At 33.9% G+C, this 69,555-nt stretch overlaps 2 protein-coding genes and 1 long non-coding RNA gene across 4 annotated transcripts; 1 reads left to right on the top strand and 2 right to left on the bottom strand.

Moving 5' to 3' along the window:
- Positions 1 to 20,807: 20,807 nt before the first annotated feature.
- LOC147381637 (protein INVOLVED IN DE NOVO 2-like) lies at positions 20,808 to 25,555 on the bottom strand. The gene is made up of 7 exons (XM_086430136.1): positions 24,656 to 25,555; positions 24,162 to 24,347; positions 23,214 to 23,303; positions 22,396 to 22,683; positions 21,697 to 21,912; positions 21,200 to 21,236; positions 20,808 to 21,001 (listed from the first exon to the last, which is right to left on the bottom strand). The coding sequence occupies exons 1-7, from the start codon at positions 25,553 to 25,555 to the stop codon at positions 20,808 to 20,810; spliced, it is 1,911 nt and encodes a 636-aa protein (XP_086286262.1).
- Positions 25,556 to 33,940: 8,385 nt separating this feature from the next.
- Positions 33,941 to 39,190, top strand: LOC147381638 (uncharacterized). 2 transcript variants are annotated; one of them, XR_015174450.1, is made up of 5 exons: positions 33,941 to 34,174; positions 35,557 to 35,647; positions 38,370 to 38,514; positions 38,769 to 38,989; positions 39,078 to 39,174. It is a non-coding gene; the product is annotated as an uncharacterized LOC147381638 (long non-coding RNA). The 2 variants fall into 2 exon arrangements; XR_015174449.1 differs by having other exon boundaries at positions 38,769 to 39,190.
- A 20,564-nt stretch (positions 39,191 to 59,754) lies between these two features.
- On the bottom strand, positions 59,755 to 64,523 carry LOC147381639 (protein INVOLVED IN DE NOVO 2-like). Its single transcript, XM_086430137.1, has 7 exons — positions 63,608 to 64,523; positions 63,118 to 63,299; positions 62,159 to 62,248; positions 61,341 to 61,628; positions 60,644 to 60,859; positions 60,147 to 60,183; positions 59,755 to 59,948 (listed from the first exon to the last, which is right to left on the bottom strand). Exons 1-7 carry the CDS (start codon positions 64,509 to 64,511, stop codon positions 59,755 to 59,757), a joined length of 1,911 nt encoding a protein of 636 aa, XP_086286263.1. The 5' UTR covers positions 64,512 to 64,523.
- Positions 64,524 to 69,555: the final 5,032 nt, after the last annotated feature.

A 69,555-nucleotide genomic window follows, 5' to 3' on the forward strand; every position in this document is an offset into this window, starting at 1 on the left:
CCTAATAGAGCATAAGTATTTATTAACCATCGAACACCAGTTGGTAAGTTTGCATTCACATGTGGAACTGCAACAACTGATCTAGTCCATTTACTTGGTGGAGTTGGTAATGCAAAGGTAGTTGATGGCAGTTGTGGCGGTAAGAAACGGGTAGGACGAATTGGTTGTCTTCTTGACATAGTAAGGACAATTGCATTGATGGAATCTTCATGTTGTTTGGCTATTGAATATGCTTGGATTAAAGTCAATGGATTCAATAGCTTAGCTTGACTCGAGTTCATTGAGAGAGTAAATGCTTCTTTACCTTATATCTCCTTGGTATTATCGAAGTTGATACCCTTTTTATTGATCCAATTATTTTTGTCTCCACCTCGATTTTTGAAACCAGGGGTTGTTCCCCCAACCTTGAGAATTATCACCTTCTCTACTTGTATGATGAATGTTGGAACATAACAGGGGTTTGAGTTCACTAATCAATGAGACTTAACTAAGTGATCACTTTGATTGAATACTAATAGTAAATTTTATAGTTCTCTTTGTTTTCATAATTGTTTGAATAAACCCATTGTGTTCATGAACTAATTCTTGTTGGGATCGCTGCAGGGTTTCCTACAACCAAGTGAATTTCACATTTTTGGTTATGCAAGAACCAAGATTTCAGATGATGAGTTAAGGGATCGTATACGTGGGTGAGATATCTTACTCAAGGTTTTATCTTCATGTGGTTCACCTAAAGTTATTTTCTTATATCATAATTTAGGAATAAAAAAATGTGTATACCATGACTCATCTTATTCTAGTTTATGATATATTAGTTATCCTTACAGTTTTCGTGCTTGTTCATTTGCTAGGTAGAAACTTGATTCATGGTATTAATAATTCCTTTTAATGGACTATATATTTTGTTTCTTACTATATATTTTGTTTCAGTGCATGAAATATCTAAAAATAGTAAAGAAGGATCATCTCAGAGGCTTTTTTGTCTTGCGCTTCCTCCATCAGTATATCCATCTGTATGCAAAATGATCAGGAGTTTTTGCATGAATAAATGTAAGTTTCCTTTGTGAACTTGATCATCCAGACTCAAATCTTCTATGCTATTTAGAGTGGTATTATAGAACCGTTAACCTGGCAAAGATTGGAATGAAAGAACAAGATTTGTTTATCTGACCCCAAATCTTTAGGTTGGCTTTGTTGTAAGACCAGAAAATCTTGAACACACATGAGAAAATATGAACCTTGCTTTTCTAGCTTCTAAAATTTACTTAGAAATGCTGTTGAAGTGGTAATTTTAGATAAAAGATCTTTAAGTGCAACTCTGTGCTGCAGGAGGAAATTGGCTTATATATTCACATCTACCTTTTTAATGTAAAATGCCATTGGTTTTTATAATTTTATACCACTCCTGTGTTCAGAGAATCTGAGGACATTAAAGTGAAATTCAATTTTCACTTCTCAAGGGCAGACTGGATTAAGTCATTATGTGTTGGAAAAGTATTTGTCTTTATATTCATGCTCCAATTTAAGGAGGTATAGTTAGAGAGCTATATAATGTTCTGTACATACATAATATTGGAACGCAACATTGCATATTGTATGTATTTGAAATTGGGTTTAATACTAGTGAAACATCAGCACTTCAAAATATCAAATTTCATAAGTTGCTTACATGCATAGTTTATTCCGAAGGTGCCAACTTGGTTAACGTCTGTTGATTCCACGATCTGGGCTTTTAAAAAAATATTATAGTTTATCCTCTTATTTTCTTCCTTTTGTGATTTATTTATGGCTTTTTTTTCTAACTTAATCATTTGCATTTTTTTTTTTTTTGCGGACAAATCAAAGATCCTGTTGAATTTAGGTATTTTTGGTCAGTCCAGATCATTTCATGGTAGAAACCATGATTGTCCGGTATACAATACAGACTGGATCTTTCCTTTCTGAGTTTCCCTATATCTGATCTCAATGAAGATCCTTATGAATATGTATATGTTTCCCTTTACAGCTGATCTTGGTGGATGGACTCGGATTGTTGTTGAGAAGCCAAGGATTTGGATTCTGCGGAGGAACTCAGTACCCAGCTTGGGAGTTATTTGATGAAAAACAGCTTTATCGTATTGATCACTATCTTGGAAAGGAATTGGTACAAAACCTGGTAAGGTGGTTTCAAGGCTTCAATTTTGTTTATCACACGTATTCCTACTTCATACTTATCTTCATCTCCTACATCCACTTGAATTGGCAGTTGGTTGTCTCCACTCAACGTAATCTAGATCGGTGGAAGTAAGTTATCATTAATAAAGGGTATTTTGATTTTTCTATTCCTCCCAAGATCACCTAAGAAATTCTTTGCCCCTTTTCTAATATATAGGTTGTTATCTTAGTTGTCATAATCCATAGTGTTGTAACATTGCGCTCTTGGGCCAACTCCAGCTCACACAATTGAAAAGAAAATCTGTGACGTTTCTCTTCAAATTTGACACAGTATTACGAGAGTATTCTTGTTTTGCTTGAATACTACTAATCACTTCAAAACAGCTCGCTTTAACAATTATTGTGTTTCTTGTAGATTGTGTTCAGGGAGGATTTCAGAACTGAAGGCCGGGGTGGATATTTTGATGAATATGGGTATAAACTCTGACTTCTAACACTTTGTATGTAACAGTTTCAGATATCTTAGTTTGTCTTCTAGAATCAAATCATCATGCCTCGCCTCATTATTAAGATTGCAAAGTTTATCCTTTACAATACTATCTTATGTCCCACTAACTTGGTAGATTCATGATTTTTCTTTCTTGGATTCCCAGAGACTTTGATCCTTTCTTCCAATGGATCATGGAGGTTTTCTAAATTGTGGAGTATATATGCTTATCTGCCTAAATTATTTGTTTTTTGTCCATTAGATGACAGGTATGCTTTGATCATTTTGCATAATCATTCGTGATATCATTCAGAACCATCTGTTACAGGCAACACTTGGTGTTGCGACCTGGTGGTCACTTTGTGTGGTCAGCTACTCTAGTTTACAGGAAAGGCGAAGAGGATTCTATGATCTGGAAAGGTATATACCTCCTTACCTAGTCACTTTGTGTTTAAGAGAGGGATTTCTTTGGGTAAATATCTAACAATGTTTCTTCTCATGAAATGTATTGCAGAAATGGCTGAACTAACAAACAAGTTGTGCTGGGAGCTGGTAGAGATTAAAAATGATACAGTGAACGAAGTTGGTGCAGCAATATTCTCCTCTGGTTCCGTAAAGGAACAAACCCGAAGGGAAGGTATGCAAGTTGGCTATTAAAATAGTACAAAATCTATATTTATCCTTTACTTCCTTCTGATAGAGATTTCTTAATAACTGATTCTCAACTAATCCTGTTCTTGTTGTATGAGAAACTTGAGTATATTGTTACATAATTTGATAAGAGTAGGACTAACTTGATTAACATAGTAAGGAAAAAAGGCAAACAAAACATTGAGATTCGTAAATCCTGACGAATAAATCTGTGTTTATCCTTTAATGCTAAGTGTTTTGTGTGATTGAATAATGGTCACAATGTACTCTTAAAGTTGCCTATGAACCAATGACACTGCGTTACATAGTGTAGTGTTCGTGTTTCACGTCAAATTTGTGCTAAATATTCCTATAAAGTAAATTTCATTGTAGATACAAGACTTTCATATTGTGGAAAGGGAAGAAGATATTGGATCTATGCTCGTTTTGTGGGTGAGCACATGTTAACATTGATATCTCATTTGAGTACTTCATAATACAAAGCTTATAATGCGTTTAATGAGTTGTAGGAGCTTCATATATGTTTGGAAGAGCTTTAACTTCTGTTCTTTGGGGAGTTATAGCTAATCGATATGGTCGAAACTTGTTATAGTGTTGGGCACAATTTCAGTGTTAGTATTGCTTGACATTATTCCCTATATAAGGACCAAAGAAAACACTCAAAATAGTTGCAGAAGGCAAAAATAGGGACACTCCTATTTAAGGCATATTTTTGAATGTTAGTCTACTAATTTGGCATTGAAGGTTTTGTTCTTAAACAGTCTAGTCTTCAGATTCCCCTTTGAATGGTTTTTACTTATTGATGGATGTAATATAGGGAAAATGATTAATGAAATGCTGCATGCAAGAGGATATGCTGGAAAGGGCGAAAAAGGCTAAGGAAAAAGCGGCACGTGAAGCACAAGGGTTCATTCCGCAATCTACAACGATAACAACACCGACTTCCACCAAAGATGTTGCCAATCCAGTAATTTCAATATCATTTGGTCTTATTTAGTTTAATTATTGTCAGTTATTTGTAGCTTCGACAGAATTTTCGATCTTAACAAAGAGGTTTACATGTATATTAATTTTGGGTTATTTAATTTAATTTGGAGCTTGTTTTATGATTTTTCTTTTGTTTTTTCTTTTTCTGATTTTTTTTTTTTTTTATTTCGTTCATTGTGATTGGTGAATTAGAGGACCGTGCTATTGTTTGTTAAACCTCCAAATTTGACGGTCATACTCTATGAATTTTTTTTTGTTTTTTTTGAATTCCATTCTCCAATAATTTGATAGTCCAGGGCTGTGAAAAAAAATATTCTACAAGAGAATATTTGACAGGAGGGTCCGTCAAATATGGGCCTTTTTCACATAGTGCTAGTTCAAACAGAAAACAAACCAAACCAATTGCTTTGGGGTGGTTTAGTTTGGTTTGGAACAAGTTGCGGTTCGGTTCCAAATTATGAAAATGGATAATCGATTAATTTGATTCGATTCTCGTATCAAGCTTGTATAGAACCGAACCCATATGCAATGCTTAAATATATATATAATAATTATTATGAATAATTTTAGGAGTTAGGACATTGATTAGTGATCGTTTACGAGTAAAGTAATGATTTTTTATCGATAGATTAGTGATTTATTTTATGAAATTTTACGTTTCTTAACTGATTTTAGTTCAATCTGGTTTGGTTCGGTTCTAATTCTTATTTAGTGGAACCGACCTATGTCGATTCCAATTTGACCTCAAACCGAATGAAGTTGTACCCATAGTGAATAGTGTTTGAGAGTAGGCAAATCTTATAAGCATCCCAATTACTATTAAGGGCACCCCACACCATGGCGCACTTTTTTTGTCTTTATGAGCCAAAAGTTTCAGAATGGGCTGATTTTTTGTGAAGAACCGTAAATCATTAATTTTTTTTGTAAATCACTTTTGATGGGGTTAGAAGTTTTGGTATGAGTTGATTTTTGGTGAGGAGATCGTCCTCACCAAAATTCATCTTATTCCGAAAATTTTAAGGCATATAAAACAAAACATTTGGCTATGGTGTTGGGGTGCCCTTAACCTACCCTTTAGAGTAATGAATAGTGATTTGACAAATCCAAATAAACAAAATTATATATCCTTGGGTAAATTACCATTTGGTGAACTGAAAATGAGTTATTTACTATTCATTTTAACTACCAAAATGTGACTGGTCACATTTTTGTTAAAAAAATAAAATTCAGAAAGGTTCGGTGATTTTAAAGTGACTATTTCCTGCCAAATAGTCACTTTAGAAACTTTCAAATTTGATATCGATCACGTTTTTTGGTAATTAAAATGAACAGTGAACCAGAATCCTAAATTCCTCAAAAGTTGATTGCTTCTTCGTAAATATCACTACATCGTTTCATTCAAAAAAGGAAGAAAAAAAACTTTAAAGACAGAGAAGTCAACCTTCTACTATTGTAGATTGTAATCTAAAGAGAACTCACCTCTACTCTTCTCGTTCCGCAGGAATTGAACATTCTTTCTCTTTGTAGCGCTCTAAAATAGTATGATGAGATCAGATATATATTTATAAACGAGAGAAAGAGAGATGCTTATCTGTCTCCTCGTCTCACCTACCCCGCGCGGCCAGATTCGCTAAGGGGTTTTTCCAGACTCAGGCTAGTCTTACTAACTTAGTAATATTTCAATTCTTACTAAGGGTTGTAAGTACACATTGTGACGTCAAAAAAATATTATCAAATATTACAGAGATGCAGGGGCGGATCCAAGAAGAGCCAGGCTGTTCAATTTCCCCCTTCAATTTTTTTGTAATTTAAATACCCTTTATATTTTGGTGATTATTTAATTTAGCCCAATGTTTTCAAGTTCACAATTCACCCGTGACCGTGTTGCCCTTTCCCCTTAAAAGTTTTTTTGCCCCCTATCCTTGCGATGAATATTTGCAATTAATCCACTTTCTTTTTTACTAAAATAAAGGTAAAATGAACTAAATACCCTCATTTTCAATTTGTAATAAAAAAATATTCTTGATGGTTAATTAAAAGCCCAAAAGATAGTCAAACATTTTTTTCATTGTATGGGCTAGAAGTTTTGGAATGGGCTTATTTTCGGTGAGGATGACCTCCAGGATGAAGAGATCATCCTCACCAAAAATCAGCTCATTCCAAAACTTTGTACCCCATCAAAAGTTATTTACAAGAATCGGACTGTCTACAATTCTTCAACTTGTAAATTAGGATTAGAAGTTTTGGAATGAGCAGATGTTTGGTGAGGATGATCTCTTCACCATAGAGATCATTTTCACAAAAAATCAGCCCATTCCAAAACTTCCAACCCTTATTTTGTAACTTATAGGGTTAACATTTTTTGGTTTTTGTACTATAGGTCTAAATACACAATGTTTTTCAAGAGAATCTAGTTATGCTTTGTAAATTTTTTTTCATTTTAGCCAATCATCTCTTTATTGACGTTCATTGATGCTATGTGGTTCAATATCATCATTGCCTTTAGAGATTTCAATAGTTATAGTAAATGAGAAAATATCATCGATGATCATCTATTTGCGATCCCCATTTCTCCTCATTATGTATAAAACATAAAGATATCCCTATTATTAGGAACTTTTGCCTCTTCTGGGGTTTCCATAGTCCTTTTAGAAACTTATATCATTTTTAAGATAGTAATCTCTTCTAGGGTTTCAGAAGAAGTGAATCTTTTGTTTATAACCTCTTTTGGAGTGTTATGTATAACCTCTTATGGAGTGTTACTAGGGTATGAGTTGTCATTTCACCTCCGCTTCCAGGGGGATTGAGTTTTTAGAACCTATAGGTGATCAATGTCGAAACATTGATTTATTCGCACTTTTCCTTAGCATTTATCTCGATTTCCATCCCTATTTCATTAGATTAGGTAAATAATTATGTTAAGCCTTAATTTATCACATTACATGTTCTACCATACTAATTAGGCTTAATTGCACAAAATTAATGCATTTATTGGAAGACTAATTACGTGTGTTCATCGTACTGGTCAAATATCAAATCATTAAGATGGATCACCAAATCAATCAATTAAGTGTGCATTATAATCTAGAGAACCAATCAAGCAACCATGCAAAACTGGAGATCCAGATGTTTCCAGATCAATGTGGTGCAGTAAACATCCAATGTGTCACAGTGAATTTCAAATAAAGCGTCCTAAAATTTCTCCAGTGTGCCCTACACGTGAAAGTATACACAAGAGTGATGGCGGCTTTTTTGGGGGCTTTTTTGATCACTTAATGTCTATAAATATATCACTTTCCCAATTAGGAAGGGTCCTTGGCCCTTGGTCCATTTTCTCTTCTCCCCCTAATGCCCTTGGCATTTTCTCATGCTTTTGTCTGGGCAACTCTAGATAGCAGAGTTTCTCCCGATAGTATTGCTGGTATCCTAATAACAGGTAGATCTACTGTAGACACCCCATTTTTGCATCTGCCTAATTCGACAATTCGTTACCCGGTTACTGTGAATTCCTAATGATGATTGCAAAGAACTCGAAGGCTTGTGAGTATTGTCCCTGAGTCCTTCTGTTTCCAATCCTTTCATCTCCCCTACTCGTTACGACTCGACATAGAATTTTACGCACGCATAGGATCGCTACACCTTACATTCGATTTAGCAAGCACGTACGCTTAGGTTCGCTATACAGTTCGATAACCTAGAGACCTCGCTACGCTAGGAAACACGACTTTGAAACTTAGAAATAATCACGTCGGAATTGAAAGAAACCTCACGCTAAAATTTGTAAAAATTGGCAAAAATCCATAAAATGACGAAAATACCCCTCATAAATTTCGGACCTCCGAAAGACTTCGAAAAATACCTCCATTGCACTCAGAACATGATTTCCAATCTAACGGGACCCAAATCGACGAAAACAGAGAAATTTAAGAAAAATCATAAAAATGACCGAAATGCCCTCCAAACTCAACTTAGAGATCTCGATCCTTAGGAAATATAATAAAAACTTAAAATTTAATCCAAAATTAAACAATTAAAATCAAATTCAAAATCAAAAAATAAAATAAAATAAAACTTGAAATTAAACAATTAAAATCCGATTCGAAATTAAACAACTAATATTTAACTCAAAATTAAACAATCAAAATCTAATTCAAAATAAATTTTTTTTAAATCAAATCTAAAATTAAACAATTAAAATTCAATTCAAAGTTAAACAATTCAAAATTAACAATTAAAATCTAATCTAATTAAAAACCAAACGATTAAAATTAGAAATTAAATCCAAATCGAAATCAAAATAAAATCGACGAACAAATTAAAATCGAAATCAAATTCAAATCAATCGACAAAAAATATATCAAATGGGCGATTAAAACTCAAATTAAGATTCGAAATCAAATTTAAAACCAACAAAAATTGAAATCAAAATTAAACCAATAAAATTTAAAACAAATTTTTTAAACAACCAAAATCAACCACTCAAGACGTAAGCATCAAAGAATTAACAAAAGAACGAGTAGCGTGGGATCGTCCCACCATCATTCTCCTAAAAGGAAAAACGTGTAAAAAATAAGAAGAAAAGAGAAAGAAAATAAAAAGAATTAGAAAGAGAAAAAATAAAAAATAGAAAATTCGTTTTCTATTAAAGAGGAGAGATCCTCTTCTCTTCTTTCTCTCGAAGAGGACTGCTCAAAAGAGGGATTTCTCTTTCTCCCTAAGGTCCTGGGCTCTCTCTCTCTGCACTTCGGATCCTCGGCTTCTTCTTCCTTCACGTTTTCCTCTCCAAAGGGGGCTGTTTCTTCTTCTTCTTTTCGGTTTTTGGCTGAGGACTTTCGTTTCTCTATCGGTGTAACACAGCGTTGCTGCTGCAATAAGGACCTGCAACTCCCTTCCTACTCAATCTCTCTTCATGTCTTCCTCTCTGCAGCACCCCCAGCCAACGCCCTAACCTCCATTACAGCCCTTATGACGCCCCTATTACTCTCCATTGCAGCCATCTCTACAGCACCCCCAGCCAACGCCCCAACCTCCCTTTCTCTCTGTTGGTTGCTGTACCAACGTTCCAATCTACCTCTCTCCACATCTTAAACACCCTCTTAACCTCTAAACGTTTTTCCAACCCCTCTCCTCTTGTATTCACCTTGCTATAATAGCCAACTCCCCAACACAACGTCCCTCTCTTCATACCCTGCAACGCCCAGACCTTGCTGCCCAACCAGTTACTCAACAACCTTCCCAACAGCAAGATCACAGCCAACCTTCCTATCCTCTCTCTTTCTCTCCTGGACGTTTCACCTTTTCACAACAGCAATACTCCCATCATTCTCCACTCTTCTTGGCCATTACAACAGCCACCATCATCAGCATCAACACTCCATTGCAGTACCTTCACTGCAAGGCGCACTTCCACAGCCATCACGTCCACTATTGCTGCAGCCTCGTTACATCGTATATCAGAACATCCATCTCTCTATCCTCGTCTCTTGGCAGCGGATACTCACGAGCTTTGGAGATCGTATCTGAAGGAATCGGATCCTATCATCTCTCTATAGGTAAGTATTATTTTTTTATTTATTTATTTTTTAATTTGTACTTTTATTTTTATATCGATAGGATTAGTAGTTTTTTTATGCATTTTGCTATTTTCTTCTTTTTTTTCCGTGTGCCGATAGGGTTAGGAGAATATTTAGTTTACGTTTTTATTCATTATTTTTGCATATTGGTAAGATTAGAAGAGTTTTCTTTTTCTTTTTATATTTCTCTATGTTTCTATTTGTTTTGTGTCTCAATAGGGTTAGGAAAATATTTTTTTATATACTTGTCTACGATTTTTTATTCGTCTTAGCATATTGATGAGGACAATACATATATATATATATATATTTTTTTAGGTTTTTAGGCTTTATTCAATTTTGTATGTTAATAGGGTTAGGGTTTCTTTATATTTATTTATTTAGGTTTTATGCTTCTTTTTTGTTCATTTTTATTTGTATTCTTTGCATGTTAGTAGGATTAGGATGATATTTTGTTTATATATATTTTTTACGTTTTTTTTGCATATTGATAGGATTAGGAAAATGTTGCTTTGCTTTTGTCTCTATTTTATTTTTATTTTTTTTATGCATTTTTATGAACTTGTGATGACATGATCCTTGTATTTAAGCATGATGGTCCTATACTTTCACAATGAGTTTGTGATGATATTTTTTTAGCATGACGAGCGTGTATGTCATTGAATGATAAATGTTGCTGAAAAATTGAGATATGTCATTGCATGATGGTTGCTTTGAAAATATTGATGGTCCTAGATGCTTGCCCGTTTGAGTCGATTCGAGAATAATTTGAGTTCCAATATTTTGTATGCATTGGTGTTTGTTGATCTACAATTTGGTGAGCATGGTATTAGGAACACTTTTCTTGTTATTTTATAAATCTCCGAATTGGTGATCCTTGGTAAATCCACATTTTTTAATTCGGAAAATTCCCATTCATAATTTCGCTTTGAAAATTGGTATTCGAAATTTTTCGATATGAAAATTGCATAATTTTCTATTTAAGGAAGGAATGTATTTACAAATTTCTATTTTAGGAATTTCACATTTTATCAATTTCTAATTTAGATGATTTTGCAATTTCATATTTAGAAAGTTCAAGGATTTAGAAGTTTCTAATTCAAAACTGTGATATCTTTGGAAAGCTTCTATTTTGGGAAAATTCCACTTTTAAAAATTATAATTTGGGAATTCAGCATATATCTTTTGAATTCTAATTTAGGAATTTTCACATTCCTAATTTGGAAATATAATAAATCCCAACGTGGCATGTTTTTATTTGTAATCTTCCCATTCAGAATGTTCTCATGAATTTCTATTGTGGACAGCTCAGAAAATGCTTGCAGGTGGAATTTCTTAATTGATTTCAGGTCATGGAGCTACTTATGGCTTTTTCAAACCCTTCCCTATTTTGTGGAATTCAAAGAAGAATCATGTGATAATTGGGATAAATTTTAGCCATGGGATTTGGTTGGCAAACCCAACGTAAGTTGGTGATGATGATTGGATTGTGACCTTGACTGTAGTCTTTGTATGTCGACCATATGATGATTTTGGATCGTAGTAGAGACCGATCGTCTTGATCGGGCGGGTTCGGTGCGTAACACCTTCCGAAACCCGTAATCTGACCCCTTACCCATTTCTTTGATCCGCGGATCGACCCATATCCATTTGGAGTTATTTATGGTTCCTAGACCTAAACTAGGTGGCGACTCCCATTTCTCAAAAGTCCCCCATTAATAAATCGGACCCCTATCCACTATTTAGTGAAGACGGGTCGAGGTGATTTCATCTACACGCATAAAATTCTCTTCATTGATACTAGCTACCTAGATTAAAACCTGATATTTCCATTCCTCTTTTATTCTTCATTTCTTTTTTGATCTGAGCATTTAATAAGTTTGAATTTGACGATGTTCGAAAACTTGCAGCTGAGATATGTGGGAGTATTCAACCTGAGTATGTTCCCATCTAAAAGCACCAATTTTTTGGACATATCCTCTCTTAAGAAATCATTGAAATTAACTTGCATGCTCATTTGTTAAACAGCCGACAGCATGTATGGCTGCTTCTATATAAAAGACTGACTACTCTTTGCTTTGTAAGATGGTAGGTGCTCTTTTCAATTATCTGATCTCAGTTTGAGGATGCCACACATTCTTGGGATACACTGAAATGAAAACTTGCTTGTTTGCAGTTTGCACTTCGCTTGTGGTAAAGATCTTATCTGCTATTATATTCCTATCACATGTACTTGAACTTTTTGGTTTCTTCTCCATTTGTCCTAATCCTTGACAATATCTCACCTTCCTTCCGTGTAATGCAGTTTATTTAATGCTTCCCCTGATTTGTAGTTAAGGGGCAGTGATTCAGCAATGCACCCTACGATGCTTGAAATAAGGAAAATACTGGAGAGTGTCCTGTTGTGGCCTTCTCTTGATGGTGATGAAGGTAAGTAACTAATTTCTCTTCCCCAAAGTTTATATCAGACCTTTACTACTATTGGTATATAATGGCTGCGAGATTCTTTCTACATTATCTCAGTTTCCAAAGCACAACATAGGTGCATTGATTGTCTAGCACTGATGATATGTGCAGAACTACAAGATCCAAAATCATCTTCGCATGTTGGTTTGAGTTTTCTAAAACGTCAGCGGTGATGATCTTTAATACAGATAGATGTATTTCATTTATTCATCTCTTTCACACTCACGTTGTAAAATGTAGGGAATGTCGCTGTGCGGAATTCAGTCCTCACTTATGTGTTACATAAATTAATGCAAGATGGGAGAGAGTTCGTTCACCTTACCGATTTGGATAGTCAGAGTCATTTAGATGACAAGTTTTCAGATGTTATCACTCTCTTGTTCCATCTGTGCATGGCTAATGTCCTCATTAGTGCTTGCCAAAAGAAATCTTCCAGTTCTCATTCATTCTATTGAGGTTTGTTGGTTATTAGGGGTCTTCAACATCACTCAAAAATCTTTCTAAATGTTAAAACCCATAGTTTCCTATTGCTCATTTTATTATCACATTTTGTGTTTGTATTAAATGATGCCAGATGATGACCAACTTAGAGGTAAGGGCTGCATTCATACAAGTTTTATTCTCAGCAGTGTACCATCTCAAATCCGTAATTCTTCCTTACTCACTCGATCTAATCAAACTTTCCGTAAAAGTTCTTCAAAAAGGAGCAGAAAAGGTATTGAAACATGATTTATGTATTAGTCATTGGAATCCATTTCCTTTTAGGTTTTCTTTGACTTACAATCTACAACAGAACTTAAGTTTCTTTGTTATTTATATATTGGACCTACCTTGGATATGTGAATGGCAACACACATACTCACAATTCAAAAAATCTTGCCTACCCAAAATGAGTCATACTCATAACAACATCAAGATCTCCAGGTGTTTTACCATCCGTAAACTATTTTTTCATGCAGGAAAAGATGGTAGCTATGAAACTATTGGCATCCCTCATGGCAAGTGAAGATGTGGTCGTCGAGAGTATATCGGCTGAGCTGTTGGAAGCAAGATCAGTACTGTCGAGTATTTCCTCGATGAGTCATTCATCGGAATTACGACAAGTATGTGAGAAGTTGTTGATGTGTATAACATCCCCTTTAGATGGTATCGTTCCTAACTTTCCCTAATGACATAAGAGTTGTAAACCTAGTGTACAGTCAAATTTTGCCTTATCAACTATATAATCTATATATCTTTGTATGCTTTGTATAGATATATTTTTCAATTTATTTAGGTTATTTGTTTAGTGAACAAAACACAACATAATTGGATTATAAGTTATTAAACCAAACAGATTATAGATTATCCATAAAAAGTCAATTTGTGATTTATAATTATTTGTGTTGTTGATTCTCTTCATAGACTACTGATCGTTCACATTTTAATGATAATTTTATAACAAAAGTGATAAGATCCCAAAAGTGATTTGGTGACTCACCAAATCAGATCTCTAGTTTCTTTCCGATCTTAGCTTGTTAAAAGAACTGAACATGGCATTAGGAAGTTCTATATGGATTTTTGTGTAAAATCTTATATCTTAAGAAATCCTTGAAACATTTGAGAAAATCGAGGGTCCACTTGATGTTGTATCTTGTATCTTACATTTGATTTTAAGGAACACTCTATGAACAGTTTCATATGCTTCAGTTCATTTATTTTCTTCTTTGGAGGTTCAATGTTATTATTCATGATGATGGGATGCTTATGGTTTCAGTAGGACTTTTGGTGGGTGATCTTCTCGATTAATTTTTCTGAATAGGATGTTGTGTCTGGAACACGTTTTGGTTAAACCCAGAACACCACATGGATCTAGGATCCTTTCTCAAATGCAATCTCATATTTTGTGGATAGAGAAAAGGGTAAGCCTATTATTTCCAACTGTAGACACCCCATTTTTGCATTTGCCAAATTCGACAATTCGTCATTTGGTTACCATGAATTCCTAATGATGATCACAAAGAATTCGAAGGTTTGTGAGTATTATTCCTGATTCCCTCCGTTTCTACTCTTTCCATCTCCCCTACTCGTTACGACTTGACATAGAAATTTACGCACGCTTAGGATCACCACACGTCACACCCGATTTTGCAAGCACGTACGCTTAGACACAGTTCGATAACCTAGAGACCTCGCCACGCTAGGAAAATACGACTTTGAAACATAGAAATAATCACGTAGGGACTAAAAGAAACCTCACGCCAGAATTCGTAAAAATCCACAAAAATCGATAAAATGACGAAAATACCCCTCATAAATTTTGGACCTCCGAAAGACCTCGAAAGTACCTTCATTGCACTCATAACATGATTTCGAGTCTAACGGGACCCAAACCGACGAAAACAGAAATATTTAGGAAAAAATAAAAAAATGACCGAAATGCCCCTCAACTTCCAAATTCAACTTAGAGATCCCGATCCTTAGGAAAATGTAATAAAAATCGAAATTCAGTTAAAAACCCAATCTAACTAAAAATAAAATTCAAATTAAAAATTAAACAATTCAAACAATTAAAACTAAAAATAAAATTCAAATTAAAAATTAAACAATTCAAACAATTAAAACTAAAAATAAAACTCAAATTAAAAATTAAACAATTAAAAAATTAAAGTTAAAATCAAACAGTAATTAAGCAACAATTAAACTTAAGTAATTAAACAGTTAAAACTAAAATCAAGCAATAATTAAACATTTAAAAATTAAAATCAAACAACCGATAAGATTAAAATCAAAAAGCAATCAAGAAATTGAAACCAATAAAAAATTTCTAAAATCAATCGACCAAAATTCCAATTAACCAACCATTAAAATTAAATTCAAAAGCTAATCAACAAATTCAAAATCCAATTAACCCAATCCAAAATCGAATTAATACTCAATCAATGGAAGCAAAATTAAATCAACCAAAATAAAAATCCCATCGACAAAATCAAAGTGAACCAATCAAATAAAAAATAATAACAAAAAATTTTCCAACCAAACATTAAAAAAATCTAATTAATTATAGGAGAACCACCGTACTACGAGTAGCGTGGAATCCCCACCTACATTCTCCTAAAAAGAAATGAGCCAAAGAAGAGAAAAAACGTGTGAAAATAAAAAAAAAGAACAAAATTTTTAGGAAGTTGTCTTCCATAAATAGAGACAGACGTTTCTCTGTAGAAAAAAAGGAAAGAGGGAAAAACGTGTGGAAAGAAAAAAAAAAAAAAAAAAAAGAAATTAGAAAGGTTTTTTTGGTATAAAAAATAGAGAAGAACGTCTCCTTCTGGTGGCTGGAAAAAAGTCTTCCTTTGGTCTTCTTCTCCAACGTCAAAGGAACTGAATCATCTTCCTCTTTTTTGTTTTTGAACGGACTCTCCAGAACGCGCAGCACGCTCTTCGCCCTCTTCTAGTTTTCTTCTTCTCTTCTTCTTCTTCTTCGTCTTCTTTGTGGGAGAACCATCTGTTTCCTATCCATTGCAGCACCTTCAGCTGCAATACACCCATTGCCATAATCCCATTGATGTCTTCTCATCCCTTACAGTCCATTGCAACAGCCCCCATTCCCCTCATCTCTCTCACGTCCCTCTCACCTCTCTCTCCCATCCCTGCAATATAGACCATTGCAGCAATTGCTGCAGCTACGTTCCTTGCTGTCCAACGCCCAGCCACCTCTCTCTCCTTGTAAAAACCTCTTCTCCACAGTACACACAACACCCAGCAATCCCCTTCCTCTCCACGTTTTTCAACCATTAAACCACCAAGCTTCTACAACAGGCAGCTGCAATCACGTTTTTGGTGCCTAGCTGAGTTTCTCCACCATTACAGCACATAGCACAATAACTTCTCTCCGCCTTCATCTATCTGTACTCTCGTCTCTCTCGTCTCCACAACAGCGAATACTCGCGAGCCTTTGGATCTTACTTGAAGGAATAAACTCATCATTATCGATTCGATAGGTAATTTTATGTTCAGTTTAGTCCTTTATTTTATTTTTCCCTTTTCTCTCCTTATCTTTGCGTTACATTTTTCCTTTTTTTTTTTTCTCTACTATGTTCATATGTTTTTCAATTAGATTTTTCCCGTGTATTGCTGTCCACCATTGATTTTTTTAGTATCGTAACCATTATAGAGTTTATCATAAAAGGGATTTTTATACTTGCAATACTATATGATGTCGTGTCTTGTTTTGAAGGATTTACCATATTCCTATACATCATTCTTTTTTTTTAATTATTTTACTTTTGCATAACAATAGGGTAGGAAAATATTTGTTTTTATGTTTTTTTTTTTTTTGTTTTCTTTTTTGCATGTTGTTAGGGTTAAGAAAATATTTTATTTTTTTAGTTTTGTGTGACATAGGTTTTTAGGTTTATTTATTTATTTTTTATGTCTCATTTTGTCTTTGCGCATTGATAGGGTTAGGAGAGTATTTATTCTTATCTTTGTGTTTTCTATTCTTTATTTATTTTTTTATTTTTATTTTATGCATCTTTTTTCATGAGTTTGTGATGATACGATCTTTGCGTTTAAGTATGATGGTTCCATATGATTTTTGCAATGGATTTGGGATGGATTGGTGATGAGTTTAGACTTTTTCCACGTGATTAATGCATCATTTAACTTGATGAACATGCATGATGTTGAATGATAATTGTCTTAAAAATATAGAATCATGTATGCATGCTCTTTGATTAGTTTAAAGATCCAATGAGCATGGGAATTTTCTTGTGGATTTTTCTTTCAAATTTGAAAATTTCATGCAATGATATTTGGCAATCTCCACTTTAGTTAGTATGATATCCTGGATTCTTTGTTGTTTGATGAATTTCTAATTTGGTGATTTTTGGCAAATTGCTAATCTTCATTATTTATATGATTTTTCTTTTTGGAGATTATTTGTGGATCATTAGAACATTCATATTTGAAAACTTTCTAATATGGGATTGCGTAGTTTCCTATTTTGGGAGAATATATTCATAGATTTATAATTCAGAAATTTTATATTTTAACATTTTTTCAATTTAGAAGATTCCGCATTTTTATATTTAGGAGGTTCGTGTTCTTGGAAGTTTGGGAGTTTCGAATTTAGAAACTTACATTTTTTGGAATGTTCTATTTTAGAAAATGTATCTTTCTAAAATTTTAGTTTGGGAATTCAGCATATATCTCTTGAATTCTAATTTAGGAAATTTTACATTCCTAATTTGAAAATATAAGTCCCAATTTGACAGGTTTCTATTTGTAATCTTTCTATTTAGGATATTCTCATGATTTTCTATTTTGGATAGTTTGAGGAATACTTGCAAGTGGAGTTTCTTAATTGATTTCAGGTCATGGAGCTGATTAGGGCTTTTTCAAACCCTTTCATATTTTGTGGAATTCAAAGAAGGATCATGTGATAATTGGGACAATTTTTAGCCATAAGATTTGGTTGAAAAACCCAACATAAATTGATGATGATGATTGGATTGTGACCTTGACTATAATTTTTGTATGTTGACCATAGGATATTTTGGATCGTAGTAGAGACCGATCATCTTGATCGGGCGGGTTCGGTGTCTAACACCTTCCGAAACCCGTAATCTGACCCTTTACCCATATATTTGATCTGTGGACTGATTCATATCCGTTTGGAGTTATTTATGGTTCCTAGACCTAAACTAGGTGGCGACTCCTATTTATCAAAAGTCCCCATTTATAAATTGGACCCCTATCCACTATTTAGTGAAAATGGGTTGAGGCGATTTCACCAACCATAACTCTGATTTATGTTATGATCTCTTCCACTAAGGATGCTTAATTGATACTTTTATATGAAGCCAGTATGCTTTTATCTATACTTGTGGATTTAGTATATTGTGTAGTTCTACAGAGTTCTTTTAGTGCCCTATCTATGTGTATACTAATTGAATGTTCATTGCTTTCAAGAAATGCCGTAAATTTGATAATTCAGCTAATGAGGCTTAGAAGGACTTAGTGGCCGTAAAACATGGTGCATTTGTGGTTGCTTACGTGAGTTTCATAGGTTTCAACTTTTTCCACCCTTCTTTTCATTAATTTTCTTGAAGCTGCATTGTTTTTCAGAGACTTCAACATAGCATATATTCTAAATCTCCTTTTTCAGGTTAGACTTCTTTGTTGTTTTATATATCACCTGAAACTTCAACAAATGCTCTTTAAAATCTCATTCAGTAATTACGTTCTTAAATGGATTTGAAAGTGATATTTTTTCATTGATGTTCTTGACAAGAGAATACACACTCATGCAGTTTTCAAAGAAGGGGTCTTTCAGTAACTCATTTGCAGCGGGTCTCTTTTCTGGATCTTTAGCCACGCAAGGACCATTTCTTTGAGTACTTGTGTAATCAAAGATGAGTAATGGGCTTCCCATCCTTGTAAAATCAGACACGATAAAAGGTTGGTCATTTTCAAAGAAGAGAGGAGGTTTACCAAAAATGAATTCTAAAGCGGTTATCCCAAAACCATATGTCTGACATTGCAACGAAGCCTTCAACCATCTCAAAATCGAATCAATAAGGAGTATCTGATCTAGGAACCAGTGGTAATGTAGGGGAAATCCAAACATTGAGGAAAATAAGAGGACATGATAGAGCGGGGAGAGCCAGAAGAGATGAAAGGCATTACGACCATTTGCTTCTGATTTTGTTTTATTTCTAAGAAATTATGTGACTCAATTTCATTTGTTAGTGCCCAATTGCTTCTATTAGAGCTTGTTTAATAAAAAAATTTCAATATATAATATGAATTTTGAGTTGTTTAGTTTAATTTGGAACTTGTTTTATGATTATTCTTTTATTTTTTTATTTTTGTGCTTTTTTTATTATTATTTCGTTTATTGTGATTGATGAATTAGAGGACCGTGCTTTTTTTTATTTTTTCTGAAGCTCATTCTTCAATAATTTGATAATCCAGGGCCGTCAAAAAAAAAATTCTACAAGAAAATATTTGACGGACAAATTTGACGGGATGGTCCATCAAATTTCTCAAAATTTGACGAGCTAAGACCGTCAAATATGGGTTTTTTTCACATAGTGCATAGGCTACACTTCCTTTATTAGTGAAAGGAGGATGCCGATGAACAAACTTTTAATTCTGTGTTTATGTTTTTTATGATTAGTGAGTTCTCTTCAAGGTTTTATCCAACTCTAATAGATCAAAGCTTTAGATGAATCTCTATACCTCTTATGCTTAACTTAGATGTTTTATACTTAGATAAAATCAAGATAAAAAATACTTAATCTAGATAATTGGTTGTAGTTACTTCACACATTAGTAAGTGAAGGATTCCTAACTATTGTCTTATTCAAGCTTCATGATATATCTTCTAACACCAAGCCCTTAGAGTTGAGTGTAAAGAATGAGATACTTATATGTGGTTTTATTTATTAATCCTAGGTTACTCTAATCACTAATGACTTTCTTCTCTTATGTTCTTAGTATAATCTCCATCTCTATTGTTTTATTTTACAACAATAATTACTTTCCCTTTTGTTTCACAAAATATAAAAATAGATTTTAAAATTGCAAGTTAGATTAACTTCATTTTGCTTAGCTCTATAACAACCCCCTTTTCCCTTGGGTTTGAACCCTTACTTGATTGAATACTATCTCTTTGATGATTTTGTCAAAGTATTAAATTTTAGCAAATGATTTTTATTTTGTTATTTATTTTTATACTATAAACGATCGAAAGGTTTTCTTTCATTTTAAATTTAATATATATTACATAAAGTTCTTCAATTTTTCATATAAACTATGCATAAGAGTTTAACATTGATCACCCCTTCTAAAATTTTATTATTTATGAAGAAGATGAATCTTTTAACAGCTGTCACGTGCAGGGTGGTTCGTTTGTGCGGCCACCAAAGCAAAAAAAACTAGAAGAAAATGAATTTTTATTTTTTAAGAAAACCAATAACTCAGCTGCAAATACCAACCACTTGCGATTAAATTTACCCGAATTCTTAATTGGATAAGGAATTTTGCACCCATAGCCGAATAACTCGAGTAGAATGAGTCAGGTAAGCGGATATTATCCAAACCATTGCCAGCCCTAACCCTCACACCATATACAAAGGGAGGTTAATTGCGTAGAATTTCAATCAAACTTACGCTTTTGCACAGGAATATATGAAATGTTCATTTCCCCTACCCTCAAAGTAGTAGAAGAATGCAAATAGTAATACTAATAATAACAACCTGATATCCATAGTTCTGCTGCCACCTTCATTATTTGTATTTCCAAATCAGTCCCCATGAATGAGGTACAAGCCTCCAGTTGACTGACTAAATTTTATTGATCAGAAAACTATATTAAATAAACTATATATGTAAGTATTGCGTTGAGTATTATTCACTATAAACCTTGTGATACAAGCTATTTAGGAGATCATCTTCTTCAAAAATCAACCTTGCGAAAGTTTTTATACAAACTTCCCTCCATTTTGTTACTTATTGCGCTTATGTGTCCATTGCCTCAGTATAAAAGTGACACCCTCCTTCAAGGTAGCTTTCCTATCTTCCTTGAAATTCCAAAGTTCTGGTATTACTTTCCTGCCGCTTGCATTGTATTCATTCATCTCAAGCAAGGCAATTGAGGGTGTCACTTTTAATAGGAAAGCTACCTTGAAGGAGGGTGTCACTTTTATACTGAGGCAATGGACACATAAGCGCAATAGTGTATAAACCAGGTAGCTTTCCGAAAAACAAATTGAGTTTTTCCATGAAATCTAGAGGGCTGTGTAGTTGGATTGTGAATTTGGGAATCCATTTGAGCATGATGACCCTTAGTAAGGAAATTCAATGTTTACTGGTTTATACACTATTTAAACCTTGACACCCTCTTTCAATTTTTCATCCTCTTCATTAATTATTGTCTGCATTAGCAATGGACATGGTGAATGGAAAAACAATTTGAAAAACTATTCTATAGGTAAACATAGAAGTCCCGAGGAAGACAAAAGGTCGAAGTATTGGAATAGAAGATGTAAAAAAAAAAAACAAAAAAGAATTTAGATGAGAAAATAAGAGCAAATTTGGTACACAATAAGAATTTGTAGGGGAAAAGTATTATAAAGGAAATGTTTATACATTGTCATTGTCACATGCTTATGTGGTGAATCTTTTGTTTTGTATAATCTTAGATGGGACAAGCTGGACAGCTGGTCCACCGAGTTTGTACATTTTGTGTGGTTTTCTTTCCCTTAATATATATAAGAATGATTGCATACATGGGCACAGGTATGTTTATACATATTCTTAGGCATATGAGTGATAAAGAAAATGTGGAGGAAAACATTTAAGATCAACAGTGGAAGAAGAGTAAGAAGAGAATACCTGATGATTATCCCCAACTGCAATGATTTTAAAAGGGTACCACTCAGGGTCTCCAAGGTATTCCTCCCATAATGAGCACAGCTCTAAGGACTTCTGCTGTGCTTCTTTAGCAGAATATTTCTGCTTGTTTGCATTGAGGAAAGGTTTAGGGTCAAGTTCACCCATTCTCTTGATTCCAATAATAGCACGAGCAGATGTTTCCGTTTCTAGCAGAGCCTACAAACCGAAGTGAAATAGTGTATAAACCAGTAAACATTGAATTTCCTTACTAAGGGTCATCATGCTCAAATGGATTCCCAAATTCACAATCCAACTACACAGCCCTCTAGATTTCATGGAAAAACTCAATTTGTTTTTCGGGCTTCATTGAAAATTTTGTAAATGGAAGACTGCCAAACTCCTACCGAACTCCCAAATTTAAAATTAAAATTCAATGGGGAAAAATAACTTTTGTTTTGAATATTTTTTTTTCCAAAGTTCTTAAAATTTTTCACTCTACATCCCTGCGGCATCGGATCATGTTTTTGAATGCCACAAGGTGTGCTCAATAACCCTTACTATGATTTGAAATCGTATTAACTTAGTAAAACTAGACTTACTCTAAAATTACAATTAATATTCAAGTAGAATTTTTTTTTTCTCCAAACACTACAAAATGTTATAAAGTGGGTGCAGTCCCAAAGAAATAGAAAAACTTACATTAATCAATTCTTTCCGAGCTTCTTGCAGCTCATTGTTGCTTTTACAATCCTTGACAAGATGAGCTTGGTTTGTTTCTTCCATGTATTCAAGTTCACTTTCCTTCTCTTTAAGGTTTGTTAACATCTCCTCCACCTTGTTCTTGATTTTTTCATCCTCGTCACCTGCCATATGTTTCATAACAATCAAATTTCCTTTGAGCCGTTCAATTTCCAACTCCAATGCTTGTTTTGCATCCAGTTGCTTCTCTAACTGAATGATTCTTCTCTGAAGATCCTCTTTTTCTATCTGAAATCAATAATCACAACTAAATGATAAATTGCGTGAATTCTGTAATCAATATGATATACAATAATATTAATTTATTGGGAGCGGTTTGGCAGCCCTAAAGTTTGCCAAGTTTTGTGCCAAACATTTTTTGTAAATCACTTTTGATGGGGTTAGAAGTTTTGGAATAGGCTGATTTTTTGTGAGGATGATCTCTACGGTGAAGAGATCATCCTCACACAAAATCAGCTCATTTTGAAACTTCTAACCCTAGTTTACAAGTTGAAGAATCGTGGACCGTCTAACTTTTGTAAATCACTTTTGATGGGGTTAGAAGTTTTGGAATAGGCTGATTTTTGGTGAGGATGATATCCTCATCATAGAGATCATCCTCACAAAACATCAGCTCATTTCAAAGCTTCTAACCCTTATTTTGAAAAATGTTTGGCACCAAACTTGGCAAACTTTAGGGCTGCTAAACCGTCCCCTAATTTATTTATAACTTTTCATACATTATAAACTTTTTCAATTCCTAACCATAGAAAGCACACCTTTTGATCTTCAGCCAGCCTCAATACATTTTCATTAGCTTTCCTTTGCTCCAAAGTTGCCATTTGAAGTGAATTATTTTTCTTGGAATTCTAAAAGGAAAACAAAAAAGAAATAAAACAAACAAAAAACAAGAAGAACAATGTTGTCAAGCATCTTTTATGATTAATTTTGAATCTACATAAAGTGGCCATCATAAACTACTACATCTACTGCTTAGTCCACATTAATTATCCCTTTTCATGCAACAATTAGAGTCCGTTTTGATACACATAAAATGTAATTTTTTAACTTTTGAAAGTTCAAAAGTTTTACAGATTCTTTTTATAAAATTACTTTTAAATAGTAAAAAATTCATAATTTTTTTAAAAAACAAAAGGAAATTACTTTTTACTTTCCAAAAATTACTTTTTCCGAAAGTTATTTTTTTTCTAGCTACTTTATACTTTGTTTTCTATCCAAACGGGTTCTTACAGAAAAAAGATATATACACCAACTTAATAAGTTGGTTAATAAATTGGGTTCACGCTGCCGGCTACAAATAATTGGGATGGTAGTTAGTCAATATAATAGTATCATACAATTTAAATAAAAATAAAAACAAAAACAAAAACAAAAAGACAGAAAAAGGAAAAGGAAAAGATAGCAAACATCTTACTGAAAATGTAATAATAGTTGATTTGATGCATAGCATAAACAATTCACTCAAATACATACATGAGAAATACATGTGTGCTAGTTAGAGAATGGAAATAATTCAGTCTCCCCAAGTGTGGCACAAAGGGAGGAGAGCACCATCTCATGGTACCTACCAATATGTTTAAGGCAAAAAGTTGATCCCAACGAGTTTACAATCCTAACTTTCCGTTCAATAGCTTGAAAAAACATGGCAACTGGTCCAAAGAATCAAACTGGTGTTCCTTGAACAGGGAAAAATGGGAAATGAGTACCTTTTCTTTCTCATCAATGAGTTTCCTTCTCTCACTTTCGTTTTGAGCATCACGTTCCTCCAATTCTTTGCTCCACGTTTCAAGCTCTTTCCTCTGAGATTCCAACTCTGATTTAAGCTTCTCATGGTCATGAAAAATCCTTTTAAAATGATCTCTTGCACTCAGTTGCATCTTTCTTATCTCTGATGAAAGCAAAACAAGCACAAGATAAATATGTAGCCATGAATACATTGTACCAAAAAGAAAAATAATCTTACACGTACGATTTGTTCATGGCTATCCATGTGAGGGCATTTTGATATTTTTCACAGGGAATGTGATCTTTAATATAACCAAAATGCCCTAACATGTTCATGTATGAAAAAGAGTGTGAGTAGGATGTTTTTTTCCTAGATGCACAAGTAGGAAGAAATCCTCAAACGTACAAATTCAAATTTGGGAAATTTAAGTATCTTAGATTTCCTCAATTTGGTCCAATAAAAGTAGATCCCTTCATTATAAGATTGATATAGCTTATCATTCTGATCCATCATGTTTTTTAGAGATAAGTTGCTCTTATTAACTTTGCACTCCATTTCTTTCAAGTGCTTATTCTTCACCTCAATCATATTCTCCAGATTTGTCACGAGTTTGCTTGTTTTCCGTTCTTCATCAGCTACAATATCAGCAATTGTTTTCAAATCTCCCATTTTTCTGAGATGTTCCCCTATAATTGATAAAGAATTATAGTCATCATCACGTGCGACCCATCCGTAAATATTGGATCCAAGGTGTTTCTTCGAATGCCAATCTCTTTTACCATGATGATCCGCTTCAAAAGCTTTCTCAAATGACATTGCATTATTGAATCCAGGCCAGTTTTTATTAAACTCCACTATTGCATTTCCAGAGTGACCCTTGTAATTCCATAAAGGATGGACCCTTACAGGATTAAATCCTTTCTTTGCCAACTGGTCTTTTAGCCTAGAACCACTTTCCCCCACAAATTTTCCACCTTTCCATTCAATCGGAAGGTTAACAACAATACCAGTCCAAGGAAAAACAAATAGCTCATCATGGTCACACTCAGTGGGAGGTTGACTCTCAACCTTAGGTGGTGATGAAACCCCAATAGGACTTAGGTCTTTTTCCAAATACTTGGCCAATGCAAAGTGGTTCGCGTTGTGTTTCATGCCTCTAGTCTGCGAGCCTTTAGCCACTCCAGAAGCATGTTGGAGAAGATCCTTGTAGATGTAATCTCGTTTCTTCTTCCCTTGGCAGAATGGGCATCTAAAAATCTCATCTGAGATTTTCACTTTGTATTTTCCATTCTTCATTTCTTCATAAGATTTAACACGATAGTCTTCTATCTCAGACTCACTTATATCTGAATCCTCTTCTGAACTGTGATCCATTACAATCTTAAACACACCTACAAAATGAAAATAAGTAGATTGGATATCACAAGCAAGTTGTTAGATAAAGAAAACAACAAATGTTAGGAGAGGAATATGAGAAGAAGTAATAGCTCCAGAAGCAAAAGTATTACGGGGATCCCAAGAAAAATCTTCTACATCAAAAGTTGCTCAATAGGATGATTGTAAAGATCCAATTTAAAGAACTTATAGTTAAGATGGGTATGATTATTTGATTGGTATGATTAATTGATGTAGCGGAAGCATGTGAATCAATAGATTCGATAAGTTCTGTTCAATGGAACACTCTAAATCAATTTGAATCAATAGATTCAATTGATAAACAAGCAATAATTTGAAAGAAAATAAAGCATAAAACTAAAAAGTAATTAAAAGAGAAAAGATAATTGAATTGATTATTGATTTTCAGATTTGGAGCTACTTATATAGATAACTCCATTATAACAACTTAAAATCCTACTAAAATACCAAAAATTAATATTCCTAACCTATTTATAACATAATATTAACTTTCTAATCCTATTAGAACTCAAATTGAACACTTCTAAGCACTTCTAACTATAGCCTAAATAATAAAAACAAATTTAAAACAAATTAGAAACTAATAAGGAATCGTACTTCTAACATAACTATAAAATAGAAATCCTACTAGAACTAGAAATAGAAATCCTATGAAAAATCTAATCAAGATTGTAGATGTCCTACATCGTTATTGACTCAAATGATCTCCAAAACGTGAAATAGTCCATAATGCTTTTTCTTTTCTTTTAATCGAAGCAGCCTACAATGCTTCAAAATGGTAAAATTGACAACTAAGATAATTATTTACCGTGGTTAATCTATAACACGATAAGAATCAAAATTTTCAACTTGAGAAGCTAGTAAAAGAATATAATAGAATGATGCCATGGTACCAACTGTACCATGGACCATGATTTTTCCCACAAATATATAAATCAAAGTTGTTGGAACCTTCCACACCTGCCCTTGCATTGTACAACTAAGACATAAACAAATCATAATATACTAGAATTGTAGAGGGTAAAATCGATTCTTCATCAGGACACAACACATGTCATGATAAAGACATGGATTACAGAGCAGAGAAGCAATTGTTGGAGGCATGTGGTGGTACTCAGATCAGGTCGATAGTCCAGGTCTGCCTAGTAGGAGGGTAGGACAAAGATGAACGTCTACCTTGGTGGTAGGGTAGAGTAAATCAGTATATGCGAACGGATTTCATTCCGTGCAGATTAGGCTCTGAGATTCTAGGAGAATCTCAAGAATCTAGGGATACGATAAGGATAGTACTAATTTGGTTAGGATCCCTATGATCAAGGGATCTTCCTTGATCAAATCCCTGATTCGGAGGAACCAAAAAGAAATCCTATTCACTAGGGAATCCTATAAATTGGAGGAAGGATCCTTTAGATTCCCTTTGATTCAAGTTTAAGTAATCTCTTCTTCTTCTTCTATAATTCTAACTTGGTCGTTGGAGGCTTATTGGCAGGTACCACATCGGTGCCACCACGGAGGAGCAATGAGCATCCTGGTGTAGCAGTAGAGTTGAGTAACTTGAGGAAAACCCAGATCTTCCTCTACAAATCATAATATACTAGTATTGATTAGGACATAAAAAACATAAGCCGGTATTTATTAGGTTTTGTAGCTCATTAATGGGTTGGACGAATTTTAGGAATATAAGAGTATTTTATGTTTCTTTATTTTAGGTTGTTTTGAATCCTACTTGTTTTAGAAGTTTATTATTAGGTATTTTAAGTTTTGTAGAAAAGTATTTGTCGAATTATAAAATTTAATATCTTGGGAAATTTCTATTTCAGGAATGATAGGAGAAATTACCTTGGGGTACAAGGTAGAGTCAAATTAGAAGTCCTTTAGGTTTTAACAACTACTCTCTTCTATTTAAACAATGTAATAGACTATTTTAAAGAGAGCAAATAAAAAAGAGTACACAAGTTTCTATATGTGCTAACTTTCATGCAAAATTGCAAAACCATGTGGGGACCCTAAAAAATAGGATCAAAAAATCTCGAACCATATAACACTTTCTATCTTCTTCTTGGGGTAGGTTGAATTGGGGTAGGCGAAAGATTTATAATAGTCAAAAATTGATTACAACCTCAGTATTTCACAATTTCTAGAATCCTCATCATTTATTTAGATGAGCTTTCAAGAAAAAATAAGGATAATAGACCATTGAGACATATTAATCCAAGAGGACCCATTAGATCATAAAACCCTAGGTTTCTACCGAAGAATACAATCCAATGATTACGTTCTAAAGAACAAAATTGGTTCTTCATCTATAATGAACGTGTTGCCTCAAGGTGTGCATCACACAAGCCACTTAACTTGAGAGGCCGTGATAAGTCAATCACGAACTAAAATCTAGGGAATCCAAGAAATACCGAGTCCAAGGAAGTTTTGCACGATTACTAACTAGAGAATGAATTCCCTCCCAATCTAAGACTTAGAGAGTTGATAAACATATGGCAATAAAAATAAACTCCAACCCCGTGATACTCCAATACTTTCTATAAAGATTAACACAGTGAAGTTCACGAATGAAAATTGTCCATACATTAAGGAGAAATTAATGGAAACATGCCATGTAGGTTTCCACCATGTAGTCATTTGATAATATGCAATAACCAAAGATGGAGAATGGACAAACACCATGTGAAAACTGAAAATTTTGACAAGAAAATTCGACAGGCCAAAACCCACAAGTTTTAGCAAGCAAATTTTGACAGCCTATGGCTGTTGAAAATTTTGATGATCCTCAATTCAATGGCTTAGAGCCATCAAATTTCTCCCACACTCCACTAATTTAACGGTTTGAGTTTGTCAAAAATGAAAATTTTGACAATGAAAATTTTGAAGCCTTGGTCCGTCAAATTTTATGAAATTCGACAGCCTTGGGCCGTCAAATATAGGTTCTTTTTCACATTGTAAAAGAAAGCTAGGAAGACTCATACTTTGTTTTCTTTTTTACGATTTCTATAGCTTGTACTAACTTGAGAGTGGAGTGTGATTGACAGGTACCTTCCCAAGCTAAGAAGAAATACTAGAGATTTCGAGTTATGAGGAAAGTAACAACGTCCCCCCAATAATAATAACAAGGGCCATTTATACACCTTCAAGAATTCCTCTTATGTAGTGTCCCCTTTGCACTACATTACTGGTCCCAAGCCCAGGTAAAGGAGGACATAGCATCAGGTTGGAAACCGGTGTAAAAATCCATTACCCTTATCATGAATCTTATCAGACACTTCATTACATTCATGCTAGGGTGTTCCCCTAGAAACGGGACACTTTAGCGAATCTTAGTGGCAGTGGGAACTAGGCAAAGGTTAGATAGGGGGTCTTATTTGAAAACAACTTGCCATATCAGTGCCCAATTGGGTGAGAAGTAGGTAGTGGTTCTCACATAAAACTGAAAGAATGGAGTATAAAAGTTAGTTCGTTAGTGTAAAATTCGTCTTGATCTTGGAACTTGAAAAATTTTAAGGGGGAAAAAGGAAAATGAATGCAGCTTGTTTCTAAGAGAAAAAATAAAGCCAAAGCTAAGAAAATTGATGGATACACATTGGTGCATAAGGAAAGGTTAGAAATAGTAATGGTGTAGCTATATCTTAGATAGAGATCTAAAATGATAAGTTGTAGGTATTAGGATAATAATTAATATTGATCTACTATTTACTATAAAATTAATAATTGAGAAAAAGATGAGTAATATAATTAGTGCGTATGCACCCCAAGTTGGATTACGAGAACGTCAAGAGACAATTCTGGGGAGGCATTGATAAACTCATTCAGATAAAAATCAACTATGAAGTGATATTTATAGCCAGGAGACTTAGATTGCCATAGAAGGAAAGTAAGTGAAGATTATGGGAGAGTTCATGGAGGACTTGATTTTGGATAAAGAAATGAGATGAGAGCTGCAATACTTGCATTCTCTATAGCATATCTACAGCTTTAGATAATTTTAATTGCATTAAATCAGGTTTGCTTCAGTCACATCCCCACTCCTACACCAATCAATTTCCACAAACACCCCCACCTTGTGCAATTAAGACATAAACAAATCATAACATCCTAGAATATGTATAAAATGAAATCTATAGTCAGCGATTTCAACAGAATAGATCACTTTGTGCAACTAAGACATAAACAAAACATAACATCATAGAATGTGTAAAAATGAACTCTAGAATCAATGATTTCACAAGAATATATTCATAACCTTTCAGTACGAATAGGTGCACATTGAAGGAAATAAGAATGTGATGAAGATCCCTACAAATTAATGTGAAATAGAGAAAGAAAAACTGGATATTTAGATACTATGACTACGTGAAAACTGAAATTCAACATCAAAATTTGATGGGCCAAGGCCCACGAATATTAAAAAACAGTCTAGGACCATTGAAATTCTTCTTGTTCCTAGATTTGACAGCTTAGAGCAGTCAAAATTCTCTCATCCTTCATTAATTTGACAATTTCAACCCGTCGAAGAAAAAAATTTGACAATGAAAAATTCAACTCCAATTCGACCTCTTGGTCCGTCGAATTTCATGAAATTTCATGGCCCAAGGCCGTCAAATTTGGGTTTTTTTCACATTATGTATTAGGTGCATTGAAGGAAATATAAGAGAAAACGGAGATGAAAAGAGAAAAGTGGGGGGCTTGTTTTCAGAAATTATTAAATAAGGACTACCAAAGAGACTTGGACTAGCAATATATATATAAGGTCCAGTTTGGTAGCCAACATTAAGGAGCCAATGCCTTTGTCCTATATGGGTTGTAAGTTTCAAAATGGGTTGATTTTTGTGAGGATGATCTCTATGGTGAGGAGATCATCCTCACCAAAAGTAACCCCAATCTTAAACTTCTAACTCCATCCAAAGTGATTTATAATTGTGGACCGTTGATTTGTTACCGTTAATTTGTAAATCACTTTTGATGAGTTAGAAGTTTCATATTGGGCTGATTTTTCGTGAGGATGATCTCCTCACCATAGAGATCATCCTTACAAAACAAGCAGCTCAATCCAAAACTATTAAGCCATATAGGACAAATTTTGGCTCCCAATATTTCATAAAGATCATCCTTACAAAACTAATAAAACTTTTAAGTCATATAAGACAAATTTTGACTCTCAACATTAGCTCTCTCATGTTGGTTGCTGAACACTACCCATTAGGGGTGCACATTGGATTGGGTAAATTTGATAACCGAACCAATCCGAGCCTTTTGGATTGGATTGGTTCGGATTAAGCATTGTTCGGCTCGGGTGTGGATATTAAAAAAATAAAAATCTGATTGATTTGGTTCTATTCTGGATTAGGGGTATACAAGAACTGAACCAATTTATATATATAAATGAAACCTTTTCTTAATTTCGTTCTTCTATTCTCTCTCTCTCTTTATCTCTCAACTATGTTAGTGTGTTAGAGGTAACTCATCAAAGTCTTCAACTTCATCTCCTCAGTTTTTTTCTAACAAAAACTCATAAAAAATGTGCCCACATACTTTTAATCACAAATCAACAAGCAATGTTTGATTTCAACTTTGAACAAGTAACAAACAAGATTTGATTTTAAGAATGACTTTGATTTTCAATCATCCCTTATAAGGTAAGTGTTAAATGATTTTTATTTTTAATGTGTTATGTGTGATGCTTTGTTTATGTTAATATAATAAGTATGTTGATGCGTGTTATGTATTATACGTGATGCTTTGTTTAATATTTTTGTTGCTTAGTTTTAAGTTTTAACTATTTTAATTTTACTATTGAAAATAATAGTATGAGAACTGAGAATCGAATCGAACCAAGGTTGGTTTGGATTGGTTTGGTTCTATAGGTAATTAGATTAGTTCGGTTCCAAATTTATAGAACCGATCATGTTTGGTTCGGTTGTAATTTTGCCAAAATCCGAACCATATGCACCCCTACTACCCATATATATATATGGTCGGTCTCCAGTGACTAATGAGAAAACACATGATCTCAACCATGTAAACATGAAATCCAAGGGTCGTGATTCATATGTATCCAAAGAACACAAATCTCAAACACATTTATTTTGAGGAGAAATCTCAACCATTGGATTTTATGTCTAAAAGGTTGGGATCAAGTGTTTGTCCATTAACCATTCTTCAAAAGTCAACAGATCGCAACCCATATACGTATACGGGAATGCTAACGTCCAATACCTCATGGGGACGTTAGCATTGTCGACCACCTTTTTTTCAATAATACCCATCCCAATTTTGCCTTTTAGTGAAAATGACAAGGGTTTATTAGTCTTTTACATAATAAATATGAACGGATTTTAAGTATTTTGATTTAAGTATTTTTTTTTGTAGCAAATGCTTTGGCAATCAATGTCAATGCAATAAATACAATTTTCAATGGCATAATTATTGTATTTATTATGTAAAAAACTAATATACTCTTGTTTTTTCACTAAAAGACAAAACGGGGAAGAGTATTATTGGAAAAACGTGGTGGACAATGCTAACATCTCGATGAGGTCTTGGACGTTAGCATTCCCTATATATATAATGAGAATCAAGATCACACATATGTTCACAGAATTAGGGATTCAAAAGTATCAAAAAACAAAAATTCTTTAGCAAACATGATAACAAGTAGGCTTTAGGACCAAATAGTACGCCAATAGAATTGTGAATACATGGGAAGTTTTGGATTGTCCTGGTTAACTAAGTTATTTAATAATATTTGAAAGATAAAGTACCTATAATGAAGAATGAGAGAATTATTAGATTAAAACAAATATATTAGAGAGCTAAATTGATTTTATGTTGAGAAGATCAATCATTGAGGCACCTTTATGCTCAAACAAAGAATGGATAAATATAGAGAAAAGATGAAGAACCTTTGTATAGTTTTTACTGCCTTGGAGAATGCATCAACAAAGTAACTACAAAGCCAAATTCATGAGCATTGGAAAAGATATGGGGACCGTGACTAGCATGAAGACAAATGAAGTGGAGATTACTGAGTTATCAGAACCACGGTTATATTTGTTTTACACTAGCCAACGGTTTTCAGTTCGTATTTGTTTGTTTTAGTTATAGATGAAGTAACTGCTCATATTCAAGAGCATATACTTTGGTGTATGTTTTGTGACAGTAAACCAATGAGACTTGAAAAAGAAAGTCAACTTAAAATTAGAATTATGGAGAGAGATCTTGGAGTCCAAGAACTTTAAAACAAGTAGAATCAATTCCGAGTACATAAATTTAGTACTAACACCCTGGAAAAATGTCCAGTACATACCCAAGTGACCGCTTCCATTGTCTTAAATTTAAAGAAGATGTTGCCAACACAATCAAAGTTGGATGGTCAATGTGGAGATGCACTTCTCGGGTGGTGTGGCAAATGCATTCAATCAAATTAAAAAGAAAATTTTGTAAGACAGCATAATACCATCATGTTCATAAATAAAAAAATAGCAGACAAGAGGATGTGGTGGTACATTAAGGGAAATACTAAGAAAGTTAAAATTAAAAATATACACATTAAAATGTAAGCATAACTCCAATAAATGATAAACTAAGTGCAACTCCAACCGTCCTTCAAAATTATAAATATAGAGGTGATGGCATCCAACCAAGCTCCAACCATCCTTCAAAATGAAGGAAACCCCTCAAAAACACTAATCTTTCCTTCAAATATAGAGGAAAGAGAAAATTTGAAGGTCCGCCTCTATCACTGTTCACCTTTTACAACACACTCTATTTTTCCCTTTTTTTTGTATAAATATCAATTTTAGCCTCCTATTTTCATGTAACATGATTTAAATACCAATTTTTTCCCATACTAACTTTAAATTCTTTCACTTTAATATTTTAAAATTCAAATCAAATCGATTAGCCTCAATGGAAATTTGTTACAAATTATGTTTGGTTGTGAACCACAAATTTTGTAAAGTTTTCTTACTTATGAAAATAAATTAAGGTAGTTAATCTTTAATTGGGGTGTGATAAAACAATTTAAGAAATTGGGGTGCAATAAGTAAAAGTGGGGTGCCAATAGCAACTCTCTTACTTTTTTATTTTAATGGGAGTGCAATAAGTAAAAGTTTGAGTGGCAATAGTAGCACTCTTTTTTATATAGGGGTGCAGCTTGGTCTACACTACGTGAATATCTCAAATTTGTATTAAAAAAATTTGTTGGGCCTGGCCCGTAGAATTTTAAAACCCAAAATCCGCGGCCTGCGAACAACGTTTCCAATCTCACTCACTCTTACTCCCACTCCCACTCCCACTCCCACTCCCACTCCCACTCGCACTGTCTCTCGATCTCTAATTCTCTCTTTCTCTATCTCTCTCTAATTCTCCCTTTCTCTGTCTCTTTCTCTCTCAGTCATCATCGATCGACCTCTCCATCTCTTTCTCTCTCACAGTATCTCTCTCGAACGATCAACCTCTCCATCTCTTTCTCACAGTCGTTCTCTCGATCGATCGACCTGTCCATCATCTCCTTTAATCTCAGTTTTTTACGGAATCAAAACTCGTTCTGCTTCTCCATTTTTTACGCAAGTTTCGGAATCAAAACTTGGTCTCATGGTTGCATATTTTTTACTTTTTCTTCGAAATGGAAACTGATCGGTTGTCAATCTTACTAAATAAATGCAGAGATAAAGATGTGAACTAAGACTTTAGGCAAATCGAATTCGTTCCACAGGGACAGTTTGGATTCAAAATCTCATTCGGATAAAAAGGCCAAAAACAGAATTAGAAACAGATTGATTTTAAAAACAAAACAGATTTGTTACAAATTAGAAAATGAAAATTAACAATAGAAAAGAGAAATTGAAACTAGTGAGAAAGGGCTTAGAGAGCTCAAGTCTACCATTGCAAGTTATCCAAAATGCTAATTAATTCTAAATATGACTCAATCCACGTAGCAAGTCATTGCTCGTGGATCGGAAGATGATTCGATGTATCCATTGATTGGAACCTAAAAGTATCCATGAAGATCTCTGATTTAGGCAAGATTATCCGACTTATGCTTCCATTCATCACAGAGCATGAGTGTTCTTGAACTTATCTAAGTAATACTCATTAAAGCTTGAATTAGAAGCATGAGTTAGATGATCTTATCATGAAGAGATTCATAGATTTAACATTAAACACAGAAATATAGAATTAAAATAACATGAGTAGAATGAACTTGCTCCGGCATCCTTGATCTCTCTAAAGAGGATCTAGCCGATCATCGCAAGGATAATATTGCAACAATAATAAAAGCAAGAAGATGATAGATGGAGAAGAGAAGGTAGAATAGTGTTTCAACTTGATTCCTTCCTTGATGATCTCTCAAAAGAGTTACAATAAAGCTAATGGATTACTCTTGATGTTCTCACTCCTCTCAAAAGCTCACCCAAAGGAAAAAATTACAGAGAATTAAAAGAAGAAACTAAAGAAAATTATAGAAGAGAAGAGCCTAAGAGGGACCCAAGAGGGGACCCCTTTTTTGAAATCAACTCTCAAATTTATAATGTTCGTATTCGGGTAATCGGGGTGATTTGGCGGATAATTCGATTCGAATGGCCCAATCAATTACAACCACCGAAGCTTCTAGAAGCTTCTGTAAAAATCTCAAGGATAAATTCCTCGAAATGACCGCGGCGCTGTGACGTGGCGCCCAAAATCCTCGAGATTTTGTCAGATGCTTTCTTTTTGATCGCATATTGTAACAGTAATTGTTATTTCTTTTGTTGGTTTCCGAATGTGCCCTTTTCACCTGAAATTAGTAACAAACTATTGTTAGCCACATTAATTTGGGATTTAATAAAATTTATTATTATTTTAAGGGAACTAGTATTTATACGATGGTAATCTCGGTGAAATTACGATCCCAAAATGATATTATTGGGACCTTATCAGAAACCCTAACGCAATGATCGCGACTTTCGCAGAAGGAATCCTAGAGTAGACGTGATGATTTGTTGCTGGAGCAACAAGATAAGATTCAGAGTGCGATTCCTCATTGTAAGAGATCGTTTGGAGGTATAGATCTGTTCATAATTGATTTAAATTTGTTTGAATTTGAAGAATTTTATCTTAACTTTATAAAATAGTGTTCAAATCTGTTCATTTTATTTTAATTTTCATTTTTTTTTCGAGATTAAGATTTGTCTCTGCTCACACAGTCTATGAGCGATCTGTCTCATGAGAAGTCATTTCATTAAGCAAGAATTTTGTCTAGAGAAAGCTAATGTCGCTCGAAATTGAAGCCATGTTCTTCGAATTCAGATTGGAAAAAATAGGGAAAATGCTTTATTGAATCTTTATGCTCTATTTTTCTTCAATTGTGTTTTGCTAGGACGATTTGTAGAGAAATTGCTGAGTCTCTGATTTCTATGTTCTATTATTTCTATATTCGTCTAATCTAGGGCACAAGCATACTTTATGGTTTAAATGCATTTCGATCTGCTTCTTTCAAAGGAAAAAAAAAAACATTTTGATCTGCTATACCTTCCCGTGCTTCGTTTAGATCTACAACAATACCAATATTTTTTTACTCAATTTCATGTAGAAGTGACCTCAATTGAATACATTTTAATGATTCAAACACCTTTGACTTATAATTGAAAAAAAATTACTCGATTCTGTGCCTCAATCCCTCACGTTGTTGTTCTCCAGGTTTCAATCTCACCTTATAAAATATTGGTAACCAATTTCAATAATTTGTACTCTTTGTTTTTGATTTTTTATATTATTTTTAGGCAGTTTAGGGTTATAAGTAGTACAAAAACCTTAGTTCAGGCTCATTTTTAGGTGTTGGATTCTTGCTTGTAATTGAATGGTTTCCTCAAAATCTCATCGTTTCAAATTTCATTTTTGATCATATATTCTTTTGATTACAAGAAGATCATGTGTGCAAAGCTTCATTAATTGTTAAGAATTTTTGTATAGTCTAATGGGCATAACATTCCTCACTTAGAAATTGTTATATTGCAGGCTTTTGAATGCAATCTTTAAGCTCTATTAGGTCGTTAACCTTGTCATTTTCTTTATTTCCTAATATCTTAATAAATACTGTTTGATAAAATTCCTCACTTAGAAATTGTTATATTGCAGGCTTTTGAATGCAAGTTTGATGAAATCTCAGAAGTTTCTGAAGTAAGTCTACATAGTGTAATTCAGATTCAAAAATTTAATCTAGTTATCTTCACATATGTTATCTTTGTTTAGTTGCTGATGGATAAATGGAAGCACAGACATAAATATTGCAGTTTATGAGGTAGAATAAGTTTTAGGGTAAATGTCTTGCAAGACCCATATCCAATCAAAACTTGATTTATAGAAGCAGCCATATTCTTTAAAAGAGGATATAACATTTAGAAAGAACAAAATAACAAAGGAAAGATTCAGTTAGGTTATGGTGATGATGGCATTGACAATGATGACGATGGTAATGGAAATTTTACATCCTAGAAAGGGTAAAAGACGAAAATTTGGACCTTCCCCTGTACTTGTAGTGTGAAATATGAACAAAAATTACCCACCCCTTATCCTCAAAACCTTTAAATGCTAAGCAATTTCTAGCCCAGTTGGCTACTTCATGAGCGTTTTTGGCTACTCCATGGCAATTTTTCTTTTCCTTTTCATATTTTTTGTTATATTTTTCTTCATCATCATTATACCAAAACGATTAGATAGTCATGACAAGATGACAGCGACTGTCTATGCTTCATTGAGTTGAATGTTGGGTAGTCGAGAAACATTACCATAGATTGAATGTAGGCATGTATTGGAGTTGGGGATGCTGAGATGGATGATTTAAAAGCTAAGAAAGATGATATAATAAATAAATGCGTTTTAATGTAGTAGCCCCAATAGGAGGTGAACTAAAGGAAAATTCATTGGGGTGGTTTGGTATGTCCCACAAAGACAAATGACTGCTAAAATTAAAAGGATCATGCAAGTTGAAGGTTTTGGACGAGCAAGAGGAAGACAAAAAGGGACATTGATTGAGGTAGTGAGTGCAGATACCAACACACTTGAATTAATATATGTCAAGACTTAGACATAATTTGATGGGGGAGCATGATGTTTTAGCCGACCTTAATTTTTTTGGGATGAGTTTTTGGATGATGTTGAAGATATAAGTATCTCCTGTCCTAGTTGTTGTTGTTGGTTGGGTTGGTACATGAATCATGCTCCTTCATTCAATTCTAGCTAACATTTTATGTTGTAGTATTTTTCTTCCTGTTTGATTCGTAGATTTCTTTATTTAACAATATTATTGATAACAATGTTTTTTTTTCTTCCCTTATTCACTTGCAAGTGCTTGTATTTTTCTCTTCCTTCTAAAAAATTATGAAAAATCCACATTTAAAAAGTGCTTACATAATTCATAAAGAAAAAGAAATGTACAATTTTAGTCTCTTTCTTGAAATCTGGTGATGTATTGAAGATGTGTTGGATTATATGTGAAAAAATCCTAGTTAGAAAGGGTTCATGTACCTTGTTACAAGGGGAGTGCTTCCTGATTTGAATTTGAAAAATCTCCATATGGAACAAAAAAGAAAAGCTATCTTCACCCACTAACGCCACCTACCTCCCCCATGTCTGCACAGACTCACATTATATTTATAATTAAAGGATAGTTAAGTGACATCTTCAAATATTTTCTCTAATCCCTATTCCAATCTTAGTTTGAAACTACATGTGTTTTATTTATCTTGAAAATATAGATAAATTCTAATTTATGATCTGTAATCAGAAAAATTGGGCTGGGAAAAGAGGATTACTACTTCTGGAAGCAAATAGGAAAGGCTCTACTCTGCACATATACTCTCTTTGGTGTGGCTTGGTTGTGGAATGAAACATCACCGCTTGGTTGGTGGACGCTTAAACCCAGACCCAAGGTGAATCTTCCTCTTAGAATGAATCATTACCTCCTTGCACGATTTATGTGCTACAAATACAATACACAAATGACATAGATGTTACAATCCCCTATGAAAAATTCTACCAGAGCAATCGATGGTATCTATCATAAAGTCATGAAGTTAGGTTCATTCCTGCATGGGGACCCATCCTCGCCAACGGTGGTCATTATAGACCATTTGTGTTAGTTTGTCCTAAAGGACTGAAAATATGCTTCTCTTCACATTTTCAGGAAGAAAAAGAGATGGCCCACTTGTATGAGCGTCGAAAATTTCCATACCCTGGTGACACAGAGGCAGTTGAAGAGTTCATTGCGAGTGGGGGCATGCATGGTACCACAATTGGTCCGAAAGGAATAATTGAAACTGGGAAGGATTCTGATAATTTCCAAAACAATTGAAAATTGTTTTCCTAATAGAGCATAAGTATTTATTAACCATCGAACACCAGTTGGTAAGTTTGCATTCACATGTGGAACTGCAACAACTGATCTAGTCCATTTACTTGGTGGAGTTGGTAATGCAAAGGTAGTTGATGGCAGTTGTGGCGGTAAGAAACGGGTAGGACGAATTGGTTGTCTTCTTGACATAGTAAGGACAATTGCATTGATGGAATCTTCATGTTGTTTGGCTATTGAATATGCTTGGATTAAAGTCAATGGATTCAATAGCTTAGCTTGACTCGAGTTCATTGAGAGAGTAAATGCTTCTTTACCTTATATCTCCTTGGTATTATCGAAGTTGATACCCTTTTTATTGATCCAATTATTTTTGTCTCCACCTCGATTTTTGAAACCAGGGGTTGTTCCCCCAACCTTGAGAATTATCACCTTCTCTACTTGTATGATGAATGTTGGAACATAACAGGGGTTTGAGTTCACTAATCAATGAGACTTAACTAAGTGATCACTTTGATTGAATACTAATAGTAAATTTTATAGTTCTCTTTGTTTTCATAATTGTTTGAATAAACCCATTGTGTTCATGAACTAATTCTTGTTGGGATCGCTGCAGGGTTTCCTACAACCAAGTGAATTTCACATTTTTGGTTATGCAAGAACCAAGATTTCAGATGATGAGTTAAGGGATCGTATACGTGGGTGAGATATCTTACTCAAGGTTTTATCTTCATGTGGTTCACCTAAAGTTATTTTCTTATATCATAATTTAGGAATAAAAAAATGTGTATACCATGACTCATCTTATTCTAGTTTATGATATATTAGTTATCCTTACAGTTTTCGTGCTTGTTCATTTGCTAGGTAGAAACTTGATTCATGGTATTAATAATTCCTTTTAATGGACTATATATTTTGTTTCTTACTATATATTTTGTTTCAGTGCATGAAATATCTAAAAATAGTAAAGAAGGATCATCTCAGAGGCTTTTTTGTCTTGCGCTTCCTCCATCAGTATATCCATCTGTATGCAAAATGATCAGGAGTTTTTGCATGAATAAATGTAAGTTTCCTTTGTGAACTTGATCATCCAGACTCAAATCTTCTATGCTATTTAGAGTGGTATTATAGAACCGTTAACCTGGCAAAGATTGGAATGAAAGAACAAGATTTGTTTATCTGACCCCAAATCTTTAGGTTGGCTTTGTTGTAAGACCAGAAAATCTTGAACACACATGAGAAAATATGAACCTTGCTTTTCTAGCTTCTAAAATTTACTTAGAAATGCTGTTGAAGTGGTAATTTTAGATAAAAGATCTTTAAGTGCAACTCTGTGCTGCAGGAGGAAATTGGCTTATATATTCACATCTACCTTTTTAATGTAAAATGCCATTGGTTTTTATAATTTTATACCACTCCTGTGTTCAGAGAATCTGAGGACATTAAAGTGAAATTCAATTTTCACTTCTCAAGGGCAGACTGGATTAAGTCATTATGTGTTGGAAAAGTATTTGTCTTTATATTCATGCTCCAATTTAAGGAGGTATAGTTAGAGAGCTATATAATGTTCTGTACATACATAATATTGGAACGCAACATTGCATATTGTATGTATTTGAAATTGGGTTTAATACTAGTGAAACATCAGCACTTCAAAATATCAAATTTCATAAGTTGCTTACATGCATAGTTTATTCCGAAGGTGCCAACTTGGTTAACGTCTGTTGATTCCACGATCTGGGCTTTTAAAAAAATATTATAGTTTATCCTCTTATTTTCTTCCTTTTGTGATTTATTTATGGCTTTTTTTTCTAACTTAATCATTTGCATTTTTTTTTTTTTTGCGGACAAATCAAAGATCCTGTTGAATTTAGGTATTTTTGGTCAGTCCAGATCATTTCATGGTAGAAACCATGATTGTCCGGTATACAATACAGACTGGATCTTTCCTTTCTGAGTTTCCCTATATCTGATCTCAATGAAGATCCTTATGAATATGTATATGTTTCCCTTTACAGCTGATCTTGGTGGATGGACTCGGATTGTTGTTGAGAAGCCAAGGATTTGGATTCTGCGGAGGAACTCAGTACCCAGCTTGGGAGTTATTTGATGAAAAACAGCTTTATCGTATTGATCACTATCTTGGAAAGGAATTGGTACAAAACCTGGTAAGGTGGTTTCAAGGCTTCAATTTTGTTTATCACACGTATTCCTACTTCATACTTATCTTCATCTCCTACATCCACTTGAATTGGCAGTTGGTTGTCTCCACTCAACGTAATCTAGATCGGTGGAAGTAAGTTATCATTAATAAAGGGTATTTTGATTTTTCTATTCCTCCCAAGATCACCTAAGAAATTCTTTGCCCCTTTTCTAATATATAGGTTGTTATCTTAGTTGTCATAATCCATAGTGTTGTAACATTGCGCTCTTGGGCCAACTCCAGCTCACACAATTGAAAAGAAAATCTGTGACGTTTCTCTTCAAATTTGACACAGTATTACGAGAGTATTCTTGTTTTGCTTGAATACTACTAATCACTTCAAAACAGCTCGCTTTAACAATTATTGTGTTTCTTGTAGATTGTGTTCAGGGAGGATTTCAGAACTGAAGGCCGGGGTGGATATTTTGATGAATATGGGTATAAACTCTGACTTCTAACACTTTGTATGTAACAGTTTCAGATATCTTAGTTTGTCTTCTAGAATCAAATCATCATGCCTCGCCTCATTATTAAGATTGCAAAGTTTATCCTTTACAATACTATCTTATGTCCCACTAACTTGGTAGATTCATGATTTTTCTTTCTTGGATTCCCAGAGACTTTGATCCTTTCTTCCAATGGATCATGGAGGTTTTCTAAATTGTGGAGTATATATGCTTATCTGCCTAAATTATTTGTTTTTTGTCCATTAGATGACAGGTATGCTTTGATCATTTTGCATAATCATTCGTGATATCATTCAGAACCATCTGTTACAGGCAACACTTGGTGTTGCGACCTGGTGGTCACTTTGTGTGGTCAGCTACTCTAGTTTACAGGAAAGGCGAAGAGGATTCTATGATCTGGAAAGGTATATACCTCCTTACCTAGTCACTTTGTGTTTAAGAGAGGGATTTCTTTGGGTAAATATCTAACAATGTTTCTTCTCATGAAATGTATTGCAGAAATGGCTGAACTAACAAACAAGTTGTGCTGGGAGCTGGTAGAGATTAAAAATGATACAGTGAACGAAGTTGGTGCAGCAATATTCTCCTCTGGTTCCGTAAAGGAACAAACCCGAAGGGAAGGTATGCAAGTTGGCTATTAAAATAGTACAAAATCTATATTTATCCTTTACTTCCTTCTGATAGAGATTTCTTAATAACTGATTCTCAACTAATCCTGTTCTTGTTGTATGAGAAACTTGAGTATATTGTTACATAATTTGATAAGAGTAGGACTAACTTGATTAACATAGTAAGGAAAAAAGGCAAACAAAACATTGAGATTCGTAAATCCTGACGAATAAATCTGTGTTTATCCTTTAATGCTAAGTGTTTTGTGTGATTGAATAATGGTCACAATGTACTCTTAAAGTTGCCTATGAACCAATGACACTGCGTTACATAGTGTAGTGTTCGTGTTTCACGTCAAATTTGTGCTAAATATTCCTATAAAGTAAATTTCATTGTAGATACAAGACTTTCATATTGTGGAAAGGGAAGAAGATATTGGATCTATGCTCGTTTTGTGGGTGAGCACATGTTAACATTGATATCTCATTTGAGTACTTCATAATACAAAGCTTATAATGCGTTTAATGAGTTGTAGGAGCTTCATATATGTTTGGAAGAGCTTTAACTTCTGTTCTTTGGGGAGTTATAGCTAATCGATATGGTCGAAACTTGTTATAGTGTTGGGCACAATTTCAGTGTTAGTATTGCTTGACATTATTCCCTATATAAGGACCAAAGAAAACACTCAAAATAGTTGCAGAAGGCAAAAATAGGGACACTCCTATTTAAGGCATATTTTTGAATGTTAGTCTACTAATTTGGCATTGAAGGTTTTGTTCTTAAACAGTCTAGTCTTCAGATTCCCCTTTGAATGGTTTTTACTTATTGATGGATGTAATATAGGGAAAATGATTAATGAAATGCTGCATGCAAGAGGATATGCTGGAAAGGGCGAAAAAGGCTAAGGAAAAAGCGGCACGTGAAGCACAAGGGTTCATTCCGCAATCTACAACGATAACAACACCGACTTCCACCAAAGATGTTGCCAATCCAGTAATTTCAATATCATTTGGTCTTATTTAGTTTAATTATTGTCAGTTATTTGTAGCTTCGACAGAATTTTCGATCTTAACAAAGAGGTTTACATGTATATTAATTTTGGGTTATTTAATTTAATTTGGAGCTTGTTTTATGATTTTTCTTTTGTTTTTTCTTTTTCTGATTTTTTTTTTTTTTTATTTCGTTCATTGTGATTGGTGAATTAGAGGACCGTGCTATTGTTTGTTAAACCTCCAAATTTGACGGTCATACTCTATGAATTTTTTTTTGTTTTTTTTGAATTCCATTCTCCAATAATTTGATAGTCCAGGGCTGTGAAAAAAAATATTCTACAAGAGAATATTTGACAGGAGGGTCCGTCAAATATGGGCCTTTTTCACATAGTGCTAGTTCAAACAGAAAACAAACCAAACCAATTGCTTTGGGGTGGTTTAGTTTGGTTTGGAACAAGTTGCGGTTCGGTTCCAAATTATGAAAATGGATAATCGATTAATTTGATTCGATTCTCGTATCAAGCTTGTATAGAACCGAACCCATATGCAATGCTTAAATATATATATAATAATTATTATGAATAATTTTAGGAGTTAGGACATTGATTAGTGATCGTTTACGAGTAAAGTAATGATTTTTCATGGAAAGATTAGTGATTTATTTTATGAAATTTTACGTTTCTTAACTAATTTTAGTTCAATTTGGTTCCAATGGAATTTGGTTTGGTTCGGTTCTAATTCTTATTTAGTGGAACCGACCTATGTCGATTCCAATTTGCCCTCAAACCGAACGAAGTTGTACCCGTAGTGAATAGTGTTTGAGATTAGACTAATCTTATAGGCATCCAAATTATTATTAAGGGCACCCCACACCATAGCACACTTTTTTTGTCTTTATGAGTCTAAAGTTTCAGAATGGGCTGATTTTAGGTGAAGAATCATAAATCATTAATTTTTTTTAAATCACTTTTGATGGGATTAGAAGTTTTGGTATGAGTTGATTTTTGGTGAGGAGATCGTCCTCACCAAAATTCATCCTATTCCGAAATTTTTAAGTCATATAAAACAAAACATTTGACTATGGTATTGGGGTGCCCTTTAGAGTAATGAATGGTGATTAGACAAATCCAAATAAACAAAATTATATATCCTTGGGTAAATTACCATTTGGTGAACTGAAAATGAGTTATTTACTATTCATTTTAACTACCAAAATGTGACTGGTCACATTTTTGTTAAAAAAATAAAATTCAGAAAGGTTCGGTGATTTTAAAGTGACTATTTCCTGCCAAATAGTCACTTTAGAAACTTTCAAATTTGATATCGATCACGTTTTTTGGTAATTAAAATGAACAGTGAACCAGAATCCTAAATTCCTCAAAAGTTGATTGCTTCTTCGTAAATATCACTACATCGTTTCATTCAAAAAAGGAAGAAAAAAAACTTTAAAGACAGAGAAGTCAACCTTCTACTATTGTAGATTGTAATCTAAAGAGAACTCACCTCTACTCTTCTCGTTCCGCAGGAATTGAACATTCTTTCTCTTTGTAGCGCTCTAAAATAGTATGATGAGATCAGATATATATTTATAAACGAGAGAAAGAGAGATGCTTATCTGTCTCCTCGTCTCACCTACCCCGCGCGGCCAGATTCGCTACTCAGGCTAGTCTTACTAACTTAGTAATATTTCATTCTTACTAAGGGTTGTAAGTACACATTGTGACGTAAAAAAAAAACATGATCAAATATTACAGAGATGCAGGGGCGGATCCAAGAAGAGCCAGGCTGTTCAATTTCCCCCTTAATTTAAAAAAAAAAAAAATTTAAATACCCTTTATATTTTGGTGATTATTTAATTTAGCCCAATGTTTTCAAATTCACAATTCACCCGTGACCGTGTTGCCCTTTCCCCTTAAAATTTTTTTGCCCCCTATCCTTTGATGAATATTTGCGATTAATCCACTTTCTTTTTTACTAGAATAAAGGTAAAATGACCTAAATACCCCCATTTTCAACTTGTAATAAAAAAAAATTCTTAATTGTTAATTGGAAACCCTAAAGAGAGCCAAACATTTTTTTTCATTGTATGGGTTAGAAGTTTTGGAATGGGCTTATTTTCGGTGAGGATGACCTCTATGATGAGGAGATCATCCTCACCAAAAATCAGCTCATTCCAAAACTTCTTACCCCATCAAAAGTTGTTTACAAGAATCGGACGGTCCACAATTCTTCAACTTGTAAACTAGGATTAGAAGTTTTGGAATGAGCAGATGTTTGGTGAGGATGATCTCTTCACCATAGAGATCATTCTCACAAAAAATCAGCCCATTCTGAAACTTCCAACCCTTATTTTGTAACTTATAGGGTTAACATTTTTTGGTTTTTGTACTATAGGTCTAAATACACAATGTTTTTCAAGAAAATCTAGTTATGCTTTGTAACATTTTTTTCATTTTCGCCAATCATCTCTTTATTGACGTTCATTGATGCTATGTGGTTCAATATCATCATTGCCCTTACAGATTTCAATAGTTATAGTAAATGAGAACATATCATCGATGATCATCTATTTGCGATCCCCCATTTCTCCTCATTATGTATAAAGTATCCTTATTATTAGGAACTTTTGCCTCTTCTGGGGTTTCCATAGTCCTTTCAGGAACTTATGTCATTTTTAAGACAGTAATCTCTTCTAGGGTTTCAGAAAAAGTGAATATTTTTTTCATAACCTCTTTTGGAGTGTTATGTATAAGCTCTTATGGAGTGTTACTAGGGTATGAGTTGTCATTTCGCCTCCGCTTTCAGGGGGATTGAGTTTTTAGAACCTATAGGTGATCAATGTCGAAACATTGCTTTATTCGCACTTTTCCTTAGCATTTATCTCGATTTCCATCCCCATTTCATTAGATTAGGTAAATAATTATGTTAAGCCTTAATTTATCACATTATATGTTCTACCATACTAATTAGGCTTAATTGCATAAAATTAACGCATTTATCGGAAGACTAATTACGTGTGTTTATTGTATAGGTCAAATATCAAATCATTAAGATGGATCACCAAATCAATCAATAAAGTGTACATTATAATCTAGTGAACCAATCAAGCAATTATACAAAACTGAAGATCCAGATATTTTCAGATCAATGAGGTGCAGTGAACATCCAATGTGTCACAGTGAATTTCAAATGGAGCGTCCTAAAATTTCTCTAGTATGCTCCGCATGTGAAAGTATATACAAGAGTGATGACGACTTTTTTTGGGGCCTTCTTGATCACCTAATGTCTATAAATATATCACTTTCCCAATTAGGAAGGGTCCTTGGCCCTTGGTCCATTTTCTCTTCTCCCCCTAATGCCCTTGGCATTTTCTCATGCTTTTGTCTGGGCAACTCTAGATAGCAGAGTTTCTCCCGATAGTATTGCTGGTATCCTAATAAACAGGTAGATCTACTGTAGACACCCCATTTTTGCATCTGCCTAATTCGACAATTCGTTACCCGGTTACTGTGAATTCCTAATGATGATTGCAAAGAACTCGAAGGCTTGTGAGTATTGTCCCTGAGTCCTTCTGTTTCCAATCCTTTCATCTCCCCTACTCGTTACGACTCGACATAGAATTTTACGCACGCATAGGATCGCTACACCTTACATTCGATTTAGCAAGCACGTACGCTTAGGTTCGCTATACAGTTCGATAACCTAGAGACCTCGCTACGCTAGGAAACACGACTTTGAAACTTAGAAATAATCACGTCGGAATTGAAAGAAACCTCACGCTAAAATTTGTAAAAATTGGCAAAAATCCATAAAATGACGAAAATACCCCTCATAAATTTCGGACCTCCGAAAGACTTCGAAAAATACCTCCATTGCACTCAGAACATGATTTCCAATCTAACGGGACCCAAATCGACGAAAACAGAGAAATTTAAGAAAAATCATAAAAATGACCGAAATGCCCTCCAAACTCAACTTAGAGATCTCGATCCTTAGGAAATATAATAAAAACTTAAAATTTAATCCAAAATTAAACAATTAAAATCAAATTCAAAATCAAAAAATAAAATAAAATAAAACTTGAAATTAAACAATTAAAATCCGATTCGAAATTAAACAACTAATATTTAACTCAAAATTAAACAATCAAAATCTAATTCAAAATAAATTTTTTTTAAATCAAATCTAAAATTAAACAATTAAAATTCAATTCAAAGTTAAACAATTCAAAATTAACAATTAAAATCTAATCTAATTAAAAACCAAACGATTAAAATTAGAAATTAAATCCAAATCGAAATCAAAATAAAATCGACGAACAAATTAAAATCGAAATCAAATTCAAATCAATCGACAAAAAATATATCAAATGGGCGATTAAAACTCAAATTAAGATTCGAAATCAAATTTAAAACCAACAAAAATTGAAATCAAAATTAAACCAATAAAATTTAAAACAAATTTTTTAAACAACCAAAATCAACCACTCAAGACGTAAGCATCAAAGAATTAACAAAAGAACGAGTAGCGTGGGATCGTCCCACCATCATTCTCCTAAAAGGAAAAACGTGTAAAAAATAAGAAGAAAAGAGAAAGAAAATAAAAAGAATTAGAAAGAGAAAAAATAAAAAATAGAAAATTCGTTTTCTATTAAAGAGGAGAGATCCTCTTCTCTTCTTTCTCTCGAAGAGGACTGCTCAAAAGAGGGATTTCTCTTTCTCCCTAAGGTCCTGGGCTCTCTCTCTCTGCACTTCGGATCCTCGGCTTCTTCTTCCTTCACGTTTTCCTCTCCAAAGGGGGCTGTTTCTTCTTCTTCTTTTCGGTTTTTGGCTGAGGACTTTCGTTTCTCTATCGGTGTAACACAGCGTTGCTGCTGCAATAAGGACCTGCAACTCCCTTCCTACTCAATCTCTCTTCATGTCTTCCTCTCTGCAGCACCCCCAGCCAACGCCCTAACCTCCATTACAGCCCTTATGACGCCCCTATTACTCTCCATTGCAGCCATCTCTACAGCACCCCCAGCCAACGCCCCAACCTCCCTTTCTCTCTGTTGGTTGCTGTACCAACGTTCCAATCTACCTCTCTCCACATCTTAAACACCCTCTTAACCTCTAAACGTTTTTCCAACCCCTCTCCTCTTGTATTCACCTTGCTATAATAGCCAACTCCCCAACACAACGTCCCTCTCTTCATACCCTGCAACGCCCAGACCTTGCTGCCCAACCAGTTACTCAACAACCTTCCCAACAGCAAGATCACAGCCAACCTTCCTATCCTCTCTCTTTCTCTCCTGGACGTTTCACCTTTTCACAACAGCAATACTCCCATCATTCTCCACTCTTCTTGGCCATTACAACAGCCACCATCATCAGCATCAACACTCCATTGCAGTACCTTCACTGCAAGGCGCACTTCCACAGCCATCACGTCCACTATTGCTGCAGCCTCGTTACATCGTATATCAGAACATCCATCTCTCTATCCTCGTCTCTTGGCAGCGGATACTCACGAGCTTTGGAGATCGTATCTGAAGGAATCGGATCCTATCATCTCTCTATAGGTAAGTATTATTTTTTTATTTATTTATTTTTTAATTTGTACTTTTATTTTTATATCGATAGGATTAGTAGTTTTTTTATGCATTTTGCTATTTTCTTCTTTTTTTTCCGTGTGCCGATAGGGTTAGGAGAATATTTAGTTTACGTTTTTATTCATTATTTTTGCATATTGGTAAGATTAGAAGAGTTTTCTTTTTCTTTTTATATTTCTCTATGTTTCTATTTGTTTTGTGTCTCAATAGGGTTAGGAAAATATTTTTTTATATACTTGTCTACGATTTTTTATTCGTCTTAGCATATTGATGAGGACAATACATATATATATATATATATTTTTTTAGGTTTTTAGGCTTTATTCAATTTTGTATGTTAATAGGGTTAGGGTTTCTTTATATTTATTTATTTAGGTTTTATGCTTCTTTTTTGTTCATTTTTATTTGTATTCTTTGCATGTTAGTAGGATTAGGATGATATTTTGTTTATATATATTTTTTACGTTTTTTTTGCATATTGATAGGATTAGGAAAATGTTGCTTTGCTTTTGTCTCTATTTTATTTTTATTTTTTTTATGCATTTTTATGAACTTGTGATGACATGATCCTTGTATTTAAGCATGATGGTCCTATACTTTCACAATGAGTTTGTGATGATATTTTTTTAGCATGACGAGCGTGTATGTCATTGAATGATAAATGTTGCTGAAAAATTGAGATATGTCATTGCATGATGGTTGCTTTGAAAATATTGATGGTCCTAGATGCTTGCCCGTTTGAGTCGATTCGAGAATAATTTGAGTTCCAATATTTTGTATGCATTGGTGTTTGTTGATCTACAATTTGGTGAGCATGGTATTAGGAACACTTTTCTTGTTATTTTATAAATCTCCGAATTGGTGATCCTTGGTAAATCCACATTTTTTAATTCGGAAAATTCCCATTCATAATTTCGCTTTGAAAATTGGTATTCGAAATTTTTCGATATGAAAATTGCATAATTTTCTATTTAAGGAAGGAATGTATTTACAAATTTCTATTTTAGGAATTTCACATTTTATCAATTTCTAATTTAGATGATTTTGCAATTTCATATTTAGAAAGTTCAAGGATTTAGAAGTTTCTAATTCAAAACTGTGATATCTTTGGAAAGCTTCTATTTTGGGAAAATTCCACTTTTAAAAATTATAATTTGGGAATTCAGCATATATCTTTTGAATTCTAATTTAGGAATTTTCACATTCCTAATTTGGAAATATAATAAATCCCAACGTGGCATGTTTTTATTTGTAATCTTCCCATTCAGAATGTTCTCATGAATTTCTATTGTGGACAGCTCAGAAAATGCTTGCAGGTGGAATTTCTTAATTGATTTCAGGTCATGGAGCTACTTATGGCTTTTTCAAACCCTTCCCTATTTTGTGGAATTCAAAGAAGAATCATGTGATAATTGGGATAAATTTTAGCCATGGGATTTGGTTGGCAAACCCAACGTAAGTTGGTGATGATGATTGGATTGTGACCTTGACTGTAGTCTTTGTATGTCGACCATATGATGATTTTGGATCGTAGTAGAGACCGATCGTCTTGATCGGGCGGGTTCGGTGCGTAACACCTTCCGAAACCCGTAATCTGACCCCTTACCCATTTCTTTGATCCGCGGATCGACCCATATCCATTTGGAGTTATTTATGGTTCCTAGACCTAAACTAGGTGGCGACTCCCATTTCTCAAAAGTCCCCCATTAATAAATCGGACCCCTATCCACTATTTAGTGAAGACGGGTCGAGGTGATTTCATCTACACGCATAAAATTCTCTTCATTGATACTAGCTACCTAGATTAAAACCTGATATTTCCATTCCTCTTTTATTCTTCATTTCTTTTTTGATCTGAGCATTTAATAAGTTTGAATTTGACGATGTTCGAAAACTTGCAGCTGAGATATGTGGGAGTATTCAACCCTGAGTATGTTCCCATCTAAAAGCACCAATTTTTTGGACATATCCTCTCTTAAGAAATCATTGAAATTAACTTGCATGCTCATTTGTTAAACAGCCGACAGCATGTATGGCTGCTTCTATATAAAAGACTGACTACTCTTTGCTTTGTAAGATGGTAGGTGCTCTTTTCAATTATCTGATCTCAGTTTGAGGATGCCACACATTCTTGGGATACACTGAAATGAAAACTTGCTTGTTTGCAGTTTGCACTTCGCTTGTGGTAAAGATCTTATCTGCTATTATATTCCTATCACATGTACTTGAACTTTTTGGTTTCTTCTCCATTTGTCCTAATCCTTGACAATATCTCACCTTCCTTCCGTGTAATGCAGTTTATTTAATGCTTCCCCTGATTTGTAGTTAAGGGGCAGTGATTCAGCAATGCACCCTACGATGCTTGAAATAAGGAAAATACTGGAGAGTGTCCTGTTGTGGCCTTCTCTTGATGGTGATGAAGGTAAGTAACTAATTTCTCTTCCCCAAAGTTTATATCAGACCTTTACTACTATTGGTATATAATGGCTGCGAGATTCTTTCTACATTATCTCAGTTTCCAAAGCACAACATAGGTGCATTGATTGTCTAGCACTGATGATATGTGCAGAACTACAAGATCCAAAATCATCTTCGCATGTTGGTTTGAGTTTTCTAAAACGTCAGCGGTGATGATCTTTAATACAGATAGATGTATTTCATTTATTCATCTCTTTCACACTCACGTTGTAAAATGTAGGGAATGTCGCTGTGCGGAATTCAGTCCTCACTTATGTGTTACATAAATTAATGCAAGATGGGAGAGAGTTCGTTCACCTTACCGATTTGGATAGTCAGAGTCATTTAGATGACAAGTTTTCAGATGTTATCACTCTCTTGTTCCATCTGTGCATGGCTAATGTCCTCATTAGTGCTTGCCAAAAGAAATCTTCCAGTTCTCATTCATTCTATTGAGGTTTGTTGGTTATTAGGGGTCTTCAACATCACTCAAAAATCTTTCTAAATGTTAAAACCCATAGTTTCCTATTGCTCATTTTATTATCACATTTTGTGTTTGTATTAAATGATGCCAGATGATGACCAACTTAGAGGTAAGGGCTGCATTCATACAAGTTTTATTCTCAGCAGTGTACCATCTCAAATCCGTAATTCTTCCTTACTCACTCGATCTAATCAAACTTTCCGTAAAAGTTCTTCAAAAAGGAGCAGAAAAGGTATTGAAACATGATTTATGTATTAGTCATTGGAATCCATTTCCTTTTAGGTTTTCTTTGACTTACAATCTACAACAGAACTTAAGTTTCTTTGTTATTTATATATTGGACCTACCTTGGATATGTGAATGGCAACACACATACTCACAATTCAAAAAATCTTGCCTACCCAAAATGAGTCATACTCATAACAACATCAAGATCTCCAGGTGTTTTACCATCCGTAAACTATTTTTTCATGCAGGAAAAGATGGTAGCTATGAAACTATTGGCATCCCTCATGGCAAGTGAAGATGTGGTCGTCGAGAGTATATCGGCTGAGCTGTTGGAAGCAAGATCAGTACTGTCGAGTATTTCCTCGATGAGTCATTCATCGGAATTACGACAAGTATGTGAGAAGTTGTTGATGTGTATAACATCCCCTTTAGATGGTATCGTTCCTAACTTTCCCTAATGACATAAGAGTTGTAAACCTAGTGTACAGTCAAATTTTGCCTTATCAACTATATAATCTATATATCTTTGTATGCTTTGTATAGATATATTTTTCAATTTATTTAGGTTATTTGTTTAGTGAACAAAACACAACATAATTGGATTATAAGTTATTAAACCAAACAGATTATAGATTATCCATAAAAAGTCAATTTGTGATTTATAATTATTTGTGTTGTTGATTCTCTTCATAGACTACTGATCGTTCACATTTTAATGATAATTTTATAACAAAAGTGATAAGATCCCAAAAGTGATTTGGTGACTCACCAAATCAGATCTCTAGTTTCTTTCCGATCTTAGCTTGTTAAAAGAACTGAACATGGCATTAGGAAGTTCTATATGGATTTTTGTGTAAAATCTTATATCTTAAGAAATCCTTGAAACATTTGAGAAAATCGAGGGTCCACTTGATGTTGTATCTTGTATCTTACATTTGATTTTAAGGAACACTCTATGAACAGTTTCATATGCTTCAGTTCATTTATTTTCTTCTTTGGAGGTTCAATGTTATTATTCATGATGATGGGATGCTTATGGTTTCAGTAGGACTTTTGGTGGGTGATCTTCTCGATTAATTTTTCTGAATAGGATGTTGTGTCTGGAACACGTTTTGGTTAAACCCAGAACACCACATGGATCTAGGATCCTTTCTCAAATGCAATCTCATATTTTGTGGATAGAGAAAAGGGTAAGCCTATTATTTCCAACTGTAGACACCCCATTTTTGCATTTGCCAAATTCGACAATTCGTCATTTGGTTACCATGAATTCCTAATGATGATCACAAAGAATTCGAAGGTTTGTGAGTATTATTCCTGATTCCCTCCGTTTCTACTCTTTCCATCTCCCCTACTCGTTACGACTTGACATAGAAATTTACGCACGCTTAGGATCACCACACGTCACACCCGATTTTGCAAGCACGTACGCTTAGACACAGTTCGATAACCTAGAGACCTCGCCACGCTAGGAAAATACGACTTTGAAACATAGAAATAATCACGTAGGGACTAAAAGAAACCTCACGCCAGAATTCGTAAAAATCCACAAAAATCGATAAAATGACGAAAATACCCCTCATAAATTTTGGACCTCCGAAAGACCTCGAAAGTACCTTCATTGCACTCATAACATGATTTCGAGTCTAACGGGACCCAAACCGACGAAAACAGAAATATTTAGGAAAAAATAAAAAAATGACCGAAATGCCCCTCAACTTCCAAATTCAACTTAGAGATCCCGATCCTTAGGAAAATGTAATAAAAATCGAAATTCAGTTAAAAACCCAATCTAACTAAAAATAAAATTCAAATTAAAAATTAAACAATTCAAACAATTAAAACTAAAAATAAAATTCAAATTAAAAATTAAACAATTCAAACAATTAAAACTAAAAATAAAACTCAAATTAAAAATTAAACAATTAAAAAATTAAAGTTAAAATCAAACAGTAATTAAGCAACAATTAAACTTAAGTAATTAAACAGTTAAAACTAAAATCAAGCAATAATTAAACATTTAAAAATTAAAATCAAACAACCGATAAGATTAAAATCAAAAAGCAATCAAGAAATTGAAACCAATAAAAAATTTCTAAAATCAATCGACCAAAATTCCAATTAACCAACCATTAAAATTAAATTCAAAAGCTAATCAACAAATTCAAAATCCAATTAACCCAATCCAAAATCGAATTAATACTCAATCAATGGAAGCAAAATTAAATCAACCAAAATAAAAATCCCATCGACAAAATCAAAGTGAACCAATCAAATAAAAAATAATAACAAAAAATTTTCCAACCAAACATTAAAAAAATCTAATTAATTATAGGAGAACCACCGTACTACGAGTAGCGTGGAATCCCCACCTACATTCTCCTAAAAAGAAATGAGCCAAAGAAGAGAAAAAACGTGTGAAAATAAAAAAAAAGAACAAAATTTTTAGGAAGTTGTCTTCCATAAATAGAGACAGACGTTTCTCTGTAGAAAAAAAGGAAAGAGGGAAAAACGTGTGGAAAGAAAAAAAAAAAAAAAAAAAAGAAATTAGAAAGGTTTTTTTGGTATAAAAAATAGAGAAGAACGTCTCCTTCTGGTGGCTGGAAAAAAGTCTTCCTTTGGTCTTCTTCTCCAACGTCAAAGGAACTGAATCATCTTCCTCTTTTTTGTTTTTGAACGGACTCTCCAGAACGCGCAGCACGCTCTTCGCCCTCTTCTAGTTTTCTCTTCTCTTCTTCTTCTTCTTCGTCTTCTTTGTGGGAGAACCATCTGTTTCCTATCCATTGCAGCACCTTCAGCTGCAATACACCCATTGCCATAATCCCATTGATGTCTTCTCATCCCTTACAGTCCATTGCAACAGCCCCCATTCCCCTCATCTCTCTCACGTCCCTCTCACCTCTCTCTCCCATCCCTGCAATATAGACCATTGCAGCAATTGCTGCAGCTACGTTCCTTGCTGTCCAACGCCCAGCCACCTCTCTCTCCTTGTAAAAACCTCTTCTCCACAGTACACACAACACCCAGCAATCCCCTTCCTCTCCACGTTTTTCAACCATTAAACCACCAAGCTTCTACAACAGGCAGCTGCAATCACGTTTTTGGTGCCTAGCTGAGTTTCTCCACCATTACAGCACATAGCACAATAACTTCTCTCCGCCTTCATCTATCTGTACTCTCGTCTCTCTCGTCTCCACAACAGCGAATACTCGCGAGCCTTTGGATCTTACTTGAAGGAATAAACTCATCATTATCGATTCGATAGGTAATTTTATGTTCAGTTTAGTCCTTTATTTTATTTTTCCCTTTTCTCTCCTTATCTTTGCGTTACATTTTTCCTTTTTTTTTTTTCTCTACTATGTTCATATGTTTTTCAATTAGATTTTTCCCGTGTATTGCTGTCCACCATTGATTTTTTTAGTATCGTAACCATTATAGAGTTTATCATAAAAGGGATTTTTATACTTGCAATACTATATGATGTCGTGTCTTGTTTTGAAGGATTTACCATATTCCTATACATCATTCTTTTTTTTTAATTATTTTACTTTTGCATAACAATAGGGTAGGAAAATATTTGTTTTTATGTTTTTTTTTTTTTTGTTTTCTTTTTTGCATGTTGTTAGGGTTAAGAAAATATTTTATTTTTTTAGTTTTGTGTGACATAGGTTTTTAGGTTTATTTATTTATTTTTTATGTCTCATTTTGTCTTTGCGCATTGATAGGGTTAGGAGAGTATTTATTCTTATCTTTGTGTTTTCTATTCTTTATTTATTTTTTTATTTTTATTTTATGCATCTTTTTTCATGAGTTTGTGATGATACGATCTTTGCGTTTAAGTATGATGGTTCCATATGATTTTTGCAATGGATTTGGGATGGATTGGTGATGAGTTTAGACTTTTTCCACGTGATTAATGCATCATTTAACTTGATGAACATGCATGATGTTGAATGATAATTGTCTTAAAAATATAGAATCATGTATGCATGCTCTTTGATTAGTTTAAAGATCCAATGAGCATGGGAATTTTCTTGTGGATTTTTCTTTCAAATTTGAAAATTTCATGCAATGATATTTGGCAATCTCCACTTTAGTTAGTATGATATCCTGGATTCTTTGTTGTTTGATGAATTTCTAATTTGGTGATTTTTGGCAAATTGCTAATCTTCATTATTTATATGATTTTTCTTTTTGGAGATTATTTGTGGATCATTAGAACATTCATATTTGAAAACTTTCTAATATGGGATTGCGTAGTTTCCTATTTTGGGAGAATATATTCATAGATTTATAATTCAGAAATTTTATATTTTAACATTTTTTCAATTTAGAAGATTCCGCATTTTTATATTTAGGAGGTTCGTGTTCTTGGAAGTTTGGGAGTTTCGAATTTAGAAACTTACATTTTTTGGAATGTTCTATTTTAGAAAATGTATCTTTCTAAAATTTTAGTTTGGGAATTCAGCATATATCTCTTGAATTCTAATTTAGGAAATTTTACGTTCCTAATTTGAAAATATTAAGTCCCAATTTGACAGGTTTCTATTTGTAATCTTCCTATTTAGGATATTCTCATGATTTTCTATTTTGGACAGTTTGAGGAATACTTGCAGGTGGAGTTTCTTAATTGATTTCAGGTCATGGAGCTGATTAGGGCTTTTTCAAACCCTTCCATATTTTGTGGAATTCAAAGAAGGATCATGTGATAATTGGGACAATTTTTAGCCATAGGATTTGGTTGAAAAACCCAACATAAATTGATGATGATGATTGGACTGTGACCTTGACTATAATTTTTGTATGTTGACCATAGGATGATTTTGGATCGTAGTAGAGAACGATCATCTTGATCGGACGGGTTCGGTGTCTAACACCTTCCGAAACCCGTAATCTGACCCTTTACCCATATATTTGATCTGTGGACTGATTCATATCCGTTTGGAGTTATTTATGGTTCCTAGACCTAAACTAGGTGGCGACTCCTATTTATCAAAAGTCCCCATTTATAAATTGGACCCCTATCCACTATTTAGTGAAAATGGGTTGAGGCGATTTCACCAACCATAACTCTGATTTATGTTATGATCTCTTCCACTAAGGATGCTTAATTGATACTTTTATATGAAGCCAGTATGCTTTTATCTATACTTGTGGATTTAGTATATTGTGTAGTTCTACAGAGTTCTTTTAGTGCCCTATCTATGTGTATACTAATTGAATGTTCATTGCTTTCAAGAAATGCCGTAAATTTGATAATTCAGCTAATGAGGCTTAGAAGGACTTAGTGGCCGTAAAACATGGTGCATTTGTGGTTGCTTACGTGAGTTTCATAGGTTTCAACTTTTTCCACCCTTCTTTTCATTAATTTTCTTGAAGCTGCATTGTTTTTCAGAGACTTCAACATAGCATATATTCTAAATCTCCTTTTTCAGGTTAGACTTCTTTGTTGTTTTATATATCACCTGAAACTTCAACAAATGCTCTTTAAAATCTCATTCAGTAATTACGTTCTTAAATGGATTTGAAAGTGATATTTTTTCATTGATGTTCTTGACAAGAGAATACACACTCATGCAGTTTTCAAAGAAGGGGTCTTTCAGTAACTCATTTGCAGCGGGTCTCTTTTCTGGATCTTTAGCCACGCAAGGACCATTTCTTTGAGTACTTGTGTAATCAAAGATGAGTAATGGGCTTCCCATCCTTGTAAAATCAGACACGATAAAAGGTTGGTCATTTTCAAAGAAGAGAGGAGGTTTACCAAAAATGAATTCTAAAGCGGTTATCCCAAAACCATATGTCTGACATTGCAACGAAGCCTTCAACCATCTCAAAATCGAATCAATAAGGAGTATCTGATCTAGGAACCAGTGGTAATGTAGGGGAAATCCAAACATTGAGGAAAATAAGAGGACATGATAGAGCGGGGAGAGCCAGAAGAGATGAAAGGCATTACGACCATTTGCTTCTGATTTTGTTTTATTTCTAAGAAATTATGTGACTCAATTTCATTTGTTAGTGCCCAATTGCTTCTATTAGAGCTTGTTTAATAAAAAAATTTCAATATATAATATGAATTTTGAGTTGTTTAGTTTAATTTGGAACTTGTTTTATGATTATTCTTTTATTTTTTTATTTTTGTGCTTTTTTTATTATTATTTCGTTTATTGTGATTGATGAATTAGAGGACCGTGCTTTTTTTTATTTTTTCTGAAGCTCATTCTTCAATAATTTGATAATCCAGGGCCGTCAAAAAAAAAATTCTACAAGAAAATATTTGACGGACAAATTTGACGGGATGGTCCATCAAATTTCTCAAAATTTGACGAGCTAAGACCGTCAAATATGGGTTTTTTTCACATAGTGCATAGGCTACACTTCCTTTATTAGTGAAAGGAGGATGCCGATGAACAAACTTTTAATTCTGTGTTTATGTTTTTTATGATTAGTGAGTTCTCTTCAAGGTTTTATCCAACTCTAATAGATCAAAGCTTTAAATGAATCTCTATACCTCTTATGCTTAACTTAGATGTTTTATACTTAGATAAAATCAAGATATAAAATACTTAATCTAGATAATTGGTAGTAGGGACTTCACACATTAGTGAGTGAAGGATTCCTAACTATTGTCTTATTCAAGCTTCATGATATATCTTCCAACCCAAGGAGCACACACCAAGCCCTTAGAGTTGAGTGAAAAGAATGATAGATTTATATGTGATTTTATTTATTAATCCTAGGTTATTCTAATCACTAATGACTTTCTTCTCTTGTTTCTTAGTACAATCTCCATCTCTATTACTTTATTTTACAACAACATTTACTTTCCCTTTTGTTTCACAAAATATAAAAATAGATTTTAAAATTGCAAGTTTGATTAACTTCATTTTGCTAAGCTCTATAACAACCCCCTTTTCCCATGGGTTTGAACCCTTACTTGATTGAATACTATCTCTTTGATGATTTTGTCAAAGTATTAAATTTTAGCAAATGATTTTTATTTTGTTATTTATTTTTATACTATAAACGATCGAAAGGTTTTCTTTCATTTTAAATTTAATATATATTACATAAAGTTCTTCAATTTTTCATATAAACTATGCATAAGAGTTTAACATTGATCACCCCTTCTAAAATTTTATTATTTATGAAGAAGATGAATCTTTTAACAGCTGTCACGTGCAGGGTGGTTCGTTTGTGCGGCCACCAAAGCAAAAAAAACTAGAAGAAAATGAATTTTTATTTTTTAAGAAAACCAATAACTCAGCTGCAAATACCAACCACTTGCGATTAAATTTACCCGAATTCTTAATTGGATAAGGAATTTTGCACCCATAGCCGAATAACTCGAGTAGAATGAGTCAGGTAAGCGGATATTATCCAAACCATTGCCAGCCCTAACCCTCACACCATATACAAAGGGAGGTTAATTGCGTAGAATTTCAATCAAACTTACGCTTTTGCACAGGAATATATGAAATGTTCATTTCCCCTACCCTCAAAGTAGTAGAAGAATGCAAATAGTAATACTAATAATAACAACCTGATATCCATAGTTCTGCTGCCACCTTCATTATTTGTATTTCCAAATCAGTCCCCATGAATGAGGTACAAGCCTCCAGTTGACTGACTAAATTTTATTGATCAGAAAACTATATTAAATAAACTATATATGTAAGTATTGCGTTGAGTATTATTCACTATAAACCTTGTGATACAAGCTATTTAGGAGATCATCTTCTTCAAAAATCAACCTTGCGAAAGTTTTTATACAAACTTCCCTCCATTTTGTTACTTATTGCGCTTATGTGTCCATTGCCTCAGTATAAAAGTGACACCCTCCTTCAAGGTAGCTTTCCTATCTTCCTTGAAATTCCAAAGTTCTGGTATTACTTTCCTGCCGCTTGCATTGTATTCATTCATCTCAAGCAAGGCAATTGAGGGTGTCACTTTTAATAGGAAAGCTACCTTGAAGGAGGGTGTCACTTTTATACTGAGGCAATGGACACATAAGCGCAATAGTGTATAAACCAGGTAGCTTTCCGAAAAACAAATTGAGTTTTTCCATGAAATCTAGAGGGCTGTGTAGTTGGATTGTGAATTTGGGAATCCATTTGAGCATGATGACCCTTAGTAAGGAAATTCAATGTTTACTGGTTTATACACTATTTAAACCTTGACACCCTCTTTCAATTTTTCATCCTCTTCATTAATTATTGTCTGCATTAGCAATGGACATGGTGAATGGAAAAACAATTTGAAAAACTATTCTATAGGTAAACATAGAAGTCCCGAGGAAGACAAAAGGTCGAAGTATTGGAATAGAAGATGTAAAAAAAAAAAACAAAAAGAATTTAGATGAGAAAATAAGAGCAAATTTGGTACACAATAAGAATTTGTAGGGGAAAAGTATTATAAAGGAAATGTTTATACATTGTCATTGTCACATGCTTATGTGGTGAATCTTTTGTTTTGTATAATCTTAGATGGGACAAGCTGGACAGCTGGTCCACCGAGTTTGTACATTTTGTGTGGTTTTCTTTCCCTTAATATATATAAGAATGATTGCATACATGGGCACAGGTATGTTTATACATATTCTTAGGCATATGAGTGATAAAGAAAATGTGGAAGGAAAACATTTAAGATCAACAGTGGAAGAAGAGTAAGAAGAGAATACCTGATGATTATCCCCAACTGCAATGATTTTAAAAGGGTACCACTCAGGGTCTCCAAGGTATTCCTCCCATAATGAGCACAGCTCTAAGGACTTCTGCTGTGCTTCTTTAGCAGAATATTTCTGCTTGTTTGCATTGAGGAAAGGTTTAGGGTCAAGTTCACCCATTCTCTTGATTCCAATAATAGCACGAGCAGATGTTTCCGTTTCTAGCAGAGCCTACAAACCGAAGTGAAATAGTGTATAAACCAGTAAACATTGAATTTCCTTACTAAGGGTCATCATGCTCAAATGGATTCCCAAATTCACAATCCAACTACACAGCCCTCTAGATTTCATGGAAAAACTCAATTTGTTTTTTGGGTTTCATCCAAAATTTTGTAAATGGAAGACTGCTGAACTCCTACCGAACTCCCAAATTTAAAATTAAAATTCAATGGGGAAAAATAACTTTTGTTTTGAATATTTTTTTTTCCAAAGTTCTTAAACATTTCACTCTACATCCCTGCGGCATCGGATCATGTTTTTGAATGCCACAAGGTGAGCTCAATAACCCTTACTAAGATTTGAAATCGTATTAGCTTAGTAAAGCTAGACTTACTCTAAAATTACAATTAATATTCAAGTAGAATTTTTTTTTCTCCAAACACGATAAAATGTTATAAAGTGGGTGCAGTCCCAAAGAAATAGAAAAACTTACATTAATCAATTCTTTCCGAGCTTCTTGCAGCTCATTGTTGCTTTTACAATCCTTGACAAGATGAGCTTGGTTTGTTTCTTCCATGTATTCAAGTTCACTTTCCTTCTCTTTAAGGTTTGTTAACATCTCTTCCACCTTGTTCTTGATTTTTACATCCTCGTCACCTCCCATATGTTTCATAACATTCAAATTTCCTTTGAGCCGTTCAATTTCCAACTCCAATGCTTGTTTTGCATCCAGTTGCTTCTCTAACTGAATGATTCTTCTCTGAAGATCCTCTTTTTCTATCTGAAATCAATAATCACAACTAAATGATAAATTGCGTGAATTCTGTAATCAATATGATATACAATAATATTAATTTATTGGGAGCGGTTTGGCAGCCCTAAAGTTTGCCAAGTTTTGTGCCAAACATTTTTTGTAAATCACTTTTGATGGGGTTAGAAGTTTTGGAATAGGCTGATTTTTTGTGAGGATGATCTCTACGGTGAAGAGATCATCCTCACACAAAATCAGCTCATTTTGAAACTTCTAACCCTAGTTTACAAGTTGAAGAATCGTGGACCGTCTAACTTTTGTAAATCACTTTTGATGGGGTTAGAAGTTTTGGAATAGGCTGATTTTTGGTGAGGATGATATCCTCATCATAGAGATCATCCTCACAAAACATCAGCTCATTTCAAAGCTTCTAACCCTTATTTTGAAAAATGTTTGGCACCAAACTTGGCAAACTTTAGGGCTGCTAAACCGTCCCCTAATTTATGTATAACTTTTCATACATTATAAACTTTTTCAATTCCTAACCATAGAAAGCACACCTTTTGATCTTCAGCCAGCCTCAATACATTTTCATCAGCTTTCCTTTGCTCCAAAGTTGCCATTTGAAGTGAATTATTTTTCTTGGAATTCTAAAAGGAAAACAAAAAAGAAATAAAACAAACAAAAAACAAGAAGAACAATGTCGTCAAGCATCTTTTATGACTAATTTTGAATTTCCATCAAGTGGCCATCATAAACTGCTACATCTACTGCTTAGTCCACATTATCCCTTTTCATGTAACAATTAGAGGCCGTTTCAATACACATAAAAAGTAATTTTTTAACTTTTGAAAGTTAAAAAGCTTTATGGATTCTTTTTATAAAATTACTTTTAAAAAGTAAAAAATTCATAATTTTTTTAAAAAACAAAAGGAAATTACTTTTTACTTTCCAAAAATTACTTTTTCCGAAAGTTATTTTTTTTCTAGCTACTTTATACTTTGTTTTCTATCCAAACGGGTTCTTACAGAAAAAAGATATATGCACCAACTTAGTAAGTTAGTTAATAAATTGGGTTCACGCTGCCGGCTACAAATAATTGGGATGGTAGTTAGTCAATATAATAGTATCATACAATTTTTAAACATAAAAACAAATAAAAATAAAAACAAAAACAAAAACAAAAAAGACAAAAAAAGGAAAAGGAAAAGATAGCAAACATCTAACTGAAAATGTAATAATAGTTGATTTGATGCATAGCACAAACAATTCACTCAAATACATACATGAGAAATACTTGTGTGCTAATTAGAGAGTGGGAACAATTCATTCTCCCCAAGTGTGGCACAAAGGGAGGAGAGCACCATCTCATGGTTCCTACCAATATCTTTAAGGCAAAAATTTGATCCCAATGAGTTTACAAACCTAGCTTTCCGTTCGATAGCTTGAAAAAACATGGCAACTGGTCCAAAGAATAAAACTGGTGTTCCTTGAACAGGGAAAAATGGAAAATGTGTACCTTTTCTTTCTCATCAATGAGTTTCCTTCTCTTACTTTCGTTTTGAGCATCACATTCCTCCAATTCTTTGCTCCACATTTCAAGCTCTTTCCTCTGAGATTCCAACTCTGATTTAAGCTTCTCATGGTCATGAAAAATCCTTTTAAAATGATCTCTTGCACTCAGTTGCATCTTTCTTATCTCTGATGAAAGCAAAACAAGCACAAGATAAATATGTAGCCATGAATACATTGTACCAAAAAGAAAAATAATCTTACACGTACGATTTGTTCATGGCTATCCATGTGAGGGCGTTTTGATATTTTTCACAGGGAATGTGATCTTTAATATAACCAAAATGCCCTAACATGTTCATGTGTGAAAAAGAGTATGAGTAGGATGTTTTTTTCCTAGATGCACAAGTAGGAAGAAATCCTCAAATGTACAAATTCAAATTTGGGAAATTAAAGTATCTTAGATATCCTCAATTTGGTCCAATAAAAGTAGATACCTTCATTATAAGATTGATGTAGTTTATCATTCTGATCCATTATGTTTTTCAGAGATAAATTGCTCTTATTGACTTTGCACTCCATTTCTTTCAAATGCTTATTCTTCACCTCAATCATATTCTCCAGATTTGTCACGAGTTTGCTTGTTTTCCGTTCTTCATCAGCTACAATATCAGCAATTGTTTTCAAATCTCCCGTTTTTCTGAGATGTTCCCCTACAATTGATAAAGAATTATAGTCATCATCACGTGCGACCCATCCGTAAATATTGGATCCAAGGTGTTTCTTCGAATGCCAATCTCTTTTACCATGATGATCCACTTCAAAAGCTTTCTCAAATGACATTGCATTATTGAATCCAGGCCAGTTTTTATTAAACTCCACTATTGCATTTCCAGAGTGACCCTTGTAATTCCATAAAGGATGGACCCTTACAGGATTAAATCCTTTCTTTGCCAACTGGTCTTTTAGCCTAGAACCACTTTCCCCCACAAATTTTCCACCTTTCCATTCAATCGGAAGGTTAACAACAATACCAGTCCAAGGAAAAACAAATAGCTCATCATGGTCACACTCAGTGGGAGGTTGACTCTCAACCTTAGGTGGTGATGAAACCCCAATAGGACTTAGGTCTTTTTCCAAATACTTGGCCAATGCAAAGTGGTTCGCCTTGTGTTTTATGCCTCTAGTCTGCGAGCCTTTAGCCACTCCAGAAGCATGTTGGAGGAGATCCTTGTAGATGTAATCTCGTTTCTTCTTCCCTTGGCAGAATGGGCATCTAAAAATCTCATCTGAGATTTTCACTTTGTATTTTCCATTCTTCATTTCTTCATAAGATTTAACATGATAGTCTTCTATCTCAGACTCACTTATATCTGAATCTTCTTCTGAACTGTGATCCATTAAAATTTTAAACACACCTATAAAATGAAAATAAGTAGATTGGATATCACAAGCAAGTTGTTAGATAAAGAAAACAACAAATGTTAGAAGAGGAATATGAGAAGAAGTAATAGCTCCAGAAGCAAAAGTATTACGGGGATCCCAAGAAAAATCTTCTACATCAAAAGTTGCTCAATAGGATGACTGTAAACATCCAATTTAAAGAACTTATAGTTAAGATGGGTATGATTATTTGATTGGTATGATTAATTGATGTAGCGGAAGCATGTGAATCAATAGATTCGATAAGTTCAATGGAACACTCTAAATCAATTTGAATCAATAGATTCAATTGATAAACAAGCAATAATTTGTAAGAAAATAAAGCATAAAACTAAAAAGTAATTAAAAGAGAAAAGAAAATTGAATTGATTATTGATTTTCAGATTTGGAGCTACTTATATAGATAATTCCATTATAACAACTTAAAATCCTACTAAAATACCAAAAATTAATATTCCTAACCTATCTATAACATAATATTAACTTTTTAATCCTATTAGAACTCAAATTGAAAACTTCTAAGCACTTCTAACTATAGCCTAAATAATAAAAACAAATTTAAAATAAATTAGAAACTAATAAGAAATTGTACTTCTAACATAATTATAAAATAGAAATCCTACGAAAAATCTAATTAAGATTGTAGATGTCTTACATCATTATTGACTCAAATGATCTCCAAAACGTGAAATAGTCCATAATGCTTTTTCTTTTCTTTTAATCGAAGCAGCCTACAATGCTTCAAAATGGTAAAATTGACAACTAAGATAATTATTTACCGTGTTTAATCTATAACACGATAAGAACCAAAATTTTCAACTTGAGAAGCTAGAAAAGGAATATAATAGCATGATGCCATGGTACCAACTGTACCATGGACCATGATTTTTCCCACAAATAGATAAACAAAAGTTGTTGAAACCTTCCACACCTGCCCTTGCATTGCACAACTAAGACATAAACAAATCATAATATACTAGAATTGTAGAGGGAAAAATTGCTTCTTCATCAACACCCAACACGTGTCATGATAAAGACATGGACTACAGAGTAGAGAAGCAATTGTTGGAGGCATGTGGTGGTACTCAGATCAGGTCGATAGTCCAGGTCTGCCTAGTAGGAGGGTAGGACAAAAATGGATGTCTACCCTGACGGCAGGGTAGAGTAAATCAGTATATGCGCCCAAATTTCATTCCGTGCGTATTAAGCTATGAGATTCTACGAGAATCCCAAGAATCTTGGGATACGATAAGGATAGTACTAATTCGGTTAAGATCCCTATGATCAAGGGATCTTCCTTGATCAAAGCCCTATTTCGAAGGAACCAAAGAAGAAACCCTATTCACTGGGGAGTCCTATAAATTGGAGGAAGGATCCTTTTGGTTCCCTTTGACTCAAGTTTAAGTAATCTCTTCTTCTTCTTCTTCTATAATTCTAACTTGGTCGTTGGAGGCTTATTGGCAGGTACCACATCGGTGCCACCACGGAGGAGCAATGAGCATTCTGGTGTAGCAGTAGAGTTGAGTAACTTGCGGAAAACCCAGATCTACCTCTACGAATCATAATATACTAGTATTGATTAGGACATAAAAAACATAAGCCGGTATTTATTAGGTTTTGTAGCTCATTAATGGGTTTGATGAATTTTAGGGATATAAGAGTATTTTATGTTTCTTTATTTTAGGTTGTTTTGAATCCTACTTGTTTTAGAAGTTTATTATTAGGTATTTTAAGTTTTGTAGAAAAGTATTTGTCGAATTATAAAATTTAATATCTTGGGAAATTTCTATTTCAGGAATGATAGGAGAAATTACCTTGGGGTACAAGGTAGAGTCAAATTAGAAGTCCTTTAGGTTTTAACAACTACTCTCTTCTATTTAAACAATGTAGTAGACTATTTTAAAGAGAGCAAATAAAAAAGACTACACAAGTTTCTATATGTGTGCTAAGTTTCATGCAAAATTGCAAAACCATGTGGGGACCCTAAAAAATAGGATCAAAAAATCTCGAACCATATAACACTTTCTATCTTCTTCTTGGGGTAGGTTGAATTGGGGTAGGCGAAAGATTTATAATAGTCAAAAATTGATTACAACCTCAGTATTTCACAATTTCTAGAATCCTCATCATTTATTTAGATGAGCTTTCAAGAAAAAATAAGGATAATAGACCATTGAGACATATTAATCCAAGAGGACCCATTAGATCATAAAACCCTAGGTTTCTACCGAAGAATACAATCCAATGATTACGTTCTAAAGAACAAAATTGGTTCTTCATCTATAATGAACGTGTTGCCTCAAGGTGTGCATCACACAAGCCACTTAACTTGAGAGGCCGTGATAAGTCAATCACGAACTAAAATCTAGGGAATCCAAGAAATACCGAGTCCAAGGAAGTTTTGCACGATTACTAACTAGAGAATGAATTCCCTCCCAATCTAAGACTTAGAGAGTTGATAAACATATGGCAATAAAAATAAACTCCAACCCCGTGATACTCCAATACTCTCTATAAAGATTAACACAGTGAAGTTCACGAATGAAAATTGTCCATACATTAAGGAGAAATTAATGGAAACATGCCATGTAGGTTTCCACCATGTAGCCATTTGATAATATGCAATAACCAAAGATGGAGAATGGACAAACACCATGTGAAAACTGAAAATTTTGACAAGAAAATTCGACAGGCCAAAACCCACAAGTTTTAGCAAGCAAATTTTGACAGCCTATGGCTGTTGAAAATTTTGATGATCCTCAATTCAATGGCTTAGAGCCATCAAATTTCTCCCACACTCCACTAATTTAACGGTTTGAGTTTGTCAAAAATGAAAATTTTGACAATGAAAAATTTGACGACTTGTTCCGTCAAATTTTATGAAATTCGACGGCCTTGGGCCGTCAAATATAGGCTTTTTTCACGTTGTGAAAGAAAGCTTGGAAGACTCATACTTTGTTTTCTTTTTTAAGATTTGTATAGCTTGTACTAACTTGAGAGTGGAGTGTGATTGACAGGTACCTTCCCAAGCTAAGAAGAAATACTAGAGATTTCGAGTTATGAGGAAAGTAACACCGTCCCCCCAATAATAATAACAAGGGCCATTTATACACCTTCAAGAATTCCTCTTATGTAGTGTCCCCTTTGCACTACATTACTGGTCCCAAGCCCAGGTAAAGGAGGACATAGCATCAGGTTGGAAACCGGTGTAAAAATCCATTACCCTTATCATGAATCTTATCAGACACTTCATTACATTCATGCTAGGGTGTTCCCCTAGAAACGGGACACTTTAGCGAATCTTAGTGGCAGTGGGAACTAGGCAAAGGTTAGATAGGGGGTCTTATTTGAAAACAACTTGCCATATCAGTGCCCAATTGGGTGAGAAGTAGGTAGTGGTTCTCACATAAAACTGAAAGAATGGAGTATAAAAGTTAGTTCGTTAGTGTAAAATTCGTCTTGATCTTGGAACTTGAAAAATTTTAAGGGGGAAAAAGGAAAATGAATGCAGCTTGTTTCTAAGAGAAAAAATAAAGCCAAAGCTAAGAAAATTGATGGATACACATTGGTGCATAAGGAAAGGTTAGAAATAGTAATGGTGTAGCTATATCTTAGATAGAGATCTAAAATGATAAGTTGTAGGTATTAGGATAATAATTAATATTGATCGACTATTTACTATAAAATTAATAATTGAGAAAAAGATAAGTAATATAATTAGTGCGCATGCACCCCAAGTTGGATTACAAGAACGTCAAGAGACAATTCTGGGAAGGCATTGATAAACTCATTCAGATAAAAATCAACTATGAAGTGATATTTATAGCCAGGAGACTTAGATTGCCATAGAAGGAAAGTAAGTGAAGATTATGGGAGAGTTCATGGAGGACTTGATTTTGGATAAAGAAATGAGATGAGAGCTGCAATACTTGCATTCTCTATAGCATATCTACAGCTTTAGATAATTTTAATTGCATTAAATCAGGTTTGCTTCAGTCACATCCCCACTCCTACACCAATCAATTTCCACAAACACCCCCACCTTGTGCAATTAAGACATAAACAAATCATAACATCCTAGAATATGTATAAAATGAAATCTATAGTCAGCGATTTCAACAGAATAGATCACTTTGTGCAACTAAGACATAAACAAAACATAACATCATAGAATGTGTAAAAATGAACTCTAGAATCAACGATTTCACAAGAATATATTCATAACCTTACAGTACGAATAGGTGCACATTGAAGGAAATAAGAATGTGATGAAGATGCCTACAAGTTAATGTGAAATAGAGAAAGAAAAACTAGATATTTAGATACTATCACTACGTGAAAACTGGAAAATTCGACATAAAAATTTGATGGGCCAAGGCCCACGAATATTAGAAAACGGTCTAGGACCATTGAAATTCTTCATGTTCCTAGATTTGACGGCTTAGAGCTGTCAAATTTCTCTCATCCTTCATTAGTTTGACAATTTCGGCCCGTCGAAGAAAAAAATTTGACAATGAAAAATTCAACGCCAATTCGACCTCTTGGTCCGTCGAATTTTATGAAATTTGATGGCCCAAGGCCGTCAAATTTGGGTTTTTTTCACATTATGTATTAGGTGCATTGAAGGAAATATAAGAGAAAACGGAGATGAAGAGAGAAAACTGGGGGGTTACTTTTCAGAAATTATTAAATAAGGACTACCAAAGAGACTTGGACTAGCAATATATATATAAGGTCCAGTTTCGTAGCCAACATTAAGGAGCCAATGCATTTGTCCTATATGGGTTGTAAATTTCAAAATGGGTTGATTTTTGTGAGTATGATCTCTATGGTGAGGAGATCATCCTCACAAAAAATCTCCCCAATCTGAAACTTCTAACCCCATCCAAAGTGATTTATAATTGTGGACCGTTGATTTGTTACCGTTAATTTGTAAATCACTTTTGATGAGTTAGAAGTTTCATATTGGGCTGATTTTTCGTGAGGATGATCTCCTCACCAT

Source organism: Akebia trifoliata, unplaced genomic scaffold (genome assembly GCF_017979445.1).
Source record: "Akebia trifoliata isolate Shusen 1 unplaced genomic scaffold, ASM1797944v1 Contig00317, whole genome shotgun sequence".
NCBI lineage: Eukaryota > Viridiplantae > Streptophyta > Magnoliopsida > Ranunculales > Lardizabalaceae > Akebia > Akebia trifoliata.

What these genes read in the sequence shown, in the direction of transcription:
- LOC147381639 (XM_086430137.1), bottom strand. Translation starts at nt 64,511, where the DNA reads ATGGATCACAGTTCAGAAGAAGATTCAGATATAAGTGAGTCTGAGATA. An exon ending in GGCTGGCTGAAGATCAAAAG is followed by an intron (nt 61,629 to 62,158) that starts GTGTGCTTTCTA and finishes TATTGATTTCAG; the next exon opens with ATAGAAAAAGAGGATCTTCA. An exon ending in CTCGGAAAGAATTGATTAAT is followed by an intron (nt 60,860 to 61,340) that starts GTAAGTTTTTCT and finishes TTCGGTTTGTAG; the next exon opens with GCTCTGCTAGAAACGGAAAC.
- LOC147381637 (XM_086430136.1), bottom strand. Translation starts at nt 25,555, where the DNA reads ATGGATCACAGTTCAGAAGAGGATTCAGATATAAGTGAGTCTGAGATA. An exon ending in AGCTATATCAATCTTATAAT is followed by an intron (nt 24,348 to 24,655) that starts GAAGGGATCTAC and finishes GTTTTGCTTTCA; the next exon opens with TCAGAGATAAGAAAGATGCA. An exon ending in GGCTGGCTGAAGATCAAAAG is followed by an intron (nt 22,684 to 23,213) that starts GTGTGCTTTCTA and finishes TATTGATTTCAG; the next exon opens with ATAGAAAAAGAGGATCTTCA.